Below are 72089 nucleotides of genomic sequence, written 5' to 3'. Positions count from 1 at the left end.
ATAGCTTAGTCAGTTTGCATTGATGTCCCTGTAGTTACTCAGTAATAAGCCTTAGTGTGTAATAAGCCTGAGAAAGGGTCACAGCAACTGAAGTGGTTAGGCTCTATTCTTCTCATTTTGGTTCTTGTAAAATTACATATTAATGCCCAAAGTAGGACGTTTTCATCAAAAATACCTACGCAGAAATAAAAGCAATAGTTCATTAATATTTTGCTTGACTACCCGATGAACTGAAATAAATGTACCTGTGTTTTTTATTTATCAAGGTATAATCAATGTATATGTTCTCTTAAAGGTACAACAGTGGTTTTAACCTTCAATAAGTTTTTCCAGGTAAAAATCACATATTTCATAACCTAATGATCTAAAACAGAACAATAAAATAAAAAGCCTGGAGATGAGACGGGTGAGTGGAGTCAACACAACTGAAAATATAATTTCAGTGGATTATGGTGCAATTATGTTCCCTGACTAAATAGAACTGAGGTCTACCCTTGAGGGTCCCAGCCCAGTGACAAGAGGGGTCCTGTCCAAGTGACAGTTTCATACCTTTTTTCTGGGAGTGTGGTACTGAGTAAATGCCACTAGTCACTGTCCACCTCTGGTAGTTGCTGTGGTGGTGGAGGCTTGTAAGTTGGTTGCAAGTGAGAACTGGTTTTATTTGGGGCAGCCCAGAAATCACTGAATGTGTTTTCACAGACTTAATAATCTGATAACTGCAAGGAACAAGAAAATCAGATTTTGTCGTAGTCCGATCAGTGTGTTTGCATATACTTGGGTAATCAGAAAATGGGGAAACTCCAGGTCTACATGAGTCAGACAGTAATCAATTTTCTGCTTTGCAGCCAGCCAATAAACTCACAGAAGAAGACGTGACGTACACGTAACTTAAAACTGAAACTTCATACCGCAACTTTTTTTTTTAAATCATTGTGTGACTTTGCCTCAAAATATGAACATACATCATCTAGAACAATTCAATTCTTATTTAAATAATATCTTTTAATAATTTCAATATAAAAAAATTGTTTCAGCATCGCTCCAAAAGTGTTTTGCTGCCATCCTGCTTATTTCCGGTACCGCCGTCTGTTTTCACACATACTAGAGTAAGAGTTTACATGCGCTGAGAAATCTGATCATGAGCTAAAATCCAGCTCTTATTATCAGATTTCTTTGTGGGATTTCTAGACTTTACTCCAATCTGAGAAATCAGAGTTTGCTGTTTACAGGACCATTTGATTAATCAGATAATACACAGAGAAAAATATGCAGAATAACTGCAGAAATACAATAATGATCAGATTATTGATTGCATGTAAAGGCACTCAGTGTCACAAAAGGCAGGGGTCAAAACACAAGCAGGCAACATAAAAGACAAAATCCAGTTAGGCAAGCAGGGGTCAAAACACACAGAAAGACTAACACAAAGGAGAACAGAACAAACACAGACTCCATAGACTGACAGGGAAAACAAAGGGGGGTATTAAGGAGTCTTAATTAGTACCAGGATGAGTGACAGGCGTGCACAATGGAGAAGTGGGTGGAGTCAGGGTGGAGCTGTAAAAGAAAAACAAAAGCACATGGCCTAGCCATGTGCACTACAGCGCAGGCCTGGGAGGGGTAGTTGTGACCGCTATTGGATAGTAAGCCTGAAGATGAAACTCTGAATAAGACGTGTTAAGGTCAAAGCCATCAAGGTGGCTGATGTTTAAGGGCTTAACGTTTTGACACATTTCTTTTGTGCTTGTTTTTGGATTTCTTTTTTAAAGCCAATAAACAGTAATTGTACATCAAAGGGGAACTCCATCAATTGTGTAAAATTAAATAATCATTTCACGGTTTCGATGTAAACAAAATCATTCAGCGTAGTTCAGTGTGAAATGTGCCTTTCCAGCGTCAAAATTGTTCACCAGTACTACGTAGTGCTACGAACCAGACGTCGTAGGGTCTACACTACTAATATCACCGTTTTATCTGCTATACAAAGTGACCAGTCACCTTACATGTGTATTGTAAGTTTCTATATGTCATGCTGATAAAACTGCTAAAATACTGCTAAATTGGAAAAAAAAAGTTTTCTTTGATTAGTACTTTTTCCTTACAATGCCCTGCGTGTATCTCTCCACCCTGAATGCATTTTGGAGAAGGGTCTGACTGCAGAACAGCAGTTTTACACACTAGAATTAAGTTAAGAAACATTTGTGAGTGAAATAAATAAGTTGTCATTAGCGCCCGTGCCTATTTCACTGTTAGCCATTAGCTTACAACAGACTGTCTAAAGTAGTTATCCACCTCACTATCCTACCTCATAGACTGGTACCAGCAGTTTCCATTCACCCTGGCTCAGCTCTGTCTTCTCTAAACTGCTGCAACTCCTTTGTGTATTCTGGTTCAAATCGATTTGGATCTATGGCACTGTGGGAACAGACCTTCTTGAAGTCCTCCACATACTCTGCCCTCTTCCGAAATAGGCAAAAAAGCTGTAAAATAAACTGTAAACAAAAGCTGCAGCTGGTGTTAGTCATGTTGAAGAACATTTCACACCAACACACTCTGAATGACTTCGATCACATCTAAACCCCTGAATCGGAACGATTGAGCAATTGTGCAAAGTGGGTGTGGCTCCTCTTTAAAATGTCCAGAGGTGTGTTCTCTGTGGAGGTTGTGTTCACTTATTTTCACCCACAAAACCAGCAAAACGTGGAATTTGGCCAGGGGCGTGCAAACTTTCTCACATGACTGTATGTCCATGAAGCTGTTCGCAGAGGAGATTTCCCCATTTAAAATGCCTTTAAGATAACATCAGCGTACTTAATGAGACAGTCTAATCAGTGAGATAAAGCTGATGGTGCAATTCAGCGCAGTGCGGTTGAATCATGTGTGATTTGGGTGATGGTGTCTTTTCTGGTCTTGCGGTTGCCAAGTTCTCATAAATGACTCATAAAAGGCAGATAATCAGTTCAGGTGCAGCGAGCATGGAGGGGCTGTCATGTAGGACCTCTCTGGTTTGGAGGAGAAGTAGATTAAAAACATGAGGCGGAAGAGGATCGGCCCACAGAGAGAGAAAGAACTCATCTGCAGAACAATACAGACACAATAGCGGTGTAATTACAATCAGAATCAGACGAGCAGGCACATCAGTGCACACACATACACTATGTCTCTGCCACACTGCGCACATTTTTCCTCCTGGATGGCAAACACGTCTCCACAGTGAGAAAATGTTCATGTTTTTATCATACTGGGGGTTTTTATCATACTGGGGAGACTTGGTCCCCACAAAGTGTGAAATACATGTATATCATATATACATCATATATACATTAACTGGCCCATTTGCTCATAGAGTAGTGTATAAATGTAAATACAGTATTGTGCAAAGGTTTTAGGCCCATAAGCACCTTATATGAACCCATTTGTCAAGGCAATAAGTGCTTGTTTTTGCTTTTAAAATCACCACATATCATTGGAATAGATGCAAATATAAGCAAATATGGTAAACAGTAACTAAAATTCAATTCAATTTGACCTGAAAATGGCTTTATTTGCAGTGAAGTCCCTGCAGTTACTGAATAATAAGCCATGGTATAAAATAAACCTGGACTGTTAAGGTTTTAGTGTTACTTGTATTTAGTCTAATATGAGTGTTTTACTGAGCAAATATATATATAATGTCAAATTATTCAGTATTTAGTGTGTCACTCTTTACCTTCATTACAGCTTCCATTCTTTTCAGGAGACTCACTTTCAGTTTCTCAGTGAAATCTGGAGATATCCCTAAAGTTCAGTCGTGAGCTGGAGGTTAGGGAACTGGCCCTGTGCCCGGAAGGTCGCTGGTTCGAGCCCCAGTGCCAACAGCACATGACTGAGGTGTCCTTGAGCAAGACACCTAACCCCCAACTGCTCCCCGGGCGCCGTGGATAGGGCTGCCCACCACTCTGGGCAAGTATGCTCACTGCCCCCTAGTGTGTGTGTGTCTTCACTAGTGTGTATGTGCTGTTTCACTTCACAGATGGGTTAAATCCAGAGGTGGAATTTCCCTGTTTGTGGGATTAAAAAAGTATCACTTAACTTAGAAGATGGTTACACTTTCTGCTTCTCACCATCCACGTAACCCCAAACGTGCATTGTTCACATGTGCAGAGATAGAAGTAGAGGGATATAAAGCCCCCCAGCATTGGTCTATGGAGCAGTGGAACTGCGTTCTCTGGAGTGATATAGCTCTGTCCAGTACCTTTGGGATGAGTTTGAGTGATCCAGAACTAACCATCCAACATCAGTACCTGACCTCACTAATGCTCAATCAAATCCTCACAGCAATGTTGAATATCTAGTGTAAAGGCTTTCTAGAGGAGTAGAGGCTGTTACTGCAACAAAGCAGGACAATCTCCCTATTGTTACTCTTAATTTCAGGAGAAATGCTGGACGATAAGTGTCCACAGACTTTTACATTTAAAGACCAGTGGTAGAATGATCAGGTGCAAAGTCCATTTGGCTGAAGGGGTTTTAAAAATTGACCTGTAAATATTAAAGCTGATAGGATTCACTTGCTTTCCTGGCAGGGTCCTGTTTATTCAGACTGTCTGATCGTGGAGCGGTCATACCCTGAGCCTCAGTGCTGCTCTGAGCTCTCCTCACATTAAGCACGTTTTAAGAGTCAGCATTAATTCAGCTGTATTTACACTGCTGAGCTGATTGGGGCAGGGCGATAAGGAGGGCTTTGCTTTACAAGGTAGCAAAGTATACAGTGCACATCTGATCTGAGGCCAGTGGAGACTGATAACCCTGAGCTTTTCCCTTAACGCTGACCGTACAGGGACTGTAATTCAGTGCTTAAAACTGCACTGCACTAATATTGTTGCTTTTCCAAAAGGACAAGAAAAAGCATTTTTAGCCTAAAAGTGGAAGCCCATTCCAACAATGTCACCCATGTTTTTTTTTTTGTTTGTTTTTTAACTCTGGTCGCAAAAAATTATTTAATCTCATAATAATAACTTATTTCCTCCAAATAGTGACTTATTATGTCAAATAAAGACACATTTTCTTGATGTATTTACAACAATATCCCAAGATAATTACTCATTTTTCTAGGAACTGAATATCTTGAAATGAGCATATTGAGTAAATGTCATTGAATAATAACATTTCTTGAAGTATTGGTTTAGTATCTCTGAAAAATAACTTATTTAATTGAAATAATGCTTAAATTAAATTCTGGAAATAATGACTTTTTCTATCAAAAACTTAAATCACACAAAATACTAACTTGTCATCTCAAAAATGTAAAAGTAATAATGAATCATTATGAGATCTGATGTAATTACCTTGACATAGTAAAATAAAATAAGAAATTCCTTTAACAGTCAATATTTAAAGAAAATAACTCATTATTTTGACATATTAAGAAATTATTTTTGATATAGTGTACATGGGCTGGAAAGAACTGGTAAAGATTATTTAATCAACATTTAAATGTGTTAATTGTGGTAATTATCATGTGGTTACTAAGCCATTACTTGTTAGTTACATTAGCCTTATAGCTCCAGTGGAAAATCATGAAAGCAAACCGCAGCCACTAATGTACCTTACAATAATAATTTTCCTTAAAATAATGATTTTCTGTTGTAAAGATTGACTCAGTACCTTAAAGGAATAACCTATTTTATTGAAATATTTGCTTATTTAGCAATATCAAATTATCACTTAACAGAATATTAACTTAGCATCTGAAAATGCTGACTTACTTCAAATTTACCAATTTAAAACAGTTTGTTTTGAATTTCAGGATAGTACTTAATGATTAGGAGATGTGAAATGATTACTGTGACAGTCCGTCAACACCTAAAGAAAATAGCTAATTATTTTGACAGTCAATATTTAAAGAAAACAAGTCATTATTTTGACATTTTTAATCATTACTTTTTACATAGTATGCATGGGCTGGAAGGATTTGGTAAATTGAATAATTTGCCAATGTTGAAATGTTATATGTAGTAATTATCATGTAGTTACTAAGCTATTACTTGTTAGTTACTTTAGCTTATAACTTCAGTGGAAAAAGCAAACACCAGTCACTAAAGTACCTTCAAATATGATTTTTTCTTAAAATAATGATTTCAAACATTGGTTTAGTATTTCAAAATAATAACCTATTTTATTGCAATAATTGCTTATTTTCTTGAATATCTGGAAGTAACTTATTTTCTAAAAATATTGACCTAAAATCTCAAAATAATCATTGAACAAAATTCTGACTTAGCATCTGAAAATGTTGACTTACTTTCTTAAAATCGAGATACTATGTTGAAATAATTAGTTTTAAATTTCAGAATAGTAATCAATCATTTTGAGGTGTGATTAATTTGAGATAGCAAGCCAACATTTTAAGAAAAAATAAAATTATTTTGTCAGTGAATATTTAAAGAAAACAAGTCATTATTTTGACATGTGTTAATTGTGCTAATTATCATGTACTTACTACTTTATTACTTGTTATATTACATTAGCCTTATTGGCCCAATGGTAAACAAAAGAAGCAAACCTCAGACACCAAACACACCCTGGCTGACTGTATCTGACATAATGAGAAAATCTGTTTCCAAATCAGATTTTTTCTCAAACTTTCCCTTTAACACCTTTAACCGCTGAAATGAAGCAGTGGCCGATCTGAGGTCAACTGTTTGAGGCTGAGGTCTTGCCACTTTAACCTACTCTCCTTTCACGCAAGTCCACGATTACACCTCCTTTCCCGCTTGTTCAGGGCCACCTGTTTCCATGGAGATGCCTGAGTGCAGGCTTTAATGGGCTGCCAAACGGAGAGAGAGGAAATAAGGTCCATCTGGACAGCCAGAGAGCCAGTCATGGACTGGCCACCACAGAGGCAGAGAAACATACTTTATAGATACTGGAAAAGCTGCTTAGGAGGAATGATTATTCAAAAATAGACACCCAAACTCATCTGGGTATCAACACAAACATGATTAACTGGAAAAGCAGTGTTAATGAGTTAAATTACACAAGCCTAAAGCACAAAGATAAACCACTAAATCAACTGAAACATCAGGGCCAGATCAATTCTATTGCTCATGTGTTCTATTTTTAACCCTTTCTATCTTCTATTATCATATATGCTAGAAGGGGAGCTCAATTCCAAACATATTACATGTCACTGGAGTGCTACATAAATACGACGTAACCCCAGTGACTGTCACACCAGTGACATTCGGGTCAATACTGAGAATTTTGTGGCTGACTCAGTGGTTGTCAGGTGCCATTGTGTAACTATTTAAAACCAGTAATAAAAATTAAATTTGCCATCATTTTGACAAAATGTCAATTACCCAGCCTTTAAAGCACATAACACTGAAGACACATAGAAGTTATGAGCTGCCTGGCAAACAAAAAATGCATAAATAAATTAATGAAATATAGTGAGCAGGTGTAGCCTTGCCTTCTGCCTTAGGCCTTAAGAGGCTTCCTCTCTGACGAGCCTTGACCAGAAGAAGCAGCTTAATAGAGCAAAAATATGAGTCCTTATAACACTAGTGACAAAAATCTGTGACAATTTTTTTTAGGCAAAATCCAAAATTTTTAAAATGTAGTATAATGCTAACCAATAACACACGAATCTTTATTATACAAATTCTTGAGTTAAATCTCTGAAAAATATTGTTTATTGTTAAAAATAGTTTGTCAAATGTTGAAAATTGGTTTCTTTTACATATACAGAGCGACTCTAAAACAGGATTAAAATAGAAAAAAACTGAAAAATCATAAGGGAAGAGTATTGTTTAATCTTAGATCAGCTGTGTAAATGAACATATTAAACTTGTTTGAGAACGTAGATGTTGGATCAGCAAAAATGTTTGACATGCAAATCCCAACTGGAAACTCTCAAGCAATTCTGCTGATTCCAGATCTCTCCTGATTCACAGCAGTTTGTAAGAAGTGCTTTTACGCTTTGCCCCTGTCTTTTCCGCCTTCAGTGTTCTGGATTTGACCCAGTTAAACTCAGCTTGGTCTCGAACACATAATGGCACCTCAGCTGAGAGCTTGACAGCAGCACATTCTTGGAAGTGCCAGACAACCTGTCAAGCAAAGACCTTCACATCGCCTAATCAATGTCAGTGTTCTGTTCAGGGGAGGATGGTTTGCCAGATTTAGCCTGAAAGCTAAAGGTTCCGGTGAGGGCAGCACTCCCTGACAGCATGGAACATGGAGGCCCCTAGAGAGTGATGAAAATAGAACATGTGGTTGCTTAGATTGTATTTTTGGGAATTGAGCAGAAGTCAGTTGCACAGCACAGAAAGTTTTAACTTTGACCAAAGTCAAATGTGCTTCCTAACGTGGCTACTGTTACAATGTTTACAGAATGTTGGCAAATATACCATACAAACTAATGAAGTTGTAACACAGTTGCACCTGTTTTGGAGGTCTCTTAGTTGAGGCATACATTTAGTTTTGTTCAGTACCATTGATGGAATATACATTTTGATGGATGTAGGTTTACAAAAGTGTTTTAAAAGCGATTTCATATAGTAGTACACAATATTTTAATGTAAAGAAAGCGGCAGTTGTGCAGCTTATCTCAGCACAGTCGTCTTTGTGGAGAGGTGGTTCTCAGAGGGGGTTCTCATGGCTCCCCTTTCGCCCTCGTTGCTCACTAGCAGCTCAATGCAGAGTCACAACATTCCTGCAAAGAGAGCCTATAGAATGCTAGACAATCTGATCACAGCAAAAAAGTATCAAAATCAATATCCATTCTGATAGTGGAATGGCAACTAGGGGACAATAGAGGTACAATGCCATGCCACTGAGCTCTGATTGTTTTTTAAGCTAATTAAAACAGGGCAGGTTGAAAACAGCATTTTTTAAATATCAGAAGTTATTTCTAAATAATAGATACAAGATGTATTTCAGCTTTCATTCACTATATCAAATTTCCAGTAGGTCATCATCATCATCATCATCATCATTAACTGCTTAGTACAGATAGGGTTGCGGTAGCAGTGGGGAGAGCAGAGAATCCTTGATGATCCTGTCCCCTGCAACTTCCTCCAGCTCATTCCAGGGGACCCTAAGCCACTCCCAGGCCAACTTGGAGCTATAATCCCTCCAGCAGGTCCTAGGACTACCCCAGGGTCTTGTCCCAGTAGGCCGTGCCTGGTACACCCCCAACGGGAGGCATCTGGATCAGATGTCCGAACCACCTAAACTGGCTCCTCTTAATGTGGTAGTAGGTCAAAAGTTTAAATACACAAAGTTGGCTATCTCTTTAAACAGTCTGTATGATTCCAGAAATTGATATAATCTTTTAGAAGCTTTGGATTGACTGTCATAATTTGGAATTAATTGGGAGTGCACCTGTGACTGTTTTAAGGATTTACTTTTAGAGCCATTCCCTTCAGAAATCCAAGTAACTCAGCCAAGACTTTCTACATCCACCACTAAGAGAGTCCTACATCATCATAGCCTCATGATGGGAAGAAGCCCCTACATCAAGACTGGCATAAAAAGCCAGACTAAAGTTTGCAAGTGATCACAAAACAAAGGCCTAGCCCATCCATCCATCCATCCATCCATCCATCCATCCATCCATCCATCCATCCATCCATCCATCCATCCATCCATCCATCCATCATCTTCCGCTTCTCTGGGGTTCGGGTCGTGGGGGCAGCATCCTAAGCAATAAGGCCCAGACCTCCCTTTCCCCAGCCACTTCCACTAGCTCCCTGGGGGGGATTCCGAGGCGCTCCCAGGCCAGCTGGGCGATATAGTCACGCCAGCGTGTCCTGGGTCTTCCCCGGGATCTCCTCCCGGGTGGACTTGCCTGTGACACCTCCCAAGGGAGGCATCCAGGAGGCATCCTAACAAGATACCCGAACCACCTCAACTGGCTCCTCTCGACGTGGAGAAGCGGCGGCTCTACTCCGAGTCCCTCCCGGATGACTGAACTTCTCACCCTATCTCTAAGGGAGAGTCCAGACACCCTGCGGAGGAAACTCATTTCGGCCGCTTGTATTCGTGATCTCGTTCTTTCAGTCATTACCCAAAGCTCATGACCATAGGTGAGGGTGGGAACGTAGCCTAGCCTAGCCTTTAGGTGAAAATTTCTGATTAGATGAAAAAAAAAATGTAACTGCTTGGCCATAATGATCAGCACTAAGTATGGAGGAAGAAGGGTGAGGCACTAATTTAAAACAAGCCATCCCAACTGTGAAGCATGGTGGTGGCAGCATCATGTTGCAGGCTTGTTTTACTGGAAAGGGGTCTTGTGTATGTCAGAGAATAGAGAGGAAGGACAATTAGCTAGAAATACTAAAATAACACCTCAAGACATCAGCTAGAATATTAAAACTTGGTCACAAGTGAGACTTCCAGCAGAACAAGGATCCTAAGCTTTCCTCCAAAACTGTGACAAAACAGTTTAAAGAAAGCAAAGTGAAAGCTCTGTAGTGGTCATCACAAAGTCCTGACCTGAAGAAAAAGGTGGACTAAACTGGAAAAATGTGTCCGAGCTCAGATTTAGTGTATTTGCTAATTCTATGCAAAAACCCAATCCTTTCCAATCTTGCTATTCATTGAAGTCACTATCTTGCTAAATGATTAAAAGCTTTTTTTCCTTCGGATTCAATGTTGAAAATGATTTTTAAAAATACAAGTTGGAAGTGGCAGTCCAATCATTAAATAACCCCTGTTATGTTTTGTTTACTAACACCTGACACACAAGATTTTCATTGCGCTGTAGAGAATATGATTGTTTTCTCAGTGGGTGTGTGTTAAAGGGGGTTAGAAGAGCCACATTTGAAGCTCAGAGTCAACTTTCTTATTTGAACACTGGGTCACACGCCCATATTAGTGCTCTCTCTCTCTCTCTCTCTCTCTCTCTCTCTCTCTCTCTCTCTCTCTCTCTCTCTCTCTCTCTCTCTCTCTCTCTGTTTGAACAGAGTGGCTCGGCCAGATAAGAGTTTAAACACAAATGTAAACATCCCCTTCTCATGGCTGGCTGGGAGACCCATTTCCCTCCATTCCAGCCTTCACATCTCTAACAGGGCCTCGTGCTGTCTCCAGCAGTCATCAGCTCTCTCGCCATATTCCTCACCGTATTCCTGAAGCAGCAACAGGATTCCAGCTTATTAAACACCTGAAATCAACAGACAAACACAGAGAAAATGAAACCAAATTAAAAACTTGATGACTGTAATTTTCTACTACTCTTCACAATGTTTCAGAGTCAGTTTTGTAGTACATTGATTTCACTAGTCCTAGAATTTAATTGACTTTTTAAATGACTGGAAATTTCCCTTTAATTGACTAATAACTTTTCAAACAGATGTTCATCAAATTAATATCAATTCAAGAATGAAAAATTACACATTTGATTGAGAATTATAGAAATAAAATTGCACTTAATTAAATAGGAATTCTAGAATTAAATTTGTATTCCACTAATTGGGAATATGCCATGCGATGGACTGATTACCTGTCCAGGGTGTTTCAATGACCGTTGGGATAGGCTCTAGCTCCCCCTATGACCCAGAGGAATAAGTGGCTTAGATAATGTGTGTGTGTGTGTGTGTGTGTGTGCGTGTGTGCGTGTGTGTGTGTGTGTGTGTGTGTAATTGGGAATGAAATTTGTTCTCCACTTATTAGAAATTCCAGAATGTAATTTCCTGTCCATTTATTGGGAATTCTAGAATTAAATGTTTTCTTCACCAATAGGGAATGTCTGGAATTTGCACTTTAGAGGTTGGGAATTGCAGAATTGACTTTCTAATCTGTCAAATGTAAATTCCAAAATTACATTTGCACTCCACTACAATGTAGAACTCTACAATTAAAGTTGATTGGACATTCTATAGTTGGATTTAAGAATTAAATTTCTATTCCAGAGTTGGAAATTTTATAATACAGTTTGTTCTCCACTGATTGGGAATTTTAAAAACAAATTTACATATGATTAAATTCATGAATTATCTGTAGGATTTGGCTCCTTTCTAGTGAATTGATCTTAACTCTTCGGTAAAATATCAATGGTTTTGTGTTTTGCTTGGGACGCAGAGCTACGACCCCATGGCAATACGACCTGTATTTCCGCCCGTCCCTCATTAACCCTGTTTGTATTTAAGCCCTGTGTCTGCCCCTTGTGTTCGCTGGTCTTTGTATGCACTGAATGTATGCTTGTTTGACGTGCTTTGCTTGTTCTGTTTGTAGTGTAGTATCTATTCTGTGTTTATTTCATCATGTCTGCCTATCGTGCTATCCGTGTTGGCCATCTGACCTTGGACTGTTCCGACTACGACCCTGGATTTGCCCAAAATAAAACTCACTTATCTCCGCATATGCGTCCGCCTCCTCACTCCACGTCACAGTTATTGAATAATGACATATAAAATTTAGAAGGACATACTACTGTAAGTTAGATACAGATTTTAATACATTTTATGTTTTATTTCAAGTGTTTGGAGGCCAAAAAAAGTTATTAACTGATAGATAATATACTGTAAAAATTTCTTGTCATATTTGATCACTACCTCTTCTTCTTCTTTGGATATTGCTCAATTTCCCCTCATTTTATTCATGTCCAATTCCCAATTGTCTGCAGATTATAATATGTGATGATGCAAGATGCAAACCATTGGTAAGCTTCTGCCAAGCATGGTGGAGGTAGTTTTATGGCATAGGCATGTATGCCTGGCTATCTTCTATTTACTAATGATGTATAGGACTACATCATTTGCTCAAATTCAACCAAATGCCTCAAATACTCATTGGATGGCACTTTACAGTGCAGATGTTAAATAATTTGAAGCATACTGTGAAAGCAACCCAAGACTTTTAAGGCCCAGAAGTGGAATGTTATAGTAGTGGCCCAAAAAACAAACCTCAGACCAGTTGAAGATGTATTTTACTTACTGAAAGCAAAGCTGACAGTAAAATTATATACAAATTGGGTGAACAGAGTAGTTTCAGGGGCTCAAAAGTAATTGGACATAGTAATCTCATTTTGCTTGTGAATTGAATAATTTTTTAAAACCTTGAGAACAAAAGTAAATCCATATGATTCCAAACTTTTGAACAGTAGTGTAAATCATCCGTCGTAAAGAAAGACATAAAGATTTGCTGCACCTGAGCAGTGAGGAGAAGGAGGGAGGTGGCCAGATGTTACATAAAGATTCAGAAAGCTTATGTAATGTTGACTTTGATGAGGGTAATCAGAGCAGCGAAGGCGGTGCTTGTTGTGCCGTGTTTGTGTGTTTGCCTAATGGATCCAATATTTTCACTCCCTGCAGATTCCCACCAAGTATCAGAAAGCGAGCGAGTGCTCAGTATTGAACCGTATTGTGTAACGGTAATTACATTGTTAATCGACCAGAAGAACAGACTGATTTGTTTTGGTGTGTGAGTGAATGCCTCTACTCCAAACAATTACACTCCAATCTGAATACATTATTTACAAGCCAATAAGATGCCCTGAGGCTAACTACCATATTCATGGGTTTATTAAGGATATTAATAGACCATGATTGTGGAAAGCTTTCAGAAGAATACAAACATTATGTGGGCTGGATTCAGTTTCAACATGTACCAATTGTTAATGAATGGAATTATACAGTTCCCTCAATATTCCATACAGTCCATATATGGGAGTTAAGCTACCCCAGTGTATTTTAAATGAATTGTTTCTGTGATGTTATGAGAACCAACTCATTTACATACATCCACCTACAGATCTTTAGCCCTGCCCACTCACTATGAAGTTATAGGGAGTGTTTCAGCTTGGACTCCTTTTTGTATGAGGCACAATACAAGCCAATTACACTTTATTACATAACCAGTCTTAAAGGCACAGTAACAAAGCAACCATTTAAGTGATCATTTTAGTATATAAAACCACATACATATTTTCTTGGTCTTGGCATGTGGGCCACTCCAAAGTATCCAAATGGTTATGAATATACTGACTGAATGGGCCTCATTCACAAATGTCTTCCTAAGTTTTTTCTTAAATTTGTTCTCAAGAAGAAAAAGTCTACATCAGATTCATGATGTGTTCTTAAACTGCAGAACTGTTCACACCTTTGTGCTCTTGACTGTGTGTAGATTCTGTTTTTACCTAAGAACAAATCCCACGTAAGAAAACATTGGTGAATTGATAGTGAGTAGAATCTTCATGAAAACTGGGTAAGTAGGTTTTAAGAAGAAATTTCTTCGCAAGAACATCTGATGAATGAGGCCCATTGTTTAACAATAGTTTTGAGATGATTTAGGCCTTTAAATTCATTCATGGTTGAGGGGTATAGGCAGGATGCTGCAAGGGACAAAAGTCACTAAAGAAAAAAATCACTATTTTACCAGTGTCAATATTCCATATAAAACTCAGGAAACATGTGTAGGTTCACTGGTGGTTTTGGATATTTATGCTGTTGTCATGGCAACCCCTGGTTCCTATCACCTCCACTTCATTCTCTACAATTAACTATTTTACACCAAACCACTCTAATTGACTTTGGTTACATCTCAAACACCGAATAATAATAATAAATACATTCGGAATTTCTCTTCGAGAGAGCATCAAAATGTTCTATTAATTAAAGAAAAACAGACAAACCTGTTTGCAAGGGCTAAAACCTTTCAGAGTAAATGGTGTGTTTATATGTGGCTTTACATACAAACTCATTAACTAGTTTTAAACTACATTAACTAAATTTTAAGGCAACAATTTTCCGTTAGTGATTTAATACTTAAGCTGTAATATGTCTAGTGTGCTGTTGAATTTAAATCAGTAAACAAACAAGCAAATAAATAAATAACTATTACCTTTAAATAAATGGAAAAACCTATTTTAATTAAAAGAAAAATGGATAATTACCTCGGGTAATTTACCTCGGGTACCTGATTAAGACAAATGTTCCCTCTGGGTTCATGATTAGGCTGCAGAAGGAAACGAGTGAATCGACAGTTGGGTTATCTCAGCACACTGATGCACTTCCAGGAATCATGCAAATATGTTTATGGCATTCCTGAAGCGTGCACAAACACATTAGCGGCTTATTTTGAAGGAAAGAAGAGGAAAATAGCTTTTATAGCGGCTAATCAGACAGATTAAAGCATCTGTTCTGCAGCAGTCAATATTGCCAGGGAAACTAACGTGCTACCTGCTAAGCCTCAGAAGCAGAGGTTCAAACACATACAAACACAAATAGAGACACACAGAATGGGGTATGCATGTTGCGCCATACAGCCAGGCTTTATGCACAAATCAGTAAAACAAGGTGACACACTCACTGAAGACTTTCACTCCTGTCTACAGCAGCCCAGTTGATTTTTCAAGACATGTAGCCATTTATCACAGATTTTAGCACAGGAACAGATCTTCTTTATATTCGATCGTCCTCTATGGTAGAGGTTCTGAAACTTTGTCATGCAGAATGAGTAAGTAATATTTATTTAGATATGACCTGATGTTGCATCAAAGAGTTTTACACAAGTTATAAAAGGATTAAAGGGGCTCCCAAAAGGTGCAACTGTTCGCCCTGTCATGAAATTAGAAGTTTGATCCCCGGTAATGCTACAGCCCTCCACGGCCAATTGGCTTCGCTCTCTCTGGGTGGGCAGGACAGTCATAACCTGTTGGAGCCCAACTTAGTTAAAATTTTTAATACAGACGTCTTCCACATGGTGGCCAGTCTCAGTTAGACAATGGAAGATGCAGTAATTGAATAGTTTTTACCACTTTAACCTTAACATTTGAACTACACCCATTGGAATTTAGAAAACCCATTGGAATTTAGAAAACCCATTGGAATTTGTGTTAAACTTTGAACTTATACTTTGGATTAACCCTATCTTTTGTGGATTACAAACAATTTGGATTTACTCCATTGTGTACCACCTGCTTGCCTGCCTGCCACTTACCTCCTTCCTCCCTCCCTGCCTGCCTGTTTGTTAACTGCCTGCCTGCTTGCTATCTGCTGGTTTGCCTGCTACCTATCTCCCTACCTGCCTGCCTGATCGTAAAGGCTGAAGCAGAGAAGGCAGCTCTTCTTGAACATGCTGCTGGACTTAAGAAGAAGCATGTTCTTGAACTGCAAAAGATGCAACTGCAAAGTGCTATAGAACAGAATGCCCTAGAAACTGGCATTGCTGCAGCAAATGCGAAGGTGAAAGTTCTGGAGACTTACGAGAAACAGTTGGAAGGAAGCAAAGCAAAATCTGTCTCTCAGTCAGAGTCAAACGTTTTTGGATCCAGAACCTTCAATTGAATATGCAAATATAAATGTGGTTCCCAAGACTCCTCTTCAGGTACTCACAGCCTACAAGCAAAACCAACTGTCATTTTAACCACCACTGGCCGAGGAACATCCTCATCAGCCAAAAGCAGCTGCCACCTCCACTCCCGCCATAGTAGCAGCTGTCTCTACCCGCACCACATCAACAGACACCTCTGTCCTCAGGACTACAGAAGTTACTCCAGCTACTCCTGCCTCAGCCCTGCAGTCATTACACTCAAACACAGGTGGTGGCCTAAATGACATAGCAAACCTCTTTCTTCAGCAACAAAGGTTATCATTGCTTCCCACTAGGGGTATACCTGTGTTTGATGGAGAGCCTTTGAACTTTAGACCTTTCATGCAGGCATTCATACATGGAATCGAAGATAAGGCCATTAGTAATCAGGACCGCTTGTATTAGTTGGAGCAATACACTTCCGGCCAACCAAGGGAACTGGTAAGGAGTTGTTTATACATGAATGCAGATGAGGGATATGCAGAGGCTAAAAGATTGTTGGAGCATCACTTTGGTGACAAGATAAAGCTCACTAATGTGTACATGGAGAAAGCTTTGAGTTGGAGTAACATTAAGCCAGAAGATGGAAAGGCGTTGTCCAGTTATGCACTCTTTCTTCTGGCATGGTGCAACCTGTCACAAACACTGCAAGACATGGAGGAACTTAGTCTACCTTCTAATCTAAGACTACTTGTTTCAAAGCTTCCTCTCAAGTTAAGGGAAAGGTGGCGGTCAATCACATTTGACATCCTGGAGCATAGGCAAACAAAGGCTACCTTCTCTGATCTTGTTAACTACATCGAGAAGCAGGCTAGAATCATGCAAGACCCCCTTTTTGGAGACATACAACAGCTATTTCCCACAAAGAAGGCTCTGCAGCCCAAACCTGGGTCAGACTCTAAATTTTCCTTTAAAAGCAAACGTAGCTTTGTCACTGCTGTGACAAATGCACCTACACTTCTCAAAAGTGAAGTTCCTAAGCAAGAAGGGTTAAAGAGACTATCTACTAATGACAAGCCTATTAGTTCAAACTCTTGTTCGATTTGTAATGGAACTCATGCCTGAGATTCATGCGAAGAGTTGCTATCCAAGTCACATAATGAACGTGTTGAATTGTTGAAGAAGAAAGGTGTTTGTTTTGGCTGTTTGGTAAAGGGCCATATGAGTAAAGGTTGTAAAAGGTGCCTCACATGTACTGTGTGTTCTAAGAAACATCCAAGTGTCCTGCACATTCAGTAGCTTGATGGTGGAGTCATGAACCAGGAAAGGAGCTCCTGTGGGTCTGAGAAGTCCATTAATAGTGGATTGGTCTCACTGGAGAAGAAAAGCATTGGATCCAGTGATGATCATTGCACACTGGCTATTGTACCTGTTCAAGTGAAGTTGAGTAGTTTGAATCAAATTGTCCAGACTTACGCATTCCTTGATCCAGGTAGTTCTGCCACAATTTGTATGGAGAGTCTCCAAAGACAGCTGAACGCGAAGGGAAGGCACCACAGGATCCTTTTGCGCACTATGGGTCAGGGGAAACCCACTGACAGCATTGTCATCAGAGGCTTAGAAGTAAGCAGTTTGGAAGGTGGAGATTTCTTTGGACTGCCAGATGTTTATACACAGAAAGAAATCCCAGTCAGCAAAGACCATATCCCAAAATAAAGGGATTTGGAGAAATGGCCTCATTTGAAAGATGTGGTCTTGCCAAGTATCGATGCTGATATTGATCTGTTGATTGGAATAAATGTGCCCAAACTTATGGAGCCATGGAGGGTGGTAAATAGCAAGGGCAATGGGCCTTTTGCAGTTAAAACCCTGTTGGGCTGGGTTGTTAGTGGTCTCCTCCATGACGAGCACACTTGTCTAAATAAGCATGGCAAACCGTACATCTGCAGCCACCGAATGTCTGTAGAAAGAGTGAGTGAGCTTCTGGTTCAACAATTCAATCATGACTTCCCTGAGAGTGCATATGAGAAGGTGGAAATGTCTCAAGAAGATCTGAGATTTTTGGACATAATGGATAGCTCTGCAAAACTACAAGATGGACACTATCAGTTGCCACTGCCATTTAAAAGGGATCCCAAAATGCCAAACAATCGGCTGATGGCAGAGCAAAGGGCAGTGTCTTTAAAGAGAAAGTTTGGTAGGAACAAGACCTTTCAAGAGGAATACAAGCTGTTTATGGACACCATTCTAAAATGTGGACATGCTGAACTTGTGCCCAGAGAGGAATTGGTGCTGCAGAATGGCAAGGGCTGGTACATACCCCATCATGGGGTATATCACCCCAAAAAAGGAAACTTGCGAGTAGTTTTTGACTGCTCCGCATCTTATCAAGGAACGTCTCAAAGCAGTGAGCTCTTGCAGGGTCCAAATCTTACGAACTCCTTGATTGGAGTCCTTCTGCGTTTCTGTCTTGAGAATGTAGTCATCCTGGCAGATGTGGAAAAGATGTATCATCAGGTCAAGATACCACCAGAACATTGTAACTTTTTGCGTTTTTTGTGGTGGGATAAAGGAGACATCTCTCAGCCCCTCTTGGAGCACAGGATGACGGTGCACATCTTTGGAGCAACATCATCAGCTAGTTGTGCCAGCTATGCCTTGAGAAGAGCTGCTGAAGACCATAAAAACAACTTCTCAGCTGAAGCAGTGAACACTGTCTTGAATAATTTTTATGTGGATGATTTGCTGAAGGCAGTGGATAAAGAGGCCCATGCTATCCACCTGTATCAAGAATTGAAATCCCTGTGTGCAGTGGGAGGTTTCAATCTGACCAAGTGGTCAAGTAACAGTCGAGCAGTCTTGGCTCACATTCCTGAGCTTGAAAGGGCAAAGGGACTGAAAGACTTGGACCTAGACCTTGAAGACCTACCACTGGATCGGGCCCTTGGTGTGCATTGGTGTGCTGAAGAGGACATTCAAGTTCCATGTGTTCCCCAAAGAACAACCATGCACCAGGCGAGGAATTCTTTGTATGGTCAGTTCAATGTATGACCCGCTAGGATTTTCAGCTAAACACCTCCTGCAAGAACTGTGTAGGCTGAATCTTAGTTGGGACCAAGATATTCCTAGCGCTCACACACAATCCTGGAAATGTTGGTTGCATGGCCTTAGGACTCTTACAAACTTCAACATCACTCGCTGCTTCAAACCAAAACATTTTGAGGCAGTAAAACATGCACAGCTGCATCACTTTTGTGATGCAAGTGAAGCCGGATATGGCACAGTAACCTATTTAAGGTTAGTCAACAATCAAGATGAAGTGCACATAGCTTTTGTTATGGGAAAATCTAGAGTGGCTCTGTTGAAGCTAATGACTACCCCACGTCTTGAGCTGACCGCTGCAGTTTTGGCAACTCGCATAGATCGGATGCTTGCAACCGAGTTACAGCTGCACCTAGAACCATCTGTATTTTGGACAGACAGTACAACTGTCTTGAAGTACATAAGAAATGACACCAGATGATTTCACACCTTTGTTGCAAACCGTGTTAACACAATCAGGGGCATCTCTGATGTGTTCCAGTGTAAACACATTCCTGGAAAAATGAACCCAGCAGACTATGCTTCACGTGGATTGAACGCTGGGGAATTTTTAAGGAACAACATCTGGATCAATGGTCCCAAGTTTTTGGCAGACTTGCCTAAGCACTGGCCCAATCAACCAGTTGAACTCACAGTCTCTTCAGATGACTCTGAGTTGAAGAGAAAGGTGTTTGAAGTCCATGCCACTGTTGCAGGTCAGTTTGATGCCACCAGCACATTACTAAATTACTTTTCAACCTGGAGTAAGCTTAGAACTGCTGTTGCCTGGATTCTAAAGCTGAATAGCTTGCTTGCCCAATGTGTTCTGAAAAGGAAAGGGGCCTTAAAGACATCTAAGGCTGGTTCTATGTCGCTCTCTGTTCAGGATATAGAAGAAGCAGAAGAAGCCATTATGAAGTTCTGCCAAAGTCAAGGATTCCCGCAGGAAAGGGCAAGCCTACACAATGGAAAGAGCGTTGATCAGAAAAGTTTCATCTTCAAGCTGGATCCAGTGCTCGACCGTGGCATTTTGAGGGTTGGTGGCCGTCTGAGCAAGATGGCTATGCCAGAAGAGCAGAAGCATCCTGCCATCTTGCCTAAAGGACATCATGTGTCAAAGCTTCTGCTTCGCCATATCCACCAGCAGGTAGGGCACAGTGGAAGAAATCACATTTTGTCAAGCCTACGAAAAAAATATTGGATTCCTTGTGCAAATTCCCTTGCTAGGAAAATTGTGATTGATTGTGTGCCCTGCAGGCGGAAATATGCATGTGCAGGTGAACAAAAGATGGCTGATCTGCCAATTGACCATTTGACCCCTGACCTTCCTCCATTCTCATATGTAGGAGTGGATTATTTTGGACCGATAGAAGTGAGAAGAGGGTGTGGCATGGTAAAGAGGTAAGGTGTGATATTTACTTGTCTCACTAGTAGAGCAGTTCATCTGGAAGTGGCACACACTATGGATACAGACTCCTGTGTGAATGCGTTCAGGCGCTTTATATCCAGAAGAGGTCAAGTAAAAGAATTAAGGTCAGGCAATGGAACTAATTTGATATCTGCTGAGAAGGAGTTAAGGGAATATTGGAATATTGAACAAATTGAGCACAGTCTCATTCAGAAAGGCGTCAAGTGGACGTTCAATCCTCCAGCCGGTGCCCATCATGGAGGCATTTGGGAGCGCATAATCCGAATGGTGAAGAAAATGTTATCGTCTATTACGAATGAACAGTCCTTGGATGATGAAGGTCTAACCACACTGATGTGCGAGGCTGAATCCATCTTAAACAGCCGTCCTTTGACAACTGTTTCAGACGACCCCAATGACTTGGAACCATTGACACCCAATCACTTATTACAACTTAAGGTCCAACCCGTCCTACCACCAGGAATATTCAGAAGGGACGATCTATATGCCAGGAGGCGCTGGCGACAAATACAATATATCGCTGATCTTTTCTGGACCCGTTGGATACAGGAATATGTTCCCCTCATGCAAGAACGACCTAAATGGTCTCGCATCAGGCCCAATTTCTGTGTGGGAGACATTGTTGTGGTGGCTGATCATACAGCATCATGAGGCTTATTGGTGATGGCAAGAATAATTGAAGCTATCACAGATTCAAAGGGTCTCGTTCGTACTGTGAAACTACAAACTAAAACCAACCAGCTTCTAAGACCCATCAGCAAGATCTACCTCTTGGTAAAGGCCGATAGCCAAGGTTGAATTGAGGCTCATGAACTGCGCATGTGCTTCCTTTTGCATTACATTCATATACTGATACTTGCACTCATTTACATTAGAATTAGAATAGTTATCCTTTTATTTTTGTAATATAAGGATAAATTGGCTCCCTTTGTAAAGGTATTTTGTTATAGCCACACGCAGTTGCTATAAGGGGCTGGATATGTTGGAGCCCAACTTAGTTAAAATTTTTAATACAGACTCTCATTTTGCTTGCTGGTCTTTAGTCTGGGACTTTTATTTTGATACGGCCTTAGGCCACCTGTTCAGATAAAGATGGCGTCTTCCACATGGTGGCCAGTCTCAGTTAGACAATGGAAGATGCAGTAATTGAATAGTTTTTACCACTTTAACCTTAACATTTGAACTACACCCATTGGAATTTAGAAAACCCATTCGAATTTGTGTTAAACTTTGAACTTATACTTTGGATTAAACCTATCTTTTGTGGATTACAAACAATTTGGATTTACTCCACTGTGTACCACCTGCTTGCCTGCCTGCCTCTTACCTCCTTCCTCCCTCCCTGCCTGCCTGTTTGTTAACTGCCTGCCTACTTGCTATCTGCTGGTTTGCCTGCTACCTATCTCCCTACCTGCCTGCCTAACTGTGAGCTTTCTCCCTGCCTGCCTGCCTGCCTCTGCTACCATCTATGAAACCAGGTATGAGCAACAGCCGGACACAGTGTTTTTAAGATAAGCGCGTAATCATTTTTACAGCATCTACATATTGGAATAAGTTTGGCCATTACATAACCCCTCCCCTCCCATCACTCAGTACAATGCCTCCCATTGAAGGCATCTTTTAACTGATGTAACGGTTAGCATTTTAACATCCAATTGTGTACCTCAAATATGTTTTTCCCATTGAAAAAGTATGTATTTGTTCCTTTTCAAAACCTAATGTATTAAAATGTGAAGTCAGTACAACTGAGATCTACCCTTGAGGGAACCACCCCAGTGACAAAAGGGGTACTGCCCAAAAAATTTCATCTTTTTTTTTTTTAGTTATTATTTAGTTATTTACAGAGGACAGTAAATCTATACTACTATACAAGCTGTACACTGACTACTTTAAGTTATATACAAGTTTCGTTTCTGTAGTGTTGTCCAATGGAAAGATATAATAAAATATTTGCAGAAATGTGCAGGTGTACTCACTTTTGTGAGATATTTTTTATATATATATATATATATAATTAAATGGAAGAAACAATTAGTTACAACAGACCATGTTAAAACCAAGGAACACGTTAGATACACCAGAAGGGAAACAAACAGGAAACATCAACTGCTTTTGAAAGCCAAACATAAAGTCAATTAGAACTTCAACTTAAAAGACTGTAGGGGTGTTGCATGTTTGATCTTAACTGCTGGGTGTTGGAAAGGGAACTGTTCCAGACCTACTACTCAGAGAGCCTGGTCACACTTTAGCTTTTCTTTGAATGGTGGACCCTAGGGAGATATTACTCTGAAGATCTCAGGGCTCTTGACAGTGTATAAAGCAAGAACATTTTTCCTGAGAAAAAAAATCATATATATATATATATACACACACACACACACACACACACACACACACACACACACACATTATATATATAATTAGTTTTAGAGTTAACAAATCACACCATGGTAGAAGTATGAAAAATTTATAGGCCTACACTATCACAGTCATGTTAAAATGTTTTGGCACCCCTGGTCAAATTAAATGTTTTGTTGATTTTCTGTGTGAAAACCTGCGAGTTTAGCCTTGAACATGGTGGTGGTAGTACGAGGGAAGACTATTTGAGGGAGCAGGGAGAACTCTGTGAACTTGGGCTGGGGTTCTGGGCTGCCTTCCTGTAGCTAGAAGGCCAGACCCCACCCTTATAGCTATAGAAGGACTGATGTAAGACTGAGGAAGAGGGAGGAGATGGGGTGGCGGGGGGGATTGTGTACTCATTGTCATGGGAGTTGTCATTGTCAAGGTGAGGATGTGAATTTATAGGGTGTTAGACTGGAAGAAGGAGGGGTTTAGGAAAAAAAAGTTACATGTGAAATGTGGCCTGTATAACAGTTTTACATTGTAAATATTAAAAAATATATTATTTGTAGGTTATATTTTAGGATTTTTTCAATACGTTCTGCACTGCCTTCACATTCCATACACAGCCGTTACCATGGAGACTGAGTTGCCAGACCCTACTGCAGCACTTCCACTGGCTGAAATAAATGGAAATTGTGCACTAAAATTTAGAGAAAAATCCCTTGTTTTCACTTATAAAACCAGTAAAACATGCAGTTTTACCAGGGGTGTTCAAGGTTTTGCATATAACTGTATAATAAGCAGATCAGCAGCTAATATTGCTTTACCAATTTTGCTATACAGCTCCCTGTACACACCTCTTCACCATGAATGGACTTTAAAAAAAATTGTAATTTAAAATCTTCGCAAAACTAGCAAGAAACAGTGTCTCAGACATCAGCAGAGCATTCATAACTACTAGGGAGCTTTTAGAGGTGGACGTCTAGTTCCTATCACCACCACTGTGAACAATTCTGACTCTGTAGAAGCATTTCACATCAAACCACCCCTTTCCCAGTTTTTACATCTTATGTAATTAATTATGCAGACATTGTGGAAAATTTCCGTTGAAGTACACACTTAAAGATCTTTAAGGGTTCCTTTGCAAAGAAAATAGTTACCATGAACATTCAAAGAATGCTTTGCATGATTAAAGGGTTCTTTGCATTGTGAAAGGGTTCTTCAGATTGATGGAGCATGTGTTGTAGAACCTTTTTGAAGAGGGTTCTATACAGCACCAAAAAGGTTCTTTTACTAGTACAAGCTTGACATTGTTACAACAGAAGAACCCTTTTTGGTGCTATACAGAACCCTTTGCAAAAACTTTCTACATCTTTATTAAAAACTCCAAGCTTGTGCTTCCCTCACTGGCCACTTTATTAGAAACACACACCTTGTACCTCCAATGACTGGCCACATTAATAGAAACACCTATCTTGTACTTCCACTCACTGGCCACATAATTAGAAACACCTTCCTTGTACCTCAAATGACTGGCCACATGATTAGAAACATTGTATCGTTTGTAAATGGTTCTTTCTTTGAATGTTCATGGCTCTATGTAGAACCCTTTACTTCACTCAAGAACCACTGAAAAGCATACATTTTAAGAGTATACTATCAAATAGTCCTGCTAACATGGTTTCTGACACGGCATGAAAAAAGAAAAGTTAAAACAGCAGGAGCATCTGGAAGGCTGAAATATCCAAATTTCCTGAATTATCTATATTGTATCAATATTTATTGATAAGAGTGTCATACAGTCTAAATATAAGCTTCCTTTAATGTCTTAATGATAACATTGTGGGTGAGGAGGGTGAACAACTGTACAGGTTACATTTTTTTTTTCTGAACTATCCCGTTAATGCTGGATGCTGATCTAAGGTCAACAGCTGTGAGTGGCCTCTACCTGCAATTGTGGCCAGGGTCATCTTCTGCTCTTTGTTTGGTTTCCCATGGCAACTGTGTTCTGATCCTGCGCTTCCGAGAAAAGGAAGAGTGGGCATGTGATTTGCACGGTCTGCTGCGGAGTGACAGTCATGGCAACCAGATACAAAGTGTGTTTTGGGCTCCGGCTCTGTGAGCTTTGAAGCTGCAACTCAACAAACCTTTGTAGGTTCACTGTCTGTTCAGAGCAGAAAAAAGAGATACAAGAGAGGGCGAAGAAAAAAAGAAGAAAAAACTGGGGACTGTGGGAACAGCTTGTACCAAATCTCATGGGGGTTTCCTTTAGAACTGAGTGACTGTGTAAAAGCTCTTCAGTTGTGGAGGATAAAAGACTTGCTGATGATTAATTATACGTGGGGACACTTTCAAACAGGCAAATATGAACACTTTTTGACATGTTTTAATACACTTACTGGCCACTTTAGTAGAAACACCAACCTTGTGCTTCCATTCACTGGCCACTTTAGTAGAAACATCTACCTTGTGCTTCCACTCACTGGCCACTTTAGTAGAAACATCTACCTTGTGCTTCCACTCACTGGCCACTTTAGTAGAAACATCTACCTTGTGCTTCCCCTCACTGGCCACTTTAGTAGAAACATCTACCTTGTGCTTCCCCTCACTGGCCACTTTAGTAGAAACATCTACCTTGTGCTTCCCCTCACTGGCCACTTTAGTAGAAACATCTACCTTGTGCTTCCCCTCACTGGCCACTTTAGTAGAAACATCTACCTTGTGCTTCCACTCACTGGCCACTTTAGTAGAAACATCTACCTTGTGCTTCCACTTATTGGCTGTTGTATTAGAAACACCATCTATTAAACTGACCAATGAATGAAAGTAAAAATAGGGCTTTGGAACAAAGTGGAAGGTGTGTTTCTTCCACTGCTTTTGCAGAAAAGCTAACTGATATAACCTCATAACTTCAGAAGTTACGCTGACTTTTTTTGGCTTCAGTATTTTTCATGAACAGCTTGACAGAAGAATAAAGGTTGCTTAGATGAATATTCATAAGAACCATCTGCAAAGAGTTTTAATTTATTCATTAAACACCCACACAAGTCTTGAGAAATTGTGTAGAGAGTTAAAGGGACGTGCTAAGTCTCACAGGTCAAAGCCTGCACAAATATTGGAATAACGAAGCGCTCAGTGTTTCTCAGATAACAGCTTATCTGAATTTTTTTTTGGCTTTCTTTAGAGAAACTGACCTAGCCTCGCAGCCTGACCAGGCCTAACAAAAGTAGCAGTCCAGTGTAGTTTCTTTAAAGCTGACGCAATGTGTAGAAAAATGCAGAGAAAAATCACCAGTGATGGTATTGATGCACATCAGTTTGATTCAATTGCACTAATTTTGAAAAGTAATCAATTATAATTGATTACTGTAACATTCAATAAAGCATGTGCTCATGCTAATGAATTCATAAGACATCTAAACAAGGCTATAAATATTCATAAAAAATGCATGACACTTTAAAGCCATGTTTATTGTGCAATGTAAATTGTTACCATGATACACAAGTGGAATTCATAACGTTATATTGTGCCGAAGAAAGTTTGTAAAGTGCATTAAAACTGACAGAACAGCTATATCTGATCCACTTGTACTAGTGCAACACACACAAACACACCATTATCACATCAGTGTCACTGCAGTGTTGAGAATGATCCACCACCTAAATAATACCTGCTTTGTGGTAGTCCTGTGGGGGTCCTGTGGGGGTCCTGACCAAGAAAGAACAAGGTAACAAAGTATGCAGAGAAACAGATGGACTAGATTCTGTAAGCGTAGAACTAAAAAGTGCTAATATATGATCAGTGAAGCTGATAAAGTGCACAATGTGTGTAGAAACAAGGGGGTGTGCCTCATAAAGTGCTCAGTGAGTGTATATCACATATTATATTATAAACTCAATATAGGAGCCTGTAAGTTGTATTCGTCACCTCTGTGCAAAGTACTATATTGTGTATATTACTATACTAAATTATGAGTGAGGCTTCAAGTTCAAGGATTAACTGCAGGACTTACTGAAACACTGGAACGTATAAAGTCAATCATGCCTTACAAACTTAAAATGTCAGATTTCAATCTAGTGGTGCTATCAGTACTATTTTCCCCAATATAGCAATGTACACCACCATTAGCTTGGTGCTTGCTTAACACTGCAAATCCAATAGAACAAAGGCCACTTACAAAGCAAAGGTTTTTAGTGGTTAATGCTACAAACAGTGAGGGCGCAAATAACAATTATTCTCTTTACTAACCTGCCTCTCTTGTCAAGCCTTCACTCCAGTGACTTTATATTCAGTGTGATGTCTGAGGGGATTCAGGGGAGGGTCCTGATGGGTACTTGTGGATAACTTATTTGGGGCATCTGAATAATCAGGACTTAAGCCTCATCCCTAACAATGACAGCGGTGCAAAATAAGATATAAGAATTCATCTTTACTTAGAGCTGATAAATACAACTTACAAGCTCTTGTAATGGGGTTATAACATCATATGTCTATACCCATAATGACAAATAAGTTTGTGCGTTTATGAGGGGGCAAACAATGTGCATGCTGGGACTGACTTGTTTGGAGCTCACAATGCCATGTTTTATGAACATGTAGTCCTGTTAATAATGCCTTCTTTCTGCATTGTATTGCATTATTGTTATAGACATGGCATTCATACACTGTTAGAAATAGAGGTGCTGTGCAGGTACATTTTTCTTTAATCAGGCTACAAACAATGAAACTGTTTGTACAGTTGTGTACCTTAAATAAGTTTAAATAAAATTCCTAGGTAAAAAGTACATATTTGTACCTTTTTTATAACTTAATGCTTTAAAACATAATAAAATGAAAGCCTGGAGACGAGATGGGGTGGTGGAGTCAATACAACTTAGAAAATATAATATCAACGGATTGTGAGGTCCTGAGATGTACCCCTGAGATGTACCACTCCAGTGATAACAGTGGTACCCCAGTGCAGTGTTTTGGCCCAGTGACGGTTTCACATCTTTTTTCGGAGTGTGTAGTGTTAGCAGTTTTTCTATAACAAATGGCTCATTAACTGAAGCCATATGACAAGTTTGAACGATTTTGTGCTTTTACTTTGCCTGCAGCAAAAATGAGACTAAGCTGAAATTCCCTCCTAAACACTTGAGACTAGACGTTGAATCTGAGCTGAATGAAATGAAAATAATCAAACTGAATCATGTAACTTCATGATGCATGGAATCATTTCCTAAAGAATGGTAAATAACAAAACTGAATCATTGTGAGGACAGATGTTTAAACCCCTAACCATTACTGCGTAGCTGTTGTGTAGTGTAGACATTGTAGTTAGTTTCATTTGACTCATTTGAGCAAAAGGTACTATTTCTGCTCTTTCTTTTGGAACTGGAGAGTGAAAACCAACCGTGTGAAAAATGAGGTCACTGTGTCTTTCTGATTCACACCTGCTGGAATGTGGGTGACATCCAGAAAGTGTGTCTGTCACTACAGATATTATAAACATCCATCATCTGAGCCATCTGATCATCCATCCACCTACTTCAAATGATGCATTGTTTGTTTGGTAGAGCCATTAGCCTTTAAATGCATGAGTGCTTTGTTTATTATAAGCAAACAGCTGATTCAGAAGTTAATTTCAACAGATACATTGTTGTTTGTTTACAGGGCTGTAACTAGGAGCACAATTTTAGCGATGTCCCTTTGCAGAAATGTGACCTACTTGTAGTGAATAAACTAACTGCTAAATGAGTTACACCAACTGGAAGTCTTCCCTTTATTTTTTTATCAAACTTTTTGCTCCTTTTTACGCATCCACAACTGTTCTGCACCTTTTCCTTTCATTTGTTCCTTCCCCATCCCTCCATTCTTCCATAAACTGCTATTACTGTTCCATAAACTGACTTGACTCCTATTCTGTTTAAGTTTATTTAATGAGTAATTTAACCATTTATTTATATGTAGTTTCAGCTAAAAACCTGCACTAAATGAAGTGATAGTTTCAGAACCTCAGATTACTTGGCCTACACTCATTTTCTGAAAAGAACATGCAAAATGACGTATTTTTAATTACTTCACACTGTTCACCCCCCCCCCCCCTTCTTATTACACATGTGGCTTTGGGTGAACCTATGGGGAATAAAAGTGTGAAGGTGCTGTGTCCTTCACCCTGTTCTCCTCCTACATGGCCTGCTGTTAGTGTGTGTGTGTGTATATGTTTTTGTGTGTGTGTGTGTGTGTGTGTGTGTGTGTGTGTGTGTGTGTGTGTCTGTGCGTATGTGTTTGTATAGGCATGCATGTGTGTGTGAGGGTGGACAACATGCACAGACTGCTGACTGGCTACAGCTGCTAAAGTAGAACCCTGTGCTGGGCACTTGTGATATTTTAAACAACTGGTATTTTTACATAAATTGTTTTGGCTGTATTGATTTAAAAAAAGTAAGTGTGGTGGGCCCACCAGACCACTGAGTTACAAACACATCAACACCACACAAGGGTTAAACATGCATTATGAAAGGCTGTCTGTACAAAACCTCAGCTAAGGGAAAAGACATACTCAAACAGTTAATGAGACAAAATATAGTCTAAAGGACCCGCAGCATATCTGAACATCTCAAGAAGTCAAAGTTACTCTGGCACTCTGGGCAGCATAGTGTCTTTTACAGAGATGAACAAAGCAGTCAGTTCAGTCTAGGATCAGAGGTTATAGGTCAACTGAGAACCTCTGTCTTCACTGTGTAGCTTCATCACTTTTTCCACATTGAATCTCCGTGAAAGTGAAAAACCTCTTCTGAAACTACAGAGGTCTGGACCTCATATCCTCGTAGCTAGTTAAGGCCATGTTTGTTTGTGTGTTTGTTTATGGTGAGATGTGTTTGGTTTTAAGCTATGGCTCAATAAATATTCCACTACCTCAAAATGAATTAAACAGTCAACATGTGTTTGGTGCTTATGTTTGTTTCTTTAGTTTTCTAGCTATGCTAAGCTAAAACAGATGTAGCAGCCATTGTAAGCCTACAAACTTTTGTCCATATTTATAGATGCTAATGAGTGAGACACAAATGTCCATTACAGAACTGTGCAGAAGTGAGAAATCACCTTCACTTATTTATTGTCTAGTTGAAATAGTCAATAGTCATTGATCAGATTTTTTTCTCAGAAGATTACAGATACAACAGTCCACCTGCCTAATGAAGGAGAGTCAAAGGAAAATAAATGAAAAAACAGGTGTTAAAGGAATAACAGAGATGCTACAGAGATGCTACAGAGAAACTGGGACTCCTAAAAACCACCTGGAAGACCACCAAAACTGTTGCCATCTTTGAGAGGAGAAAATCAAGCTGCTTCAGATCTGAAAACATCTACAGGTGTTTCTGTCCATCCTTCCACTGTGAGAAGACAACTCAGCATGGGTCTGAAAGGATGTGTAGCTGTTCAAGAAGAACCTCATTGAAAAAAGGAGACACACACATCAAACAAAGAAGCTGAATAATGGACTGACCAACCCAGAGTTCAGACCTCAACACCACTGAATGAGTTTGATTACTTCAGAAAACGATCAACCCACTTCTAAGACTGAATTCTGGAGGTGTGTCTGCAGATTTCTTTGAGAAACTGAAAGTCAGTCTCCTGACGGGAGCGTAAGCTGTACTAAAGGCAGAGTGTCACACAAAATACTGAAAAAATAGATTATCTTTAGTTGTTGAGGCTCTTGTGTATTCGTATGTGCTGTATTGACTGGAAATTACATAAATTATGTGTGACCCCTGACTTTTGCACAGTACCATACATCATTACATGTTGCCATTTATTTGCTTTTTGATACCATTTCAGGCACAGACCTGGGTTAGAAATCTTCAGACGTCTTACTCCCCAAATCGCAGTCAGCAAAAAGTCAGCAGTTTGACTGAAGATATGCCTAGATAAGAACTCCTTCTGTATGTTTGCTCTGTTAGGAGCTGATGTAATATTCTTTTAAAAGGAGCCAAAGCTAATAGAAGCAAGATCTACAGCTGGGTGCTGACAAGGTTAACATGGTCAATCTAAACACACTGTGGATGGACTAAGCACAGCATTCAGTTTCCTGGGTGGATATTTTTGGGTGGTAGTCTTCTTTCAACTTAGCCATGTCACTGCTGTGCTGAGAATGGACCATAGCCCAAATAATATCTGGACAAAAGTGGTCCTGTGGTCAGGAACTGACCATTAATTTTTGGGTGTGGGTTAACAGATGCGACAAACTGTCCAGCAGCAGATGGGCCACAGTCTGTAATTGTACACCTAGATCATGTGTCAAATCCCAGTCCTCTAGTCCTGCCAAAACACTGCAGACTTCAACACAGTGACTCTTTAAACACACCTGATTTAGCTATTTAGCAAGGCCTTTATGACCTGTAATCAGTGTTACATGATGATAAATATTGATATCCATAGCACCTTGGCCAAGGAGGTCCCCGGTTTGACATGCCTGACCTAGATAGTGGACTTGTAAGGTAAGTGTTTCTAATAAAGTGGCCATTGAGTTGAAGTATAAGGTAGGTGTTTCTAATTAAGTGGCCAGTAAGTGGAAGCACAAGGTTGGTGTTTCTGATAAAGTGGCCAGTGAGAGAACATTAGGAATAAAGGGGGCAGTGAGTGCACGGATGGTACCAGAAATGTTGGGGTTAATATTTATAATACTGAGAGATTTCAAGCACAGAGCCAATGACGAACAGAGAGGCAGCAAATCTTCAATATTCAAATGACCCTGAAGACGTTCTTTAGTGGGGTCACTTGTGTCAGATTAAGGTTGAGACTAAACCCTCCAGGCTGGTAGATTTCCAGGATGTACAAGCATTCAAATAACAGCCCCAAGGCTCCTCTACTGTAAATAAACATGAAGTGATTAGGGGTGATGGGAAACGTCCAGTTCAATTTACAGAACAGTCTAGCAATGCCTGCCTCAGGTGAACATGCATTCACAGACCTCTCAATTAAAAATCAGTCCACATGCGCCCTCTAGTGTTCCAATAATTTTTTTTTTTTTTTGGATGTCTTTTCAGCAGTTAATTGCATTTCCTGCTGCCTCTGGTCCTCCTCATCAGTCTGTGCTGAACTGTAATGATTTTATTTGCCCACTACAGCCTCTGTTGCCTCTGGCCTTCATGAGATGAGGGTAAAGCGCTATTATTTTTGTTTATGGGCCTGCTGAGCAAAAAAGTGCGGCTGTTAGTCTTCCCCAAAGGCAGCTGAATCAGCTATGGTTTCCTTAAAGGGACAATGACATCAATTTCTTTATAATTAAATCATTAAGATATAAACAACGGTCATTCAGAGAGGTGTGGAGGGTATACTGAGTCAGTATTGTTCACAGTGGTGGTGATGGGAACCAGATGTCCACATCTAAACGCTCCCTCACATAAAGTTATTACATGAAATGGTTGTAAATAGACTGCAGGATGTCTGGGACAATCATGGTGGTGGTGTACGTGCAGGACGTTGTATGACAAAAAAATTATCATTTTTTTATTTTTAATTTAGTTTCGCTCATTTTTCATATCAACATTCCATAAAACTCAAGTGAAATTCTCACTTCACAGGCAGAAAATTTTACTTGTTTTAAGAAATTTGTGTGCAGTAAATTGAGATCATTTTACTGACAAAATGACTAATGTCTAAAAATAAGCTAGACAATCTTCTAACAAGCGCACACACACCTTTAAAATGGTACATATAAGTATCTGAAGTACAGTGTAAAATCATATTTGTTTGTACAGGTTTGGTTTATAAATAAATCACAATCCTTTGTTTCTTAACATCAAAACATTTTTTGACCAGTGCAAATTATTCAGGCTTGTTTTTTCCCTTTTACGAGTGAAGCAGTTTCATTACGAGGAATTAAAAGCCATGTATCGAGAATGAATCATTATACCACCTGACTGATCAGGATAAATAAATTTGATGTTTCAACAAGCTGTTTCTTTAATACATCGATTGTACTGAGACTTCTCTGACCCTGAGACTTTACTACAGTTTATTGGACAGGCTTTCCAGTCTGTTTTAAGTTTCACCTGAGACTCATAATTAGAGTGAGGATCTTTTAAAACTTTTCCTAAAAAACTGTCCTCCTCTTCTCTCTCCTCTGAACACTGAGACAGCCAAAGGCTATAAATGTTCCAGGCAGCCACTTCTAGATATGCACAGACCTTCATAAAGTGATGTACGAATCATTCACGCTGGCTCCTCGACATGCTTGGCATTGTTAAAATCCCTACGAGCAGTTTTGGCATGTAAACATCAGCCTTTGTTCTCGCACCACTCAGAAAAAAGTCTGACCTAAAAACTGCAGTCCAGGATGTTCAAAATGGGACAAAGTTGTTTCTCAGTCAAAGCGTGAGGAGTGTTTTTCTGGGGGCTAAATTCAGCAAAAAATAGACTCTACTGCACTCATCCTAACAGCTCACTACTGTCCAAACTGACCCTTACAGCGGTGTGCATGTTTGAACACTCCCGGCCAAATTACATTTTGCTGATGTTCTCAGTGAAAATAAGTAGAGAACACACAAATTTTAGGGCACATTTTTTATTCATTTGTTTTAATTATTTGAAATAAACGTATACATTTTTGCACATGCAATATTTCACTTTTGAAAATGTGAAGAAGTCACTTTAGAGGACGCGTTTTCACTTAGAAAATCAACAAAACACCATTTGACCAAGAGTGCTCACGAATGGATGCCCCTGTATGGGCTGTTTGGATGGAAGTATGAGCTGTGAGGGTGAGTGGGGGTATATTTTTGCCAAATTTAGAAAATGAGTACACATTCTGCCTTCCGCCCAATGACCGCTGGGCTAGGCTCCAGCACCCCCTGCGACCCTGAGGGAGAAGTGGCTTAGAAAATGTGTGTATGTGTGAGTACACGTTCTCTACAGAACACACGTCTGCACATTTTAATGCATGACTTCTCTTTATTTACTGAATTCAACATATAATAAAACCTAAAATGTGGCCTGTTCAAATGTAAACAAAATTTAGCAAAAAAGTCCAGCACGTGTGACGTTTGCATACCGTAACAATCAGTTCTTGGTGTCCGTTTAAGACTTTTAAACATTTCACTACTCATTTTTTATGAAGTACATATTTTTTTTCTTTTGAGGTCGTCGTTCCACCCAACATTAGTTTGCCTCCCCAAGACAAAACATTTGGGCACTCTTGCTTTAGAGAATAAAATCTCATTCAACCACAAAAGAAACCGAAGCTCAATTTTTGCCAATATAGGCAAATTATTCACAATGGACTGCTAGCATGCTAATAGTAATGTTGAGGCTCTTTGGTTAAAATGCCACACGACAAAGCCGTATTGCTAGAGCTAATTTGCTGCTATGGTAACATTTTAACTCGACTACTCAAACAAACCTCACACCTGAACCGTCCTGATAGTGTAATATTCCACATGCATATAAAATGAGGTTTTAGCGAAAAATTATCTGAAGTTTTATGCTGTAGTTTGGAAGGGATTTTGACCATAATCTATAAAGCATGTTCAACCTTGTAACTTCAAAAAACTGCCTTTGTGGGCGGAGCATGCATGGGCCGGTTTTGTTTTGGCTGGGTTAGGTCCCATCGTATGTACTGCACACTGAGAAGCTTTTTTTAAAAATTGCATTTCATCCATATACCACACATCATCCTTATATCATACTATATTTAAAAGTATTTGTACATATGTAGATTATAGAACCACATAAGAACATCTCCTCCATGAAGAAATGAAAAAGCAACAAAGACAATGCACCAGGCTCCATTTTCCCTCACATTTTGCGATGCAATTGTACGAGGCTGGACCTTTTTGGTGATGTCACCATGCAGCCTGGTTAGGACAGTTCCATTTAGGTAACCAATGGGCTATTAAGGAAGGCTCTTCATAGGACAATCCTTCCCATCTTGGCTGGGGTCTAGGCTTTGGAACGCACCTACTGTGAGAAACCCCGAGAAAAAGGCAGATGTGGTGCAGCTCCAGTTTTTCAGCTTTAAAGAAAATACAATCCGAACCCACCTCTGTTTTCTACTTAGACTTACAGGCCACTTTATCAGAAACCTCATCATTGTAGCTCTGACCACAGTCAGAGACTTGAGCATCTGTTAATGCACAGCTCATTTTAGCCGTTCTCTAGTTCAGTGGTTCTGGAGATTTACCATCCTGCAGAGCCCAGTTCCAACCACAGTCCTCCACACCTTCTCTAGCTGATTAGCCTCTTCCTAAGTCCCTGATTGACTTGATCGAATGCATTAGAGTTATAAGCAGTGGTCACCAACCCACCACCTTGAAATCTACCTTCCTGCAGAGTGTAACACGCTGCCTCCACATGTTTTTAACACAAATGCATCCGATACAGCTAATCAAGAACTTCTGGAGAAGGACCAGGGTTGGAGACTGCTGGTTTAGAGGTGGCTTATTAGATGCAGGTTGGAACTAAACTTTGCAGGAAAGCAGATCTTTATGAGGGTTGGTGACCACTGCTCTAGTTCTTCATGGATGGTCAGTTTGTAATGTTATTAATTCTGGAAGAACTAATGAGGTCATTAATAACCCATTATGAGTTGGAAACCACCAAACCCTCCAATGCTAGGGCACAATATCCATCATGCATTTTGTTTCAAAAAAGTATATTCTAAGTTTTTCATGTGCTTAATGGAATTCACTGTCTTTAATATATTTCAGTTGTTTACTTTGTGCATGGTAACAAAATGCAGTGCAAAGATTTAATAAATGGTTCAGTCCTAAAGTTGCTAACAGTGAATGACATTACAAAGCTACTAATTAGCATCATGCAAGTGAAATCTTGCTAACTGGTGGCTGTTCATCATAAGCCATGTTAACATATTTAGCTGAGCTTCTCCTTTAAGGACCTTGAAATAAAAGCTTTTATCAGTTTGTATTGTTATCAGTAATCGTTCTTAAAGCACCAAATCACTCCACTTTTATTCTTCTCTTCTCACCCACGCAATACATCACCCTCAAATCCAAAACAGCCAAACTGGACTCCCGCATACACATTAATAATAATGTCCCCATTGTATAACCTCTGACCCCCGTCTCTATGGAAACAGCCCCTCGCTCTCTCAGTAAATGAGGAAAGCTCATGCATTTTGTTTGCATTATAAAGCAGGTGATTAAGTCACTCACACTCGCTTCATTAGCTCATGGATGGATGAAATGAAGCATTAACCCACTGACCTCTTAAATAAGGAAGCATTTCTCATTTACCTGCAAAATGATTGCTTCACTCTCCATATCACACAGCCCAGTTTCAGCAGCTGCACTAAAATCACTTTAGAATGTCCGATTTTAACAGTTAACCTGTCATGTGAGTCATTTTGATGAAGTTTTTAATTTTGAATTGAATGAGTTGAATGTTAAAGCAGGAAAAACACAATATATCACTGCTGTCAGAGCAAATCCTCATATCCCCAAAATGGGAACTTTACAGGAGAAGGAAAAAACATGCTTTACTTTTAATGTAGGTCAATGGAACCAGAAATTTTTTCCAAGCAATTTTGGGTCATTTCTTGTGGTCCACTCATCACTGAATTTACACACAATGTAAAGGGCAACACACATTTTGAACATACATCAAAAACTGAAAAAACGACAATGGAGATAAAAAAAAAAAAAGAGATACAAGGTACAACAGCAATGTGTGTATATATAGGAACAAAAACAAAAGTATATTTTTATATTATATTAACCATTATATTATCCAGCGAAGAGGGCCTGGGTTCAATTCCCCGGCCTGGTGACAGGGTCCTCTCTGTGTGGAGTTTGTATGTTCTCCCCGTGTCTGTGTGGGTTTCCTCCAGGTTCTCCGGTTCCTTCCACAGTCCAAAGACATGCAGTCAGGCCAACTGGACATGCTAAATTGCCCCTGGGTGTGAGTGACTGTCTGTGTCTGTCTGTCTGCCCTGTGATGGACTGGCGACCTGTCCAGGGTGTATCCTGCCTTCCGCTCAAAGACTGCTGGGATAGGCTCCAGCACCCCCCCGCAACCCTGATGGAGAAGCGGCTTAGAAAATGGATGGATGGATGGATGGATCCTTTGATATAGACAAATCAGCAAATGTAATGTTCAAACTTTTGCATACAGTTAAAAAAGATGGTTCTTCAAGAGTTCTTTAGCAAAGAAAATGGTTCTATATAGAACTATGAACATTCAATGAACACTGTATAATTAAATCTTTTTGCATAATCAAATAGTTCTTCAGATAGATGGAAGATATACTGTAGATGGTTCTTTGTAGAACCATCCATATATACACTAAAAGCTATATCTATATAGATGTATATATCACTAAAAGGTGTTCCACTATTGTTACAAGCCAAAGAACCCTTTCTGGTTCTATCTAGAACCCATTTTCCCTAAGAGTGCATAACTGTACTTTGATATTTGGACTCTAGACTGAAAAATAGTCCTCATTTATTACTCAGTATAAAGTAATATGCAGTTCAATATGGGTTCTTTAGTACAGAAAATGGTTCTATGTAGAACCATGAGCACTCAAACAACCCTTTGTATGATGAAAGGTTCTTTGCATCATGAACGGATTCTTTAGGTTGATGGAGAATGTGCTTTAGATTCTCCATCAACCTTTTTGAAAAGGGTTCTATATAGCACCCAAATCGGTTCCACTACTGTTACAAGCTAAATAACCCTGTCTGGTACTATTTAGAACAAGTTTTGGTAAGTGTGTAGTTACACTGACATAAGTTTGTGTGTATAAATTCAAATTAATGTAATTCTACACACTGTAAAACATCTAAAAGGCGTTTGTGAAGTCATCAGGACAATATTTAGCATCTTAGATTTTGTTAACTTATTATTTTTCATTCATTCGAATCATTTAGCGGGTTTCTATGTTTTAGAAGAGACTTCCTTTCAAAATTTCTGTGTAAGTCATTCACAGTCATTCAGAGCGGTTTGGTGCGAAAAGGTTCAGATTTCTTTACAGTGGTGGTGATAGGAACCAAGGGTTGCCATGGCTTCAACACAAATATAGACATTTTATCTACTATCCAAAACCACCAGTGAGCCCACATGTCTTCTGAGTTTTATATGGAATGTTGATAATAGTGAAATAGTGATGAACTTTTTTTTTTTTTTTTTTTCTTTTTTCTTTTTTCAGATTTTCTTTTGGGGCTATTTTGCTTCAAACTACCTTAAATGTATCCATAAACCAAAATATTCTCAATACCAACATAAAAAATGAAACACATTCATAACTATTTCACATCATAACTTTCTGACAGCTGATCTTTGAGGCGGACGTCTGGTTTTCATCACCACCACCATCCACCGACCCCTCTAGAGTTCCTCTAGAAAAGAGCATTTCACACCAAACCACTCTGAACGGCTTTATTTGGGTCTTAATGACTGCGTTGTGCAGAAAGTTGGTAGTGGTAGTGGTAGAATTCCCCTTTAATTCATTTCAAGCCAGTGTGAGGAATGCAATATTCCCACTAGAGGGCAATGTTTAACAACGTAGGTCCACAAGAATAAACTTGTAAACTTGTTCTTTCTGGCTTTTACATATATTACATTTACATATCTACATAACTTCTGCTGGAACAAAACCTCCTATAATCATTTATCATTTTTCAGGTTTGGACGCAATTTAAAAATACCTGCTGTCCTTTATATTGAGTGCAAATTTCATGAAAAATGGATTAAAGAAATGACCCAAAATAACTTGGGAAAAATGTCTGGTTCCATTGACTTGCATTAAAAGTAAAGCAGGTTTTTTCCTTCTCCTGTAAAGTTACCATTTTGGAGACACAAGATTTTGTCCTCACAGCAGTGATGTGCGCATATGTTTCACTATATTGACATGCATGTGCTTATATTGATACATATTTCAATATTTGAAAAATGACACATTTAAATATGTTCATCACCAAATATCACCTACTATTCAAACCAGGTTGAGTTTCTCCGGTCTTTAGCAGGGTGTGGAGTGACTCAAAGTCGGCACATGGCGATTACTTCCTGAAATGACTCAGTTTAACAATATTCCTTTTAAAACCCTCCCTGCTGTAAAGTCTTCAAACACATACCTTTACAGGTCACAGCCTGGATTACACAGAAGTGAGTGTGATAACTGGAGTTAATGATTGAGAGTCAGTCAGATACTGTTGTTTATTGTGGAAGGTGTGTGTAGAGGTGTTTTCATAGAGATATACAAAACATCATTTACCTCAAAGCCCAGAAATGTGTATAAAATTGCAGTAAAAGTGAATATGATCATACCAGCATCTTTGCTCAGATTACAGTCATGAAAGAATCACATTAGTCCAGCTTCACAGGGAGAGATTCCCATTTAACTCAGAAGAAAGTTGCACATTATGGGAACAGATTTTTTTTTTTTTTTTACAGCTCTCCTACATTCCAGAGATATTGCACACAAGAACAACAAACCCCACCAAAAAACTACAATTGAGCCCAGGCACAACTGGAATCAGTTTTCAATCTGTACGTTTCTGAGGAAGCAGTTCCTCTTTTGAACCTAAATTCCCCCAAAATTCCTAAAAACCCAGTGTTTTCACAGAAGCAGAAAAAATCATCCATCTGCAGGATCCTCGACCGTCCAAAAAATGTCGCTTTTATGGAAAAGCAAGTAAAAGTGCTCCTAATAAAAGCAACAAAGTCCGTTTTCTTTGTAAAGTGCTGGCTTTGCTGGACACACCCCGGACAGAAATCCGCCTCTTTATCGTTTCAGGACACGCTGCAGGAAGAGAAAATTGAAAACATCAGATGGACAATTTTTCAAACCAACTTTTTTGATTGATCTTATTTACACAAGGAGTTCAAAGAAATTTAAAGCATTTCTGTAGATGGTTATTTATGGCTATGTAGAGGGTTCTGTATAGCACTGAAATGGGTTCCACTATTGTTACAAGCCAAAGAACCCTTTTCTGGATATAGAAACCTTTTGCAAATGATGGTTCTTCAAGAGTTCTTTAGTAAAACAAATGCGGCTATGCGGAACCTATCCCAACACCCCCAGCCCCCCCTTCCTAAGAAACACATCTGTATACCTTTTATTTGGCATCACTTTTCATGCAACCCAATTTGTACACTTTATTGGACACTGGCTATTTGAGTTCAACAACACTTCACATGTGATGACCAGACTGCCCAAGCTTTCTACATGTTTCCTGACTGTGAAAGTTAAAAGTACCCACCTGAGACGCCCACGGTGGTGTTGGCTAGGTCATGGCCAAGGTCTGAAAATAGTTTACAGACATACACTCCCCCTTTATCGCTCCCGGCACTCTGAATGGTCAATGCTAACTGCTGCAGATCCGTGTACTGACAGTGGAAATGATCAGAGGTTTCTTTTTTTGGGGTGCCAGAGTGTGTGCAGAGTTTTTCTTGTGAGGGATTCATCCAAAAAAAATCTACAATGCTAAAATGTTTGTGTGTGGTTGAAATATTACAAAAGAGGGTGACACTTTGCTCACACTCCAAGAAAACCTTTTTCTCTGTTTGGACCGTCACATGATCTGTACCTGAGAAAAAAACAACAAAAAAAGCATTAAAAAAATCATGATGAAGGGGTAAAAGAAAATACAGCTGCTCAACAACAAAGTGAGAACCGAATGGATTGATACTGTTCTGATACTTCTGATCCTGACGTTCTTACTACTACACGTTGATGAACAGGCATTATGCAGGTATATACTGGACAGGGCTGGATTTGCCAAAAGCATCTTGGCACAAATATGATTCTTAAACTGAACTCCGTATCGGTCAGTTAAGGTTAATCTTAATACTTAACACTTTCTGGTAACTGCACTGAAAAGTTTGCTTTATGTATCTCATTCATGTGGACCCAATGAACTCATTTAACTCGTGTAAATACAAACACTTTTTCTGTGTTTAGTTAAAGCTGCACTATGTACGTTTTTGCATTTGAGTCATATGATGGCCTGAAAAACTCCCATGACTAAAATATTTTAAAATCATTTTATTTTGGAGCGGTGGTGCGGTGGGTAGCGCTGTCGCCTCACAGCAAGGAGGCCCTGGGTTCGATTCCCCGGCCGGGTGACCGGGGTCCTCTCTGTGTGGAGTTTGCATGTTCTCCCCGTGTCTGTGTGGGTTTCCTCCAGGTTCTCCGGTTTCCCCCCACAGTCCAAAGACATGCAGTCAGGCCAACTGGACATGCTACATTGCCCCTGGGTGTGAGTGACTGTCTGTGTCTGTCTGTCTGCCCTGTGATGGACTGGCGACCTGTCCAGGGTGTATCCTGCCTTCTGCCCGATGACCGCTGGGATAGGCTCCAGCATCCCCCGCAACCCAGAAGGAGAAGCGGCTTAGAACGCATGTGTGTGTGTGTATGTATTTCAGGCTTTACAGGGCGATTCGCAGTATCAAATACACATCATATTTTTAGCCTATTTTCGTTTCTTTTCTCCTGACTCAGGAATGTTACTTCTTTCAATTCTAATAAAAGTCTTACATAGTGCAGCTTTGAGACCAATGCAAAGACTCTCGATTTGTACTACAGACTTTTAACGTACATGTCCATTGTACATTTATTACTGAATCAGAAACGAGTTGCATTGCCCGTCCTTAGTAAAACTGGTTTAACAAAGCACTTACCTCCTCTTACTGCAGAGAAGACCACTGTGAGGAACACAGCAGATGCCCGCATGATGATCCCTGTGAATCTTTTCCCAAACAGAACATGGGACTGAATTAGCTTAGCCTGTTTTGTATTCATTTGAATAATGCAGTGTAGAGGCTTTGTTGATTCTAAGGTAACATTTAATTAACATTCTACCAAATATCTGTAACCAGTCAATTCAATTTAGACGTCTTTTGACTCCTTTAACTGAGAATCTGCTTCTAAAATCACTGTATAAAAGAAGCTCCACGCCTCTTTTATTGCTAGATGCACTGAGTGAGGGTATACATTCAGAATGCCACTCAAGCATAAACATGCTTATTTCTGATTTGTTTTATTAGAGTAATAAAAGGCATGTCCTGTACACATCAAAATAAATGTGACAACAGCTTATAAACAGAGAAGACTGGATTAAAAGGAAGAAATAGATGCTTTTTGGCCTTGGAATTAAAGAGTTATTGCTGTTTCACAATAGATATTTATTTAATTATTTCAATAAGAGGACACTTACAAAGAATGTATTTAATTGTTTAAAAAGAGTTTATTTGTGGTAATTAATAATTAATGAGCAGGTATGCATAAAAATAGCGGTTTCTTGCCAAATCGTGAGCCAACATTTGTCTATACTGCTAAATCTCAGATCTAGCTCTTTACTGATCTTGCTCCATCAGTCAGCATTAAAATGTCAGCTTTTTATGCTCATTACATGCAAATGCCTCTTATTTGTGTGTTGTAATTTGCTGTTGTTGGAACCAAACCTCATATCTCCATTTTTGTTGTTTTTCGGGTTTTGACATAACTTGAAAATTACTGTCACTCGTTTTTTATATCGTGGGCAAATCTCGTGATGAATAGACCAAAAGAAATGGCCCAAAATTTCTTGAGAAAAGTCTGGTTCCGTTGACCTACATTAAAAGTAAAGTGTGTTTTTTTTTTTTTTCCTTGTCCTGCAAAGTTACCCTTTTGGAGATTTGATCGAACAGCAGCAAATTGCTTATTAAATATTTTAAAGAGTTAATGATTTATTAATGAACAATTAATAAACTTCTTATAACCGCTCATAAACTCTTTTCAAAGTGGTGTTGATAAAAGTAAAGAAGTAAAAAGCCTTCAGAATTGTAAATGAGTGAAAAACTGAGCAATTGCTCTGACAATCCCAGATAATCTGTCCAATGACTGTACCATCTGCAGTGTACTTTCCAAGCAAAACTGATCCTGTTCTATTGTAATAAGCCTTCTACTCATTATGTACTGCACTCTTGTTTCATTCTTGTTTCATGACTGAGCTGTAAAACATGACTCACCAGGCTGTAGTGGCGGCAGAAGATCTCCCTGTGCTTTCTCGATCAGTCTTTGTTGGTCTTTGCTCCAGAATGTCCTCTGTCTTGACCGAGTTAAAGAGGGGGCTTTCGTGGTTATGGACGTTCAGTCAGTGTGGAGGTTGTGCCCCCTTATGCAGGTGTGTTTCATACCTGCTCGCACCTGAGAAACAGGAGAAGGGGGCGGAGTGAAAAAGGTGAAAGCACTTGAACAGTATACAATGTTCATTCTGCATACATGCCTGAACTTGATATGCTTCACCTGGCACGATCTGTTTGCAGAGAATGTGTTAAGATTTGCCTGCTGTTATTCAGTAGATCTGTGCGCCCACACGCACAGGCTTTTTGAGGAGAGTTTAAGATTTCTGTTGAACCTGAGACGCTCTATTCCCAGTCTTAACGTCCAGCAACACGTTCCTTTGAACACCATTTTCTCTGCCCAGAGAACCTGGTCTAAACTGCTCATAATCATAAGTCCCTTCCATTCCTTCTGATGACCAAGACTTAAGACAGACTGACCAGCTGTATTGTTACAAAACCTCAGAGAAAGCCGCTTTATGAAAAGCTTGGCTGTTCAGCTTCATATACCAAACCTGAAGTAGGAAACCTGGGTGTGATCTTTGACTCTGAGCTCTATTATGTCGTATGTAAACACAGTCACTAAAGTGTATTTTTATCATTTGAGAAAATCACTAAAGTTCAGCCTTTTCTGTCTCAGTGATGCAGAGAAACTTGCTCATGCATTTGTTACAGCAGAGTTGATCACTGTAATGGTCTTCTTACTGGACTTTCTAAGAAAACAGTACATCCACTACAACTTGTACAAAATGCATCAGCATCCTACCAAAAACAAAAGAGATCACATGACTCCTGTTTTAAACAAACTACACAGGCTGCCTGTATCATTCAGGATTGATCTTAAAGCTGTGCTACCAGTTTATAAGGCTTTAAATGACCCTAAAGCACCACTTACACCAGAGTGTCTGTCTGTTTATGTTCCAGCACAAGATCTTAGATCTGGAGATACTGGCCTTCTGCAAACACCTTTCATAAAATACAGAAAATATGGAGAGACTCTTTCTGTTATTCTGCATCTATACTGTGGGGCTCAATTCCACCGTTTATTAGATGGTCAAACTCTTCATCATATCTTAATATCTTTGTTGTCACCAGTACAGTAACTGGGGGCCCAACGCATTATGGCAGCCCCCTACAACTAGCTCACTTCATTCTCAAAATATGAGTTTATTCTTGTAACTTTACAACTTTATTATCATCAAAATATCATGACTCTATTCTCAAAATATTATGATTTTTATGCTAAAAAATGTGACTATTATTGAAGTCTATTATTTATTTATTTTAGCAGTGGCCCTAAAATGCCATCCTAATATTTGTATCCGAGTATAAGAAGAGATTATTTTTATGTTTTGAACTTGATAAAGTTATTTTTGAGCATGCTTTCTTATTTTGCAGGAAGATCCATATTTTTGATGTTGAAATAAATCTATTCATGCAGAATATAAACTGAATGCAAATGCAATCCATTGCATAACGAGCCATATTAATATAAAACAACTGCATAGCAAAACAATCATTTCTAGGAGTTTATTACAATCAGATTTTTAATTAAAGGAATACAGCCGCTTCATTGCAAAAAATTAAAGGGACTGTGGGATGTAAATTGACAGCAGCAAATTAGAACTGCTTGGAAAGTGTGTGTGTGTGTGTGTGTGAATGTGTAAGTGTGCACATATATATATGCGTGTGTGTGTCTAACTATGCCACCCACTTCATGATAATTACCCTTCACAGGGCCGCAGTTTGATTTCATGAAGTGCCGTTGGAAAACGGTAGCGCGTCTCTCAAGTCGCCTCCATTTCACAGCACCGCACTGATCAAAGTTTAGCCCACCAGCACAGCCATGCCCATTTATACCCCGCTTAATTACTGACAGCCCAGATTACGGTGGCGCAGCGTTTAGCCTGTGGCCGTGACTAAAAGAATCTGACTCCCTCTTTTTCTCTCGTGGTGACTCAGCGGCTGCCATCAAGAAAGACTTGCAGAAGAGTTTTAAAGAAGTTAATAAATAAATATAATGTAGTTCCTGCACTCTGGCCTGGAGGTCCATTAGGATATGCATGCTGAGGAAGGGGATTGAATTTTATAGAAGCCTTTACTTTTGTCAACACAGCCTTTTTTAGCACAGCATGCTGCAACAGGCCTAGACATTTTTTGCTGACCAGAACATGTTATTAGTTTTTCAGACACTGTCATGCATGTCTACATATCATCACACACACAGGTTCAAGAAGGTCTGGTTTGATGTTTAGGTCGTAGCCACTTCAGCTCCTTGGAACTACTGGTGGTTCAAAATGCACTTTTATAACTTTCATAATTCATAAGTTACATTCAAAAGGTGGGTGTCATATGAGAGCTGTGACTGTCTTCTTTCCAGTCAGATAGTTGGGTGATGTAATTTTAAACCCTTATAATAAAAGAAACTGAACTCAATCTTTTTTTGTCTGCTGAAAGTCGACACATTTTTCCCCAAATCTGGTCTATAAACTATAAACAGATGGTGTCTCTTCAGTGATTTGCTCTGTAAAAATTATTTTTATAAAAAAATGACAGCATCAGATTTTTGGGTTTCAGCAGTAAATTGTAAGCATATTGCAATACGTGTGGTCATAAAACACGTTCTGTTAATTTGAGGAGCGCTTTTACAAAAAAAAAAAAAAAATTAGCATTTATTTAATACAGTTACTGAATAATTCACCTTTGATTTGGTCATGTAAATTCAGATGGACAAACAAAAATATACCTTAGAGCATTAGAGGTTAAACGCTAAATTAACATAATTCTGATAGATATGTTGACAGTAGTAGATTCACTCAGAAGTCCTTCAACAAGTTTTGAGTTCTCTTTGAATTCTCTTTCAATCATCCACTTGGGAAAAGGGTCCGAAACACAAGCTACGTCACAAAGTGTTCTACTGCATGTTGAATGCAATTACACATTTCCACCAGAGAGGTCACCAAATCACCTGAATCTTACATGGTGCAAACTTAAAGCATCCAGATGAAAGCAGTCATTCAGAGTGGTTTGGATTGACAATTCTTTTTTAACTTGGTGTAAAAAAAAAAAAAAAAAAAAAATCACAGTAGCGGTGATAGGAACCAGATGTACGCCTCTAAAATCTCTCTCACAGAAAATTACTACATAAAATGCTACCTGATGTCTGAGGTATTGTTTTACAATAGTTCTAATACAAACATCTTGGGGACCGAATTGCATTGGCTTGCATTAAAAACTAGATTTAATAAAGGAACTGTGCCAAGCTACACTTTAGCAGTTACCCTTGAGTTACAATTACTAAAAAAGTAGTCCTGTGGTATATTAGCACATTTTGGTTTGAGGTTGATTTGAACAAGAATTTAATATGAATTACAAATTATAGAAGGAAAAGATCATACAGTGTCAGAAATTACACAAGCAAGTCTTTTAGAGATTAAAAAACAACTCCTCGTGGTTTGAGGCGACGATTAGCCCCATGCTAATTGGTGGGGTGTAAGCTCCATTGTTTGCTAGCTACATTAGCCTCAATGCTAATTGTGCACTGCAGAAATGATCTTGGCAATTAACCTAGCCAATAAATAAACAGCTGTGATTTTCTTTTGTAAGACTGATTATTTAACCTTCATTTCTAGACATTTTTATATTTTGTGTAATGAAATATAAATGTTCTGTTTGCAGATCATCATGCTAAAACAAGTTACATCATCATGCCACTAAAACAAACAATTTATCAAAATTAAGTTACTAAAAAAAGTTTGGAACTAAGACACTACCTATACTAAAAACTACCTACATAAGGGCTTCATAACACATGCATAAGCATTGAATAACATATTTATAAAGCAGTACTTGAAAGTTTTTGAACAGCTTATGTCATTAATTGCAATCTTTCGAGAAGCAAATTACATTGTACTTGTATGAGGTGCCTCAAACTTAAGTGACGAACATTTTGTTCCATTTAAAACACTGTTATGAAGCATCTTCCTCAAATGATGGAGCTTATTATCCAAGGCTTATACAGAGACCCCAATAAAAACACTATCAGCGGTACATGTAAGTATAAATGAGCAGTTTTTAAGGTGTTACAGACGGACACATGTCTGTCACCCTTATGCCATATTAAAATGCTAGGCCTACTTATTTACTACATAAAACATTCTGCATCTTGGCTGATCATCTAACCGAGCATGTGATGAGTAAACAGAAAAAGCAGAACGGTAGTGGAAAGTCTGGGACTTCCCGTTTTAGACTTGGCAAAACAAACACTTGCGGCTCATTAAGATGACAACCTGAGTCTAAAATGATTGAGTGCTAAGATTATTTTCACAGTCAGACAATTGGAGGTGTCAAGTGACCACTCACAGAGCACACAGCACTAATAAGATGACGGGTCACTGCAGGACACTGGATCAAAACTGAAACTGATCAAAAACAGCCTTCAGATGTGATGGAAATCAGTTAAAAGTGGCTCGTCAGATCTACCTAAAAAAGTACTTCATGTAGCAATTCAACAAGCAAGATTTATTCAAATTAAAAATGACTTTGAAAGAAAATAGTTTTTATTTAGGTTGAATAAAAATAGTTAATTTGCTTGTTACCACATGAAGTCACTTTTTACAGTGCATGGTGTGTTACTGTAAATGCATATTTAACAGTTTGCTAATTAACTACAAGTAACTACAGTTTTTTAATAATAACAGTAGGCTTATCACTGTTTAATATTCTAGATCAAATAATCTACTGAATATGTTAACAAATGACTGAGTAACTCAATTCAAGTCCAAACAAAAACAATAGAGAATATAAGACAGTAAAAAACTTTGCACAGCCTTTCAAAGCCAGCAAATTTGTCACTGAGAAATACAACAAAAAAACAAAACAAAGCAAGGAAGCCTTTAAAAAGATTTGATTCCAGCATATAGTGGCATTGCCACAGGCATACAGCACATTTGTAGCAATCAGTGCGGTTACTTGCACTCAAAGCATATTTCCTAAGCAATCCGTTCGACATGTTTACACATGTAATCAGATAATGGAAAAACTTTGGGTCTACATGACTTAGTCAGTAATCAGATATCTGCTTTATAACCAGTCAAAAAAGAAGAGAAGACGACGTGATGTAAATGTATCATGACACTCAAGCAGCAAAAACTTGCTTATTTCAATTGACTAATTCCTGTTTTTGACACCTACACAGACAGAAATCTGAAAGAAATCAGAGTAAATCAGATTACTGAGCTAAAATCGCTAAAATTTCTTTACCCGGATTTCAGCTCAAAGCTGAACCAGAATGCTGACGTTGCTGAAAGTAACAACCCCCCCTCCCCCCCTCCCCCCCCTCATCATTATTATCTTCTTTGCCATCAGAACTGAGGCAGAGTCGGTCATCCTAGGCACATCAAGTTGTCTGAGGGTTGTCGCTGCATTAACAGGCTGTTTGATTGCTGGTTTGTGCTGCTGCTGGAAGGCTGAAGGCCTCCTCAGACCTTTCTGAAATAACTGCCAGCTATCTGTCATGCACTGCAGTGTAGCAGTAGATTAAATAAAGGTCAAATTTAGTGGAGAGTAATAGGTAGTGCAGTCCCTGAGGACACTGCGCTGTCTCTAACAGCTCTGCTTCTTCTCCGCCCAAACGACACCTTTTCAAATGCCACCAGCGCTCTTAATGCAAGACTGAACTTTAAAGGAGAGTGAGCGTGCACTTTAGGAGAGTGGCCAAGCTTAGGATGCGTCTGCACACCCCTCCACCCCCAACCTGTACAGCTGTGGATGCTGATCTCTGAGTGGTTTACAATGAATTTTCACAATGACTTACAGCAAGTTTTACAATGTACATTACAGTGCAGGTCATTGAGCTTGTCATAATAAATGTCTAGTGAAGTTCCTCATCGTAGTTCTGCCAAACGAGATGCATACAAATAAGCATTCGATTTCAATAAGCTATTCTCTTTATATTTTGAAATATATTGACGACAAAGAACCATATTTCACAGAGTGGAACAGTAAAGTGCTGTATATATATATAATATAATGCTTTGGGAAAGAAATATATTAATAATGTGTTACAATATCTCACATTTCTATTTTGGAATATATGACCTCATTTCCCAAAAATGAGACGCTGTGAAATGTAATTACAAACAATGTAGCAATGTGCAAATCATTTAAACCCTATATCTCACTGAAAATACTTAAAAGACAACATATCAAACATTTTATCTGAGAATTTTTTAATGAAAAAAATATATGCCCATTTTGAATTTGATGCCAGAAACACATTCCGGGCTGCGTCTGAGAGGCTGAGTCTCTCAGAAGTAAAGGTGATGAGGGGTTCACCACTCTGTGACAGACTGCCTGATCAAATAGTGCAACTATTCAAGAATAACGATTCTGAACGTAAACTAGCGGAGAACTTTTGCCTTTCATCGTTTACGGTGAATCTGGAGAAATCTCTGTATGCAAGGGACAAGGCCAAAAACAATATTTGCTGGCCGTGATCTTTGGGCCTTCAGATGGCACTGCATTAAAAAACGGACATGATTCTGTAGTGGAAATCACTACATGGGCTCAAACACACCTGAAGACCACGGTCTATGAAACCAGTACATCGCTGCATCAAACAAATGCTAATTCATAATCTTAAACATGAAGCTGAGCATACATAAACAGGGTCCAAGAATGCTGCCTGAGCTCATTTAAAGTGGACTGGGGGGAAATGGAAAAGTGTCCTGTGGTCCAACGAATCAACATTTCAAATTCTTTCTGGAAATCATGGACTCCGGGCTAAAGACCACACTGCTTGTTATCAATGCACAGTTCAAAAGCCAGTATTCATGATGGTAGAGGGGTACGTTAGTGCACATGGGGGACGTGCACATCTGTGTATCTTTAATGCTGAATGATATTTACAGGTTTTAGCAACATATGCTGCTATCCAGACAATATTAAGCAGTGTCTCCTCAGTTCTCAAATTCTTACATAATGTTTATAAAAGAAGAGATGATGAAACAGTGGTAAACGTTCCCATCCCAACTTTTTTGGAAGGTGTCATTGGCATCAAATTCAAAATGGGAATGTTTTTATAATGGAGAGACAGAGAGCTGACATTACCAATGTGTTCTATTTGGTAATAGTGTTGGCACTGATGGTTCAGGATGGCTGAAAGGGAAATCTGTGTGTATTTCTGTTCTCATTTCCTTTCATTGTGTTCAACTGTAAGTGATCAGTTCTGCTAACGACCAAAGACTTTAACAGAACTGATGCCAGACATGTACACAGTGTTAACAGCAACGTTAATGATGGACACTGATCATTGTCATCTTACTAATGAGACATTGTACTGAAATATCCTTTCTACCATCTCCTATTCACTGTTGTGTTGTGTTGTTTGGCTTGAGCTGAGCGAGGGTGTGGTTGGCTGAGCACTGCTGGCATTAAAAAGCATGAAGATCCAAAGTTCAGTTCAGTTTTATGTGTGTGTTTTTATGCTGCTCTCCGGGGTTTATCTTTGAGCTAGTGTCGATTTGACAGCATGGTGAGGAAATTTGACCTTGGAAGGTTAAGGTCACTCCTGGGGCAAACTACCAGAAGATTTAACACAGAAATGTTTTGACACCTCTGCGCTATTGTCATGGAAAACAGACCTAAAACCTTTTAAAGTTCACAGCAGCTCTAGCACACATTTAAAGAACCCTCCTGAGCTATTAGAAACAGTCACAATGTGAAATCAGTATTCTGAAATATCAAAAAAAAGCACTGTAAGGACCACAAGACTACAAGTAGCGTCTAATCCATAATGGTTTCGGTTAGATTTGGATTGAGGCCTTTTCATAAAGTCTTGATGAACATGATATGAATTCAATTTAGGAGAAGAAAGCATACTTATTAAAAACATTCATTGCTTGTTTGCAATTGGGGGTACGTGGTGGTGATGGTGTCTAACAGAGGCAGTATGAATGAAATAGGCCAACAATATAATCAAGTACAAAGTCTTCTGCTGTACTGTCCTAGCATGTATTACAGTTTGGGTGCTCTATATCACTTATTTACCATTTTCAAACATTATCAAACACTCTTGCATTGAGCAGTTCACTAATGTTATCAGCCAAGTTTTTTCCATATTTCGGTTGTTGAAGCCTTAGCCCTGTGTATTCTAGTAGTAGAGAGCTAAATTGCAACTATGTCAAAATAAAATAACCACTTCCTTCTATGCAGTATATGAGGTAGCATCCATCGCTGAACTTTGAGTTGTTTTTTTGTTTTGTTTATTTGCTGCAGTTAAACTAGCTAATATAATTTTTTTTAATTGTTTCTCTTTGACAGATCTTTATACAAGTAGATCATAAGCTGGATAAAGACACAATGTAATTTTTAAATGATCATTTAATTCATTGAAGGACAAACATTATTCAACACACATTGACCCTGTGTGAAAAAGTATTCACCCCTAGTCATTCACTCAAAAAATGAACTAAGACACTAGACTCACTCAAGTTTAATTGCTGCCAACCCTGTTGAATCTAAATGTCACTTAAATAAAACCTTTCCAGCAAAGTGAAATAGGCTAAAACGCCTTAACAAGCAGTGCAATATGCTGCAATCAAAACAAATTCCTTAAGACATGAGAAAGAAATGTATCAATCTGGATACAGATTACAAGCCATTTTTAAGGCTCTGTGATTCCAGTGAATCACATTGAGAGTCATTATTGCCAAATGGAGAAAACCTAGAATAGTGGGAAATCTTCCCAGAAGGAACATCAAAAGTCAGACCAAAAGAGCACAGCGACGACTCACCTAGGAAGTCCTAAAAGAACCAAGATTAGCATGATGGAGGCTGCAGGCCTCGCTCACCTCAGATAAGGTCAGCATTCATGACTCCACAATTAGAAACACTGCTCAAAATTGGTATCCATCAGGTAAAAATGACTGCTTTGCAATAGGAAATTAAAGGCTTGTCTCATATTTGTCAGAAAACTACCTTGACTCCTCAAGCCTTTTGGAATAATGTTCCAGAGTCAAAAGTGGAAGAAAGGAATCCCATTACATCTGCCATGAAGCTATCACAGCATTCCACAATCAGAACATTATACCCAGCGTGGATTATTGACTGGGATAATAGGGCAGGACCCTCTGACTGTCAGGGGCCTCAAAGACTTGGGATACTCCATTGCAGATACAAACAATAGGTACACAAATAGTCCTGGATTAAATAAATTAATTACATTTTAAATGAAATATTTTCTGTTTTCAAACCCATTTCTGCTTTAAGTTTTAAAGATGTGTAGATGTGAAGAAATCTCAATTCAAATCTTACACAAAGCTTATTATGATGTCATCGACAATAACATGTTGCACTTTACTGATGCAAATCGATTTCTTTTTAAAAGCAACAAACAAATAAATGTTCAGTGTTGCTCCAAATGGAGACAAACATGAACTTTAAATATTATTTAATCTTACTTTTCAGGACTTTATATATTTTTTTTATTATGTCTTTTTTTTCAGTTTATTTTCATTTAAAATGTGTAATTGTTAGTGTGGGGGGCTTCCCAAGACTTTTGTGCCTAGGGGATTCATAATCAATCACTGATTATACCAACAGTGAAACATGGTGGTGGTAGTGTTTCACAGAGTTAGTATGAATATGAGAGTCCAAACATACTCACCTGCCACTTTATAATTAATAGCTAATCAGCCAATCACATGGCCTCAACTCGGTGCATTTAGGCATGTAAAGGTGGTCAAGACAAAGGTGGTAAAGAAACATGTCTTTATCTGTGACTCTATCAGATGGGATGGATCAAGTGTTGGCTCTCTGTGTGTGAAATATTTGACAAAAGACATTGTGTGCAGGGGTGAAAGGGGAGGGGTGAGCGATTCAACAAAGGGGTGAGTCTCCACAAAGAAGAGACAACAGACACAACTGCAGCATTTCTATCGAGAAATTGTGTATAAATGACACAAAAATAGAAATAAACAATACAAAATTTCAAGCTACAACATCCGGTTTTCTTCTAATTTTTCTTCTAACACATTTCCATTCCATATATATATATAAATTAAACATCAGTGAAACAAAAACATGTACATTCCAACATACATTCTTTAAAAGGGGGATGAAATTGGGTTTTCGGCCTACTGATGGTTAAAACATTTTTCAGTCTTGTTACTGATGATTCTAAAACATTTTTGCAAGCACAACAGTTGCCATCCAAAAAGGCTTTTGAGAAAGCCTGTCAGACAACAACACAACATTGCCAACATGCTCTCCAGCATTTGGACCCAGTAAAAGAGGAATCTGTTGGCTCACTCACCCTATGCTAATCATGCTCATCACAACAGCAGCATCTCTGCACCCCCACGATTCTCACTACAGCAGAAGCCAGATACACACTTAACTGTCATAACACTATGTGAGCACAGCTATCACTGCCTCTGTAGCCATTTGGTTAAGCCTGCCCTTACCAGTGGTATTTGCTATCAAGACACTGAACATTCATCCAAAGATTAGTACTGTTTTATTAGCTTTGGGATTTTGGGGCTTTCACTTAGTTTTCTTTTACCATCTGGGTCTTTATGCTATTGCTCTCAACGTCTGTGATACAGCTGAAAGCAGTTATGTAACACACAGGTCCCGTCCCCCAAGCGAGCAAACAAAGCGAGAGACCTTTAAAAGTCATCCGTGATAAAACTGTTTTGGGATGATTTTATAAAAAATGGAGGCTATTATCTGTGGCAATGACCTTTCAAACTATCAAAACTAACTATGGCGGCAGCCCAAAAAGTCCCTGTGACAAGCAAATCCTTAAAAGTCTTTCCTGTTACAGGGAAAAAATTCTAAAGTCTTCAGTTTCTCTGTGCACTTAAATGAATTTACGTAGAATTTCGTCCCCATTTGCTATGACAGCAGCTATACACAACAAAATGAACTTGAGTCCTACATTCTTCTGTTCAGTAGTGAAAAAGGGTTCTTTTTTCATAACAGAAGCATTTTATAGGGTTCTTTAAAGAACTATATACAAGGTTTTCATCATAGAGAAGAACCACTGAAACATGCCAAACAAGCATTCATACAGAGCCCCGCTGGTGACGTCCTGTTTAAATAAAAATAATGCATGGTCATGACTTACTAAGGCATGGGAATGAGATCTTAAAATGTGGCCATGACTTAGTAAGGCATGGGACCAAGATCCTAAAGTGTGGCCACAATCTTATTACCTTATTCCCATGCCTTACTAAGCATTTTTATTTATTAATACAAGATGTCACCAGCAGGGCTCCATACATTTATGCATTTCAATGGTTCTTTCTTCATGGAACCACTGCTTTTGCTGAAGAACCCATGAAGAACCATAGTGACACTATGAAGCCTTAAACATGTGATGGTAGATGTCATATACTGTCATGAATAGGTAAGATAGAACTTATTCAGTATTATAACATCGCCACAGTAGCATTAGCGGTAATTGTTACAACACATGCCATAATGTTTGATGTCATATCAGCTAATGTCACATGACAAGTGTCTGTAGCTAGCTGTCAAACATCAATCATCATATCTGTTTTAACAATGACCAGTAATGCTGACACTGTTACATTAGAGAAAAAATGTCATAACAGTTTATGACATGCTTTTATGAAATGCTATTGTGAATGTTCTGTAACAGGGTTAAAGTAAACGCCATCTAAATGCACAGGGACAGTTTTAAATGGACTAAAAATAGCAATATGTTTCATCTTACCACTATCATCATTTTGCACAATTAGCATAATCCCCCTTGTAATCCCTGCTAATCTCTGACAGGACGGACATCACACAGATGCTGCTTTCCTTTGTCTTACATTTAAATGGATTTGGAGCTGGTTGGCGGTGACTGTGATCACCGTGTCTGATGGTTTTGGGCTTTGATGTGCAATTCATGCTGTGTTTGCTGTGGTGTGAAGTAGAAGAGACGCTAACAGTAGGTGTTTTACAGCTCTTTAAAGTGGCTCACAGCCTAACTGTGAATGTGGTGTCATTGGTCTTTGCCTGCTAAAAAGTTTGTTTTGAAGCTTAAATGGGTTGGAAACTGCATCAGCCAACTGTGGGGACAGCTACCCCAGAGTGGCTTGGGGTTAGGGGACTCACAACTGAACAACAAACTCGTTGAGAAGATCTACAGCTGTTATCCAAATTTGATTCCCAGAAAGGAGATCAATTCTGAAAATAACCTCATGTTCTCACGGAAGTCTACAAGTAGAGTTACCAGCACAGACTTAGCCCCTCAAAAAGAAGTTTAGATGTATGACGGGGCTGAAAGAAGCAGCCATAACTCATTGTGCTTTTTGCTGTCTAACAACTGTACTGATATGGGGGCATCGGTTCATGCACTGCTCTTTGGAATTTGACCAAATATGTTGTCAATATTATTTTGAAAGCCTAAAAGCTGCACTCTTAAAATGAATTATGCCAAATGGGTTACTTGGATAGATGCCATAGAAGAACCCTTTGGTTCTCTAAATAACTACTAAATGAACAGCTCTTCAAGAAACCCAGTTGAGGGATCTTTTAATCGAAATGTTCCCCAGTTTTGCTCTAGCCCAACTAACAACACCTACCATTGGAGGAAAAATACAGACTGTTTGTGGGACACTGAGGAAATGTTTGAGAACCACTGCTTTAGAGTACTAAGTTTTTATTTTACAGCATGTGGCTTCTTTATTTTTAAGTGTGTGGGACATGACCTAATGTAGGTGTCTCCAACCCTGCAGAGCTTAGTGCCCAGCTTAATCTAATCTTAATCTAATGTGCTGGTAAGGAGCATGGGAGATGCTGCCTGGTTTGGATGAAAGCATCTTTCAGTAGCACACCATTAAAGAGGTTTTTCAAGAGTTGTGTAGGAAAGAAGTTATATATAGAACTGTTACTAATGTTTGTGATTAAATGGGTCTTCCCTATGATGGAAAATGTCTTGGATATGGCTTCAGTTGTTTAACAGTGCTGTGAAAAAACAGTAGCCCTCATTTACTCATTCAGACCTTTCTACGTTTTTTTTTTTTTTAAAAACATGTTCTTGAGAAACTCCAAAAAAAAGTCTGTCAGATTCATGACGTGTTCTTACAAGTGCAGAACTGTTCACACCTTTGTGCTCTTGCATGTGTAGATTCTGTTCTTACCTAAGAACAAAACATTTGTGAATGGCAGAATCTTCATGACAACCGCATAAGTGGGTTTTAAGAGGAATTTCTTCATAAGAGTGGTTGGTAAATGAGGCCCAGTGCTCTTTGGTCTTCACTCTTGACTCAGTCTGTTGGACATCATTCCCAAAGGCCTGGAGGCCAGTTATCAACTATATTTGTTAAATTGACTGAGTAACTAAGGGGGCACTTACTTTCACAGGACACAGGTCACACAGGACCTACTCGTGTCGGATGTCGTTTTTTTTCCCTCAGTAGCTGAAATTTGCATTTCAAAACAGTATTTTGTGTTCATTAAGCACTGAGGCTTTTTGGATACTACACAGAACCCTTTCTGGTGAGCATGCATTGCAGTACTACAGTTTGTATGAAAGTCTTCTACTACAATCAGTTACTCCCTTATTTCATAACCTTTTATAATTTTGAAGGGTTTTTGATAACTTGTTAATCTTTGCTCTTCTAAAGCAATGATAATGAACCCTGCATGTGCAGCTCCAATCCTTATCCACTACACTATCCAACTCATGACTGTCTTCAGAAGGTCTTCATAAGCTGGACAGAGTTCGTAAGATTTGGGTTGGGAGTGAAATCTGCCAGAAGGTGAACAGGAGGAGGGTTTATGACCATGACAAGCAGATCTACCACCCTGGAGATATCAGGTCCAACATACCAAGCTTTAGCATTCAGATGGTCCCGAAGGCCTTCATTAACTGAAACAAGTGTGTTAAATTGGGTCTGGAGCTTAAGAGTGGTACATGTCCAGGGCATTGATTGAGCACCTCTGTCCCAAACCAAAATTGGCTTTCAATGAAGAACAGTCACGGCAAATCAGGCAAATCATAAAGGCACATCATGATCATGTAGGTGTTTTCTAATTGCTGTCCTGCATCAGGAGTTGTTTTTCTCAGTGAAGTTCTCAGGGAAAAGCCATCTTTGGTGCATTGAATCAAATGATATCTCTAAGTCTACCAAATCTGGCTACGGCAGTGATGTCTCCATAATTAAATCTACTCTGTTCAATTCTGTAAGCTTTATGAGTATCGACATATTTCACCACAGAATTGATAGCTTCACTGAAACAACAGGAATTGACAACAAGACATTAAAAGTTTCAATTACAAAGAAAATATTTAGTTTGAAATGATTAAAGCATTTTTTCTCATAGTGAGGCAGAATGAAGAGAAGTCTCAGTGCGTGAATCTATTTCTGAGCAGAACAGCCAGCAGGGCTCTTCTCCCTAATGCTCCTTTGTTTTCTTCTGTTTATTGAGCAATTCCTGGGGGCATAGGCCTCTATTTCTCTACCAGCACTCTCTCACTCTCTCTCACTCACTCTCTCTCGCTCTCATTCCAGCTGTCAGTCTCTCTCTGATCCCCCTCCTCCTCTCGCTCTTTTCTGTCCTTCATATCTACCTCCCTCTCCTTCTTGCTTTCTCTGTATCTTTCTCTCTCTATGTACAGGGGTGCCATAGTTTCACAGGGGAGCAGCTTTTTTTATCTCCCTGAAGCCAAAGGCACTGCTGCTCTTTCATCCTCCTGCCCACCGACATTGTCTCCAGTATTCTTTGATTTGGATTCCATTTTGAACCAAAGCCCTCAGAGTGAAAAAGGAACTACAGAACAGCTGAAAATGCATTTCAGTCATAAATATTTAGGCACACTTAAAAGGGACATAAGCCGAACAGCGATGCCTGATGCAAACTTACACACGATTCCATTATTATTCACTACATTCACTGCAGCTCATTCCATTAGAATTCATAATGTCACTATGACCATCAGTCCATTAATCTCCTTTATAATGGATATGATACAGACCTTCAGGGTATGTTCTGTCTCATCTTTTAAAGGTTTTGCAATGCATTCAATATACACTGTCATAATTAATTGCAACACTATGTAATAAATGATATTTACATTCAGTTTATACTCTAAATCAGAACAGTCTGCACTTCTAAGGGTGCCTCCACACTAGACAATGCAAGGACGAAGTGGTAGAAGCATACGCATGTAGATCTACGCATGTAGATCCCAACTAATCATCATTCCAACTGTCCTAAATATTCATCTGATTCACCTGTGTGACTGGCATGTGTTTAGTGTTTAGTATTTAAGCCTGGTCTTGGTATAGCTTAGTACAGTTGTGAGGTATTGCTTCTCTAGTAGAGCTACTGAGCGTTTCTCTATAGTGTATTTCAGTTGCTTTTATTGCGTACTTGGCTATTTTCTGGATTCCTGATCTTTGCTCCTCTGGTTATGTTTGCCCTGTTTTACCTTTTCGCTCTTTTAGATTTTCCCACTCATGTATTCCGGATAAAGCCTCATCTTTTGGATTTACAGTTAGTCACTACTGTCCTCGTTCTTGGATTTTCATCCATTTTCTACTTGCATGTTTCTATTGGTTGAGGTGCATTCATGTCAGAATCTGTTGCAGCAAAAGTTGAAACGGTTTGAACTTCTTCAATGCTTGACGCAGCATCCTAACTGAATAACTTTGGGGGACTACAAAAGGACAGTGGTTACACCTCAGTTCTACACAGTTCTACAGGTCATAGGATGACATCAATTAACAATGAAATAAACATGTTTCCTTTGGTCCACGGATTTTTTTTATGTGGTCTTTGTAGTGGTTGAGTTAGATTTACATGTACATTTCTGGCATTTGGCTGACGCTCTTATCCAGAGCAACCGACAGTTTGATCATATTACACAGGTAGGCGAAGGTGGTGTTAGGAGTCTTGCCCAAGGACTCTTATTGGTATAGTGTAGGGTGCTTGTCCAAGCAGGGGATTGAACCCCAGTTAGATACCCCTGCTATAGTGTGTAGGCACTGTAACAATCTAAATATGAAAAAAACATCAGAAATTTAATGCCCGTTTTATCCAATTCAAATAATAATCACTTATCTCCTCTCATACTTATAAACTCAAATATGATATGGCCTGAAAGCGTATAGTCTCAGTTTCTCTTGGGGATGATGAGTGAGAAATAAGGTCTATGATCTATGTGAATATGAGCTGTAGTCTAACCAGGTTTCAGGTAGGTCAGACTGATACAAAGTATAATATTTCATCACTGTCAGAACAAACCTTGTATCTTGATTGATTTTTTTTTACAAAGTTTAAAAAACATTTGTGTGAAATTTTCGTGATCAATGATCCAACATAAATGGAATGAAATATTTTTACTTTGTCTTCCAATGACAGTTAAACCCCTACAATCCCAGGCTTATTACATACTGAGGCTTATTATTCAGTAACTACAGGGACTTCAATACAAACTGGCTGCACAATTCTTAGTTTATAGAGGTGTGTAACAAAACTTTGAGCCTGCTGGTCGACCCTGGACATGTAACAGAGTTAAAGTTTCTTCCTTCTGCTGAAAAGTTACCATTTTGGAGATACTAGGAGATACACCTAAATATCTGAGGCAAGTTCAAAATAGAGGTTGTTTTTTTTTTTTTTTTTTTTTTTTTTTTTTTTTTTTTTTTCCTTGGTTTCTGACCAGTTTCAAACCAATGGCTGTCACAATTCACTACTTGATAAAATTATAACTGTTTTATTATAGCCAGAAATTACTGTGACTACCAAGGGTTAAAATAGGCTCCTTCGTATTTAAAATTAATGGTCTGATTAATATGCACTGTTTATTAGACTTGGTTCTTATGCTGCATTATTTGCATGGTCTGTGTTATGCAGGCATAAAATAGTGTACAGTCATGAATTTTACTTCATGCCTTTCTTCCTGAGGCCCAGTAGCCACCATAAGAGCCGAATAAATATTTACAAAAATGTTTATATAAGAATATAATACATCTAAAATCTTGCTCGATTCCATGGCAACGGCAAGACTCTTGGGTCATCAGTTCAAAACATTCACTTCGGTAATGCACACTCGGGTGTTGAGTCTGAAAACCCCATATACTCATCAAGTGCGATTTACCAAGCCCTTCTCACCATGAAATCCTATGGGGCATCAAAAGAGGCCGGGCTGTGATTTATTCCTTTATTCATCTTCCAGCCAGGGGTGTGTGTGTGTGTGTGTGTGTGTGTGTGTGTGTGTGTGTGTGTGTGTGTGTGTGTTAATCCTGGGAGAAAGCTCAGTCCCTCCTTGGTTTATAAGCAGGTGCTGCACAGCACTGCAGGAGGACTGTTGGTTTTTGTGATTATTCTCTGAATTTTTGATTTAGTTAAGCTGCACTGAGAGTCAAACAGGCCAGGCAAACCAACAGGTTTGTTGACTCACTGAAATTTGGTTTCAGGCAAATTTAGTCAGTTCAGAACCTGAAATCACCTTGAGCTATGCTGGCAAGTACAAATCACATTTTACACATACGTTTTATAAGAAAATGCTCTATTTTTCTTCCATAAACATATGTTGAATCACCTCTGTTGAATCGCTCACCCCCCTTCACCCCTCCACACAATGTCATTTGTGAAACATTTCACACACAGAGAGCCAACACTTGATCCATCACATCATCTGATAGTCACAGATAAAGAAATGTTTCATTGTCATATTAATTTAAAAATGTCAAATTTCATTCCACTGGCAGAGTGGCCACTACGGGGCCTGCAGAAAAAGGCTACAGAAACTTACAGCTGTATTGACCAAGATTGAGCCTAATTTCTAAGATTTTGAATCTTTCTTCCGTCTTCAACACTTTTGTACTTGATTATACACTCACTGGCCACTTTATCAGGTACCTTGCTAGTAAAAGGCTGGACCTCCTTTTGCCTTCAGAACTGCCTTAATTCTTCGTGGCAGACTTTCAACAAGGTGTTGGAAACGTTCCTCAGAGATTCTGGTTGGTTATTTGAGTTCCTGTTGCCTTTCTATCATCTGGAACCAGTCTGCCCGTTCTCCTCTGACCTCTCACATCAACAAGGCATTTTCATCCACACAACTGACCGCTCCCTGGATTTTTCCTCTTTTTCGGACCGTTCTCTGTAAACCCTAGAGATGGTTGTGCGTGAAAAGGCCTTTTAACAAAGACCTAAACCAGCGTGTACTTTTTAACTAAACAATCTGTTCACAGTGAAACCTTCAACCTAACCATAGAGAAAGTTCTAAAGCATCTTACATTGTTCTCTTTAACTGATAAATGATAATAAGCTCAAGCTCAGCCTATTTGTCAAAACAAAGTTTCCAAAACTTATTATCCCGAAGTGAGATTTCAGTGTGTAAACTTCCACATATCATCTTAAACATCAGCATGTGAGCATTTCCTTCTCGCTCATCGTCAGCACTGAAATGAGCTCATTATGGATCCAATGCAGAAAAATGTCCTTTCGCACCTGCACTATCTCACACAAAAGCACAAGGCAAAGAAGTCACATCGTTAGCCTCCTTTCTCTGTGCTAATAAGAGCGTTACCCTTCAGAATGGATGGCCCTGTCCATTAAGGGTGTTCATTATGGTGAGTCGTTTCAAATGGAGGACCGTAATGAGCAAATGGCCCTCTCCATCAACGTCGGCACCTCGGTGACCTGATTTGTGACGCTTTTCTAGGATGACAGACTGCCACGCTAGCGTGCTGGCCAGCACATGTCACCAACACAAAAACCACAAGACAAACATCAATTACTGGAGTGGACTGTCCTTTATGGGTCCTTGTGTCTTTTGAACCCAACAGGAGAGCAATTAGAAGCCTGTCAGTATTCTGCTTGTGAAAAAATTGCCAGTGAAAATTTTCATCACAGTTGCATCAATTATAAGCACAGCATGATGCAGTGTTCATGGATGAGCTATTAAAACTGTCAAAACACAGACATTGGAGGGAAAATCAGAGTTGTTACTTTATATTATATATTACTGTGCTATTCAAACATTTATGTTACTAAGTATGTAATTATGTATTTAATTATATAGTAATTATTCCATACATGGCAATTACATTCTTTGACAGCTTGGAGTCAGAATTTCAATTTCTTTTCTCATTTTGGGCAAGAAAATGACAAACTTGTCTCTAAAGAGGAGCACATGACACAACTTCATAATGAAATATCTCCTCTTCTACTTTCAATCCATACCACAATTATATTTTGTAAGTTTAGAATCTGCACATTCCATATAACTTTCAATTACTTCAATGAGCTTTGAGTGAGTAACAATAAATATGATAATTAGCATGATAGCATGGTAATAAATATCTATCCATCCATCCATCCATCCATCCATCCATCCATCCATTGTACAAGCCGCTTCTCCGTGAGGGTTGCGGGGGGTGCTGGAGCCTATCCCAGCAGTCATCGGGCGGAAGGCAGGATACACCCTGGACAGGTCGCCAGTCCATCGCAGGGCAGACAGACAGACACAGACAGTCACTCACACCCAGGGGCAATTTAGCACGTCCAATTGGCCTGACTGCATGTCTTTGGACTGTAGGAGGAAACCGGAGAACCCGGAGGAAACCCACCCAGACCCGGTAATAATGGTAACAATTAGCATGATTTTATTATGAGCAGTGAAAATAAAATAGTTCTTGACCTACATCTACATTATACTATGCTCATTGTGATAATTATGCACAATAATAGCTTTAACCACAATTGGAATCCCAAATAAACCCATTTCATTAGCTGGCTGAATCTACTTAGAGCTAATCCACAATGCCTGTGTCTGCTATGGATGCTCCCAAACAAGAACCACGACCACCTTAGAGGCCTCCCAAACCCATCAATGACCTATTTTATTGTTTACTAGCTCAGGACCTCCAGCAAGCTAGAGCATTTACTGTCAGTGAAGGAAAGTCAATCAGATAAGCAAATCCAAGCAGATACATCCAGCTTCAGCCACGTGAAACCAATCTCTGTCAGACACTCTGAGGCAGGCTAGGGCTTCTTCCTGTTATTTAATGAATCAGCTTCCCCTTAGAGTTTGTTTTCTCGTGCAATCCAACCAAGTCCTAGATAGTCCAAAGGAGTGCGGAGGTGACCCAGGGGGTCAAACAGAGAACAAAAGACTGAGCTAGAAAGTTCAAAGTGTTAAATACTGTCCCACAGCCAGGTTTACAACCCTGCTTCCCTTTGCAGAAGTAAGCATAGCCTCTACGAAGCTTGTTTCCTGACCTCTTCCCAAAAGCACCATCTTCTGATCGACAGCCACTGTTTTCTTTGGCCACCCCCACTTTCGGGAAACTGCTCGAGACCTGGCTCAGTTGACCTGCTGATTTTTTCCCCCAATATGAGCTCCAGAAGTGTGTGTGTGTGTGTGTGTGTGTGTGTGTGTGTGTGTGTGTTGAATCAGCAATTTCTCACAGCTTCTGTGCCTCAGTTGTGTTTATTTGGTCACAGTTGTGTGGCTGTATAGGTGCTTTATTGTGTGCAGGAACAGGATGAAAACCAAAGCAATATAAAATGTAATCTCAAAAGCAAAGGCGGCAACAAATATGCTTCTGTAGGCCGAAAGAAACTGCGAAGAAAAACAGCTCTACGCTTCAACCACTTGTCCACCTGAAGTCTATAGAAGAGGAATGTGCTCATATCACATCGTGCTGTGATGGTGCCCTGATCTGGGAAAGTATTTTAGGCTGAGGGTGTTAAAATTATGAAGTGGTATATATGCAAAAACATGAAATGCCATCTAATCTTAAATAAGACCGTAACGATGAGTTAGTTTTGTCCGCTGTGGAAAAATTTCTGCCATTCCATAACTCCATAACAGATTTAACAGTTTCTCTCAAATAGGCTGCTGTTTGTTTTGTTTGAACCCAAAAGCTCAGCCTACAATCCACACCAACTTTCCAAACTCATTATAATCCCAAAGTGAGATTAAACTGTATAAACACATCACATATGGGGTCACTTGTCATAATAAAGGTTGTTATTCAGTAATAACCTGTACAGTATAGAGTGAAATGCTATGAACTAGACACCAAAACCGAAACCAACACTTCATTCACAGTTCAGTGTTTTGGGACTACATAAAGTTAGGACATGGTACAACTGCAGTGTTATTAAACAGTAAGCTATATGCTGTACAGATTTCTAAGCTCCATTTATCATTGAAAATGTCTTAATATCTACAGGACCCTACATATTTAAAAATGCTGCTCAGTGGTTCTGTAGTAAAGTAAAAGGTTCTTTGTAGAACAATGAAAACTCAAAAAATCCATTGCATGATTAAGGAGTTCTGCAGATTGGTAGAGAATGCACTGTGGATGGTTCTATATAGCGCCAAAAAGGGTTCGTCTAGTATTATGGTGTCAAGCAGTAGAAGAACCCTTTTTGGTGCTTCATAGCACCCTCTCCAGAAAGGTTCTGTATAGAACAATACAAAACACATTATCCATCAATTTGAAGATCTCTTTAATGATGCAAGGGACACTTTGATCATGCAAAGAGTTATTTGAGTGTTCATGGCTCTATATAAAGCCATCGTCTTTACTAATGATCCCTTAAACATTTTTGAGTGTGTACAGACTATTTGGGATTTGTAAGAAAGCAGTTTAATTGGAGATTCATTACACATGTGATTTCAAAGAAATTGGCTTTAGCTGCATGAAAATGATTGACCCAAAATGTTTGAGCAGTCGTGTAATCAAATGAGAATCTTTCCTGCAACTCTATCAGATTAACGAAGACGCTGCTTTCTCTCTGTGTGTGAGAAATGTTGTGACTCTCTAAACTCTCTACACTTATCTCTACACACATCATGATAAGAAAACATTCTTGACCTGCTTGCTCAGATATGAAGATCCATCTAAATATATCCCATAACTGTTCACAATGAGTGAATAGTTGGGAACTGGTTTCAAACAGTCTAATCCGTTGGAACCGTGATCAGTTCCTTTTATCAGTGCTGGTATGTTTTTCTGATGGTTATGTGAAGTCATGTGTCATAACAAACTGTGTCATGATGTCAAACTCTTTATCTAGGCTGCTGGAAACGTGCAACAATAAGAAGTTGTGGAGGAGAGGAAGATGGGAACAGCACTACTTGCAATGTCATGTAAATGAATTCCATGAGTGCCACTGCTTCTCAACCAAGAAGCACATTCATTATCAGGGGTAAATATCCTGTTATAACATGATCAATGCCACACAGGCAGGCAGGCTTAGTGGGTTTTTTCTCTGACTAAGAAAACCTAAATGAAAGTGAATGCTGTGCAAATGCAGGTAACAGTGCATTTGGAGGGACATCTGACTACATTGGTGTCAGTATCTTGAAGATGTACTGCTGATACATTACTTACATTCACTACATTTATTGTTTATATGAAGTAGACTTTATATTGTACTTCCATCCCATGACCCTAATCCTAACCTTAACTCAGAACCTAATCCTAGCCCTCATCCTGGCCCTAACCTTAACCTCAACCTAAAACCTAACCCTAATCCAAATCCTACCCCTAATTCTAACCTTAACCTCAATCCAAAACATAATATTAACCTTGACCCTGCCACAAATCCTGTTCTTAACCTTAACCAAAACCTAATCCAAATCCTCACCCTGGCCCTAATTCTAACCTCAACCTCAACCTCAACCTCAAACCTAACCCTAATCCACATCCTTCCCCTAATTCCAACCTTAACCTCAATCCAAAACATAATATTAACCTTGACCCTGCCACAAATCCTGTTCTTAACCTTAACCAAAACCTAATCCAAATCCTCACCCTGGCCCTAATTCTAACCTTAACCTCAACCTAAACCTAAAACCTAACCCTAATCCACATCCTTCCCCTAATTCTAACCTTAACCTCAATCCAAAACATAATATTAACCTTGACCCTGCCACAAATCCTGTTCTTAACCTTAATCAAAACCTAATCCAAATCCTTACCCTGGCCCTAATTCTAACCTTAACTTCAACCTAAACCTAAAACCTAACCCTAATCCACATCCTTCCCCTAATTCTAACCTTAACCTCAATCCAAAACATAATAATATTAACCATGACCCTGCCATAAATCCTGTTCTTAACCTTAACCAAAACCTAATCCAAATCCTTACCCTGGCCCTAATTCTAACCTTAACCTCAACCTCAACCTAAAACCTAACCCTAATCCAAATCCTACCCCTAATTCTAACCTTAACCTCAATCCAAAACATAATATTAACCTTGACCCTGCCACAAATCCTGTTCTTAACCTTAACCAAAACCTAATCCAAATCCTCACCCTGGCCCTAATTCTAACCTCAACCTCAACCTCAACCTCAACCTCAAACCTAACCCTAATCCACATCCTTCCCCTAATTCTAACCTTAACCTCAATCCAAAACATAATATTAACCTTGACCCTGCCACAAATCCTGTTCTTAACCTTAACCAAAACCTAATCCAAATCCTCACCCTGGCCCTAATTCTAACCTTAACCTCAACCTAAACCTAAAACCTAACGCTAATCCACATCCTTCCCCTAATTCTAACCTTAACCTCAATCCAAAACATAATATTAACCTTGACCCTGCCACAAATCCTGTTCTTAACCTTAACCAAAACCTAATCCAAATCCTTACCCTGGCCCTAATTCTAACCTTAACCTCAACCTAAAACCTAACCCTAATCCACATCCTTCCCCTAATTCTAACCTTAACCTCAATCCAAAACATAATATTAACCTTGACCCTGCCACAAATCCTGTTCTTAACCTTAACCAAAACCTAATCCAAATCCTTACCCTGGCCCTAATTCTAACCTTAACCTCAACCTAAACCTAAAACCTAACCCTAATCCACATCCTTCCCCTAATTCTAACCTTAACCTCAATCCAAAACATAATATTAACCTTGACCCTGCCATAAATCCTGTTCTTAACCTTAACCAAAACCTAATCCTAATCCTTACCCTGGCCCTAATTCTAACCTCAACCTCAACCTAAAACCTAACCCTAATCCACATCCTTCCCCTAATTCTAACCTTAACCTCAATCCAAAACGTAATATTAACCTTGACCCTGCCATAAATCCTGTTCTTAACCTTAACCAAAACCTAATCCTAATCCTTACCCTGGCCCTAATTCTAACCTCAACCTCAACCTAAAACCTAACCCTAATCCACATCCTTCCCCTAATTCTAACCTTAACCTCAATCCAAAACATAATATTAACCTTGACCCTGCCATAAATCCTGTTCTTAACCTTAACCAAAACCTAATCCTAATCCTTACCCTGGCCCTAATTCTAACCTCAACCTCAACCTAAAACCTAACCCTAATCCACATCCTTCCCCTAATTCTAACCTTAACCTCAATCCAAAACGTAATATTAACCTTGACCCTGCCACAAATCCTGTTCTTAACCTTAACCAAAACCTAATCCAAATCCTTACCCTGGCCCTAATTCTAACCTTAACCTCAACCTAAACCTAACCCTAATCCACATCCTTCCCCTAATTCTAACCTTAACCTCAATCCAAAACATAATATTAACCTTGACCCTGCCATAAATCCTGTTCTTAACCTTAACCAAAACCTAATCCTAATCCTTACCCTGGCCCTAATTCTAACCTCAACCTCAACCTAAAACCTAACCCTAATCCACATCCTTCCCCTAATTCTAACCTTAACCTCAATCCAAAACATAATATTAACCTTGACCCTGCCACAAATCCTGTTCTTAACCTTAACCAAAACCTAATTCAAATCCTCACCCTGGCCCTAATTCTAACCTCAACCTCAACCTAAAACCTAACCCTAATCCACATCCTTCCCCTAATTCTAACCTTAACCTCAATCCAAAACATAATATTAACCTTGACCCTGCCACAAATCCTGTTCTTAACCTTAACCAAAACCTAATCCAAATCCTTACCCTGGCCCTAATTCTAACCTTAACCTCAACCTAAACCTAAAACCTAACCCTAATCCACATCCTTCCCCTAATTCTAACCTTAACCTCAATCCAAAACATAATATTAACCTTGACCCTGCCACAAATCCTGTTCTTAACCTTAACCAAAACCTAATCCAAATCCTTACCCTGGCCCTAATTCTAACCTTAACCTCAACCTAAACCTAAAACCTAACCCTAATCCACATCCTTCCCCTAATTCTAACCTTAACCTCAATCCAAAACATATTAACCTTGACCCTGCCATGAATCCTGTTCTTAACCTTAACCAAAACCTAATCCAAATCCTTACCCTGGCCCTAATTCTAACCTTAACCTCAACCTAAAACCTAACCCTAATCCACATCCTTCCCCTAATTCTAACCTTAACCTCAATCCAAAACATAATATTAACCTTGACCCTGCCACAAATCCTGTTCTTAACCTTAACCAAAACCTAATCCAAATCCTCACCCTGGCCCTAATTCTAACCTTAACCTCAACCTCAAACCTAACCCTAATCCACATCCTTCCCCTAATTCTAACCTTAACCTCAATCCAAAACATAATATTAACCTTGACCCTGCCACAAATCCTGTTCTTAACCTTAACCAAAACCTAATCCAAATCCTCACCCTGGCCCTAATTCTAACCTTAACCTCAACCTCAAACCTAACCCTAATCCACATCCTTCCCCTAATTCTAACCTTAACCTCAATCCAAAACATAATATTAACCTTGACCCTGCCACAAATCCTGTTCTTAACCTTAACCAAAACCTAATCCAAATCCTCACCCTGGCCCTAATTCTAACCTCAACCTCAATCCAAAACATAATATTAACCTTGAACCTGCCCCTGATCCTATTCTTAACCTTAACCAAATCCTAATCCTTACCCTGGCCCTCACCCTGACATCCTGACAATAACCATAACTCCAAACCTAATCCTAAACCTTCATCCTGGCCCTAATACTAATCCTAACCTTTACCTCAACTCAAACCCTAATCCTAACCCTCATCCTAGCCCTAATCTTAATCCTACCCAAACCCTAATCCAGTGAAGCTGCAGGTACAGAATGCTCTCAGTGTGTGTATAACAGCTGGTTGAGGATGTTGATGGTCTGTATTAAGTGTTCAGTTCTTCTCAGGATAAACATTTACAAACATGAATCGGGCCCCTTCAAATAAAGGGACAAACAACTGATTTTGTCAGATTATAAACAAGTTTTGTTCATACAGTTAATTTCTCTTGATTAATCTACTGAATATTTTCATTCAATTCATTTCATCAAGTTACTGAGAGTCTGAGTGTTCAGTTACTTCAGTGTCACCCAAATATTTTATCAGTCACTTTCATATGTTTTCCAAGTTATATCATTAAAAAAGGAGCACTGTAATTCACTTTAACATGTTCAAATGTTATTAGTCTCACACTCTCTTCACTGTATTCAGACTGAGATAATAAAACAGGCTGAAATCCTGTGTAGGCCTGCTTGACTGTTCAGGAATCAATAAGGCAATCGGAGTATAATAAATAAAGTAGCTGAAGAACCGATAAGCAGAAGCGATGCTGGTATTGGTATCAATAAAATCCTGCCATTTCCCATCCCTGAATCAAATGAGTGAGCAACAACACAGGCAGACATAGCATTTTATGGCTACTCTCTGTAGAAAGTGGGTTACTATCAGACACTAGCATTCAATCTCTGAGTGAAGAATGTTAAGCAGCTCTGTTCTCTTACCTCTTCTTCAGTCCTGCTGCATGGCAGTGATCTCTTCCCCCAGCCGTTTGTCCACGGCACTGAATGGTACAAGGAGGTGGGGTGGTCTGATGCTGTTATAAAGAATGTTTGGCTTTCCTGGAAACCACTGCACTTGGAATCATGATGTCAAATGAAAACAGGATCTTTCAGTTTCCCTTTCAGTTTCCTTTGTGGGTAGGCTCTCTTACACACGCTGTCCCTGAGGAAACAACAAGGGTTGGTTAGCTTTGACAACCATTTAAAAGCTGTGCCTCCAGTTAACCCCATAAATATCCAGGGCCAATCATGTGCACTGACGTCCCTGTAGTTACTGAAGCCTTAGTCTGCAACAGGCCTGTTTTTAAGGGGTTAATTGTAAATACCTGCTCTGTGAGGGTCTTGTGGGTGTCCTGACCACTAAAGAAAATGTACCAGAGCATCAGAGAAACAGATGAACTACAGCCTGTAATTCTAGAAGTACAAAGAGCTCCTATATGGTCAGTAAAGCTGATAAAAGACAGAGTTATGATGCAATGTTAATGTTATAGCTGATCAGTGCATAAACATTAACAGCTGCAAGCATTACAGATCTGCTTGGGATATGAAGCAAGAGCATTACCTTACTTTATTCTCTCGATTACATCCAGATGTGGTCACCTCTCTAGTTGTCTGTTCCCAGGGCTGAGCAGAGCAGCACTGAAGAGGGAGGTTTAGTGCTCCTTTTTATAGGGGGCTTTTTGCATATTGAGTGGGAATTTCTTGGAGCCATGATGTCAGCAAAAAAAAAAGGGTCTTTCCGTTTCCTGTTCTCTTTTGTAAAGTTGTATCTGTTGCACAGTGAGGAAATAATATTGGATAAATGAATTTCTAGTTTATCTAGATTCTTGATAGGACTTTTCTTCAATGTTTCTACATAATACAGAGACAGACATGCCATTAAGATATGCTGTCATCACATGTCATGACAGATTTTGCTCAGTGATGTAACCGTGTTGTGTTAGAATTGCCTGGTACTTTTATGCAGCAGGGTTTAAGTTTAATAGTGTGGATTTCAGTACTTTCACTTTCAGTTACTCCTTCTTTCAGGCTCCTTCTCTCACACATGTGCACTCTATACATGCACAGTTAAAGCTTGGATTCAGTCCCAGGAATCCAAGCTTGGGCTTTCCATTTGTGCAATAGCTCTCACTTGCTGTGTATACATGCCAACATTTTAGCCAATCCGATTGAACGCGTTCTGATTATTGATTAAGACTGAAGTGTGTGTGTGTGTGTGTGTGTGTGTGTGTGTGTGTTCACTCTACTCAGCAATCTGAAGAAAATCTCCATTTACATGCACACTACAAGAAATCCGATCCAAACACACACGCATGCATAGAGAACCGCTTAGTGTACACGTTACAATGACAACGAGCATCACGTGAGTCCAGTCAGAGTGAGAGGAGCAGCAGTGAGCAGCGCTTTTGTTTTTAATCGATTCAAAATGATGTCAGACTCAGGAAAACATACCTCACATGTACTTATAAAGGAAGGAACTTTGACTATGATGCGACACACGTCGTACATACGTACTTACACTTTGCGATTGGGAATGTGATCAGATACAAGCATTTGCATGGATATTATTCTTCTATTTACAGGATTACCCATCTCATTCAATCAGACAGAAATTGGGTCCTGAATGGCCTCAATCAGGCTCTATTCCAATTGAGGTGTATACATGGATGTCTTCCATTCTGAGAAACCTATTAGACTAATTAGTAATGGATTATTAGGCTGCTTGTAAATATGGCTAATGACAATGTTTACAAGGACACTGAATATTTGATATTTGTCTCAATAAGCCCTATTGGAGCTGGACTAGTCATAAATGCTGTTGGAGCTGGTTTTGTTTTAGCTGGTGATGCTGCTGTTTATATAGTAGCCTTGTTCAAATTGACACATCAATATAATAACAAACCAGTTAACAGAAAATGACAATCCCCAATATTAATTACTTTTTTGATGTGCTGAAGACAGGCTACCCACTAAAATGCTTGATTTGAACCAATTCATTAATCTTCAGGTTGATGGCAAGACGAAATTCACAACATTTTTGTGATGACCAAATGTCAAGAAGGAAAATGCCGTATTTTGAAAGTATATCTCTCAAGGCAATGCACTTTCTGTCTTATTGCACAGCATTTTTTAAGATTACCTTTCATAGCACTTTGACCAGTTGTCAAAAGCATATGTTATGATTATGCACCATCATCTGTGACGTGTAAAC

At 39.2% G+C, this 72089-nt stretch overlaps 1 long non-coding RNA gene across 2 annotated transcripts; it reads right to left on the bottom strand.

Moving 5' to 3' along the window:
* Positions 1 to 39206: 39206 nt before the first annotated feature.
* Positions 39207 to 70511, bottom strand: LOC108424796. 2 transcript variants are annotated; one of them, XR_001857644.2, is made up of 6 exons: positions 70440 to 70511; positions 69821 to 70040; positions 43034 to 43211; positions 41705 to 41772; positions 40285 to 40611; positions 39207 to 39824 (listed from the first exon to the last, which is right to left on the bottom strand). It is a non-coding gene; the product is annotated as an uncharacterized LOC108424796 (long non-coding RNA). The 2 variants fall into 2 exon arrangements; XR_001857645.2 differs by having other exon boundaries at positions 70445 to 70507.
* Between the last annotated feature and the right edge of the window lie 1578 nt (positions 70512 to 72089).

Source organism: Pygocentrus nattereri, chromosome 30 (assembly GCF_015220715.1).
Source record: "Pygocentrus nattereri isolate fPygNat1 chromosome 30, fPygNat1.pri, whole genome shotgun sequence".
NCBI classification, from domain to species: Eukaryota; Metazoa; Chordata; class Actinopteri; order Characiformes; family Serrasalmidae; genus Pygocentrus; species Pygocentrus nattereri.
Note: the sequence above shows the minus strand (reverse complement) of the source record. Positions and strands in the feature narration are given on the sequence as shown.